The sequence below is a fragment of the Lonchura striata genome, chromosome 33, assembly GCF_050655825.1.
Source record: "Lonchura striata isolate lonStrDom1 chromosome 33, ASM5065582v1, whole genome shotgun sequence".
In the NCBI taxonomy this organism is placed as follows: Eukaryota; Metazoa; Chordata; class Aves; order Passeriformes; family Estrildidae; genus Lonchura; species Lonchura striata.
The window spans coordinates 1,105,860-1,177,581 of NC_140735.1; positions in this window are offsets into that span (position 1 = coordinate 1,105,860).

Below are 71,722 nucleotides of genomic sequence, written 5' to 3' on the forward strand. Positions count from 1 at the left end.
AGTGCCTCAGCACCATCAGTGGAAGAGAGCAGCTTCCTCAGATCCAACTTCAATCAGCCTCCTGCAGCTGAAAGCCGTCCCCCCCTTGTCCTGTTGCCACAGGCCCTGTGGAACACCCTGTCCCAATCTTTCTTGTGGCACCCTTGCAGTCCTGCAGAGCTGCAGTGAGGCCTCCCCAGGGTCTCCTCTTTCCAGGCTGAGCATCCCCAGCCCCACGTGGAAAGCAGGCAGTGTGATCAGGGGGAGTCCAGGCTGGAGTCAAATGGCATCAGGAACTTAGAGACGGAAGCTTTAGGCCCAGGATTGCCTCTCAATGTACAAAATTAATAAGAGTGGAGGGCAAGATGGTGGGACACTGCTTCTGCTCTAATTGGTGAATATAGTCTCTGTTTTTTTCTTTTTTTCTCTCATGCCGTTGCAGTTTTGGCTGTTTGAAAGGAAGCTTGGCACAATATCCATTGTCTTCTCCATTTGTGAATCACCGAGCAGAATCTGGGCAAGCTGATGTTGCAGAGCAAATCCTGCAAATGGACTGGTCATCCTGAGCCTGGAGAATGCAGTTAAACCCAGCCAAAAGTAATTTCTGGAAAGTCAAGCCTGGTGTACATTCTCTTGACTTTGGCTATGCCAACTTCACCTGAGTCTTATGAAAAAGCAAACAAAAGACTCAAACCAAAACAGACAAAACCTAGAAACAAACGAACCCATGCAAACCAATCAAACAAAGAGACTAAAAAAACCCCAAATAAAACCAAAGGGAATGAAGAGTTAGTATTAGTTTTGAGTTCATCACAGCAGGTAAATGGCTGCTTTCCACAGGATCACCATAAAAAGCCACAGATAACAGCTGCTCCAAAATACACCCAACAGGAGAACCATCAAAGTGATACATAGCAAGTCTGGGGGCAGCTCCCCATGAAGGTGAGGGATGAGCACACAGTGCTACAGCTCCAGCCTTCCCCACCCTGCAGGCTGCTCTTTGCTCCTGATGTAAGAGCCTTGCAGGACTGTGGCCCCTCTCGGTGCATTATAAATCATTCCCACAGCTGTCACTTGAGCCACTGGCATGTCCAGAGCGAGATGCAGGCACAATCCTACTGCCCGCTGAGCCTCTCTGGGAGATCCTGAGCATCTTCCTGCCCAGAGCCACAAAAGAGCTCAGGCTCTGCCTGAACTGGGTTTTCAGGGGAGGTTTCCATATCCCTGCGAGATGTGCTCATCCTTCATCAGGCTGTGCCCAGCCTGGATCAGGGCAGGTTGGAGGCCACATGGGATCCCATCCTTTGCCCTGCCATGTGATCCTCCATGCAGTGGGGATAAAAAGCCCAGCACTGGGGAACCCCAGGTGCTGCAGCAGTGATATTTTTGGGAGAAACACGGAGCTGTGCATGGCCAGCTTGAAGTCTGCACTGCTGTGAGCACCAGGCCTGCCATGCTGAGCCCAGGGCCACAAGCAGTGCTCACCCGGGCTGGGACATTGAGTCCCAACATGGGATCCCATGGGACAGGGCACGCTGGGATTCGCCCCTGCAGCTCCCCAGTGTGTCCAGAGAGACAGCAAGGAGACAGTGACCTCTGTCAGCGGAACCCTCTGAGTGGGGCGACCACTGCTGGGGTGGCTGTGCCAGCTCCCCCATGAACCTCCAGCCCTGGGAACCGGGAGCAAGTGGAAAACACAACTTGGCCAATACTGCCTGTGCCAGAAGCAAATGGAAAGAGAACTGGGGTGTGAAAACCCAAGGTTGTTTATTTACGTAAGAACAGCAATGAAAACACAGAACACATTTACTTGTGTAAGAATATTTGTAATAACAATTTATAGAAGGTATATACCTAAGAACATATCTAACAACAATATTTGAAATGTATTTACAGAAGACAAAACGAAGCCCTAAAACCTATATGCCAAAAAGAAGAACAAACTCTAAAAACTATGTACAAAAGGGTGCCATTTCAGTCCAGGATCTCCATAAGTCCGGGAAGAAAAGCAGGTGCCATGGTCACTCCAGTCAGGCACAGAGGGCTCTTCCGTGTGTCCCCAGGCTGGCACACTGGGACTCTGCTGCCAGAGCTGAGGCTGGCTGGGTCTGGGGGCTGTGCCCCAGGCACTGCCATGGGGCTTGTGTGGCCCAAAGCAAGAACAGGACAGGCTGGGCATGGCCAGCAGAACCCAAGGCACTGGGTACCACGTTCCTGAGCAGGGACCAGCCAGCCCAATCCCGCCCCAGCCTGGCTGCAGGGAACCCACTGTGCCTGTGGGGACCACATGCCTGTCCTGCTGCTGGCATTGCTCTTCATCCCAGGACCATGGCCTCCTCTTCATCTTCCTCATCAATGTCCATCTCCTGGGTGTACTCTTCCATTTCCACGTCCATCTCCTCATCCTCATCAACCTCCATCTCTTCCTCTCCAGTCTGTTCTCCATCCACCTCCATCTCCTCCTCCGTATCCATTATGGTGCCCACCTCCATCTCTTCCTCTCCTCTCTTTTCTCCCTCCACTTCCATCTTCTCCTCTCTATCAGTCTGTCTGTCCACCTCCATCTTGTCTTCTCTACCTGCAACAGCCTGCAGAGGTAGCAAAACCTCAGAGTGGGGTCCCTGTCCCACCCCATCCCCCCAGAACTCCAGCCCACACCCGGGCAGCTGGGGGGATCCACCTCCATGGAATGGCACCGTACCTTCCTCAGGACAAATGTGAGCATCCTGCAGGGATGGATGACACAATCCAGGCCTTAGGCAGCTTTTGAGACTGATGAGATGAGGTCTCGGGGGCAGGAACAAGAAGGGTGACAGGAGCAGCAGGAGCAGCGTGCAGCGTGTGCTGAGCCCAGGGCCAACGGCTGTGTTGTGCTGCTTGCTGGCTGCTGGCAGTTCCAGATGGGACATGGATTGTGACATGACCACTGAGCTAGAGAGCCTTTGGTTCCATGCTTAGCAACGTTCCCCCAGACCATGGTGCTCAGAGCCCTGTTCCCAAGGATGGAGCATCCACAGCCTGGGCCAGTGCCTCAGCACCCTCAGTGGAAGAGAGCAGCTTCCTCAGATCCAACTTCAATCAGCCTCCTGCAGCTGAAAGCCGTCCCCCCCTTGTCCTGTTGCCACAGGCCCTGTGGAACACCCTGTCCCAATCTTTCTTGTGGCACCCTTGCAGTCCTGCAGAGCTGCAGTGAGGCCTCCCCAGGGTCTCCTCTTTCCAGGCTGAGCATCCCCAGCCCCACGTGGAAAGCAGGCAGTGTGATCAGGGGGAGTCCAGGCTGGAGTCAAATGGCATCAGGAACTGAGAGACGGAAGCTTTAGGCCCAGGATTGCCTCTCAATGTACAAAATTAATAAGAGTGGAGGGCAAGATGGTGGGACACTGCTTCTGCTCTAATTGGTGAATATAGTCTCTGTTTTTTTCTTTTTTTCTCTCATGCCGTTGCAGTTTTGGCTGTTTGAAAGGAAGCTTGGCACAATATCCATTGTCTTCTCCATTTGTGAATCACCGAGCAGAATCTGGGCAAGCTGATGTTGCAGAGCAAATCCTGCAAATGGACTGGTCATCCTGAGCCTGGAGAATGCAGTTAAACCCAGCCAAAAGTAATTTCTGGAAAGTCAAGCCTGGTGTACATTCTCTTGACTTTGGCTATGCCAACTTCACCTGAGTCTTATGAAAAAGCAAACAAAAGACTCAAACCAAAAGAGACAAAACCTAGAAACAAACCAACCCATGCAAACCAATCAAACAAAGAGACTAAAAAAACCCCAAATAAAACCAAAGGGAATGAAGAGTTAGTATTAGTTTTGAGTTCATCACAGCAGGTAAATGGCTGCTTTCCACAGGATCACCATAAAAAGCCACAGATAACAGCTGCTCCAAAATACACCCAACAGGAGAACCATCAAAGTGATACATAGCAAGTCTGGGGGCAGCTCCCCATGAAGGTGAGGGATGAGCACACAGTGCTACAGCTCCAGCCTTCCCCACCCTGCAGGCTGCTCTTTGCTCCTGATGTAAGAGCCTTGCAGGACTGTGGCCCCTCTCGGTGCATTATAAATCATTCCCACAGCTGTCACTTGAGCCACTGGCATGTCCAGAGCGAGATGCAGGCACAATCCTACTGCCCGCTGAGCCTCTCTGGGAGATCCTGAGCATCTTCCTGCCCAGAGCCACAAAAGAGCTCAGGCTCTGCCTGAACTGGGTTTTCAGGGGAGGTTTCCATATCCCTGCGAGATGTGCTCATCCTTCATCAGGCTGTGCCCAGCCTGGATCAGGGCAGGTTGGAGGCCACATGGGATCCCATCCTTTGCCCTGCCATGTGATCCTCCATGCAGTGGGGATAAAAAGCCCAGCACTGGGGAACCCCAGGTGCTGCAGCAGTGATATTTTTGGGAGAAACACGGAGCTGTGCATGGCCAGCTTGAAGTCTGCACTGCTGTGAGCACCAGGCCTGCCATGCTGAGCCCAGGGCCACAAGCAGTGCTCACCCGGGCTGGGACATTGAGTCCCAACATGGGATCCCATGGGACAGGGCACGCTGGGATTCGCCCCTGCAGCTCCCCAGTGTGTCCAGAGAGACAGCAAGGAGACAGTGACCTCTGTCAGCGGAACCCTCTGAGTGGGGCGACCACTGCTGGGGTGGCTGTGCCAGCTCCCCCATGAACCTCCAGCCCTGGGAACCGGGAGCAAGTGGAAAACACAACTTGGCCAATACTGCCTGTGCCAGAAGCAAATGGAAAGAGAACTGGGGTGTGAAAACCCAAGGTTGTTTATTTACGTAAGAACAGCAATGAAAACACAGAACACATTTACTTGTGTAAGAATATTTGTAATAACAACAATTTATAGAAGGTATATACCTAAGAACATATCTAACAACAATATTTGAAATGTATTTACAGAAGACAAAACGAAGCCCTAAAACCTATATGCCAAAAAGAAGAACAAACTCTAAAAACTATGTACAAAAAGGTGCCATTTCAGTCCAGGATCTCCATAAGTCCGGGAAGAAAAGCAGGTGCCATGGTCACTCCAGTCAGGCACAGAGGGCTCTTCCGTGTGTCCCCAGGCTGGCACACTGGGACTCTGCTGCCAGAGCTGAGGCTGGCTGGGTCTGGGGGCTGGGCCCCAGGCACTGCCATGGGGCTTGTGTGGCCCAAAGCAAGAACAGGACAGGCTGGGCATGGCCAGCAGAACCCAAGGCACTGGGTACCACGTTCCTGAGCAGGGACCAGCCAGCCCAATCCCGCCCCAGCCTGGCTGCAGGGAACCCACTGTGCCTGTGGGGACCACATGCCTGTCCTGCTGCTGGCATTGCTCTTCATCCCAGGACCATGGCCTCCTCTTCATCTTCCTCATCAATGTCCATCTCCTCGGTGTACTCTTCCATTTCCACGTCCATCTCCTCATCCTCATCAACCTCCATCTCTTCCTCTCCAGTCTGTTCTCCATCCACCTCCATCTCCTCCTCCGTATCCATTATGGTGCCCACCTCCATCTCTTCCTCTCCTCTCTTTTCTCCCTCCACTTCCATCTTCTCCTCTCTATCAGTCTGTCTGTCCACCTCCATCTTGTCTTCTCTACCTGCAACAGCCTGCAGAGGTAGCAAAACCTCAGAGTGGGGTCCCTGTCCCACCCCATCCCCCCAGAACTCCAGCCCACACCCGGGCAGCTGGGGGGATCCACCTCCATGGAATGGCACCGTACCTTCCTCAGGACAAATGTGAGCATCCTGCAGGGATGGATGACACAATCCAGGCCTTAGGCAGCTTTTGAGACTGATGAGATGAGGTCTCGGGGGCAGGAACAAGAAGGGTGACAGGAGCAGCAGGAGCAGCGTGCAGCGTGTGCTGAGCCCAGGGCCAACGGCTGTGTTGTGCTGCTTGCTGGCTGCTGGCAGTTCCAGATGGGACATGGATTGTGACATGACCACTGAGCTAGAGAGCCTTTGGTTCCATGCTTAGCAACGTTCCCCCAGACCATGGTGCTCAGAGCCCTGTTCCCAAGGATGGAGCATCCACAGCCTGGGCCAGTGCCTCAGCACCCTCAGTGGAAGAGAGCAGCTTCCTCAGATCCAACTTCAATCAGCCTCCTGCAGCTGAAAGCCGTCCCCCCCTTGTCCTGTTGCCAAAGGCCCTGTGGAACACCCTGTCCCAATCTTTCTTGAGGCACCCTTGCAGTCCTGGAGAGCTGCAGTGAGGCCTCCCCAGGGTCTCCTCTTTCCAGGCTGAGCATCCCCAGCCCCACGTGGAAAGCAGGCAGTGTGATCTGGGGGAGTCCAGGCTGGAGTCAAATGGCATCAGGAACTGAGAGACGGAAGCTTCAGGCCCAGGATTGCCTCTCAATGTACAAAATTAATAAGAGTGGAGGGCAAGATGGTGGGACACTGCTTCTGCTCTAATTGGTGAATATAGTCTCTGTTTTTTTCTTTTTTTCTCTCATGCCGTTGCAGTTTTGGCTGTTTGAAAGGAAGCTTGGCACAATATCCATTGTCTTCTCCATTTGTGAATCACCGAGCAGAGTCTGGGCAAGCTGATGTTGCAGAGCAAATCCTGCAAATGGACTGGTCATCCTGAGCCTGGAGAATGCAGTTAAACCCAGCCAAAAGTAATTTCTGGAAAGTCAAGCCTGGTGTACATTCTCTTGACTTTGGCTATGCCAACTTCACCTGAGTCTTATGAAAAAGCAAACAAAAGACTCAAACTAAAACAGACAAAACCTAGAAACAAACGAACCCATGCAAACCAATCAAACAAAGAGACTAAAAAAACCCCAAATAAAACCAAAGGGAATGAAGAGTTAGTATTAGTTTTGAGTTCATCACAGCAGGTAAATGGCTGCTTTCCACAGGATCACCATAAAAAGCCACAGATAACAGCTGCTCCAAAATACACCCAACAGGAGAACCATCAAAGTGATACATAGCAAGTCTGGGGGCAGCTCCCCATGAAGGTGAGGGATGAGCACACAGTGCTACAGCTCCAGCCTTCCCCACCCTGCAGGCTGCTCTTTGCTCCTGATGTAAGAGCCTTGCAGGACTGTGGCCCCTCTCGGTGCATTATAAATCATTCCCACAGCTGTCACTTGAGCCACTGGCATGTCCAGAGCGAGATGCAGGCACAATCCTACTGCCCGCTGAGCCTCTCTGGGAGATCCTGAGCATCTTCCTGCCCAGAGCCACAAAAGAGCTCAGGCTCTGCCTGAACTGGGTTTTCAGGGGAGGTTTCCATATCCCTGCGAGATGTGCTCATCCTTCATCAGGCTGTGCCCAGCCTGGATCAGGGCAGGTTGGAGGCCACATAGGATCCCATCCTTTGCCCTGCCATGTGATCCTCCATGCAGTGGGGATAAAAAGCCCAGCACTGGGGAACCCCAGGTGCTGCAGCAGTGATATTTTTGGGAGAAACACGGAGCTGTGCATGGCCAGCTTGAAGTCTGCACTGCTGTGAGCACCAGGCCTGCCATGCTGAGCCCAGGGCCACAAGCAGTGCTCACCCGGGCTGGGACATTGAGTCCCAACATGGGATCCCATGGGACAGGGCACGCTGGGATTCGCCCCTGCAGCTCCCCAGTGTGTCCAGAGAGACAGCAAGGAGACAGTGACCTCTGTCAGCGGAACCCTCTGAGTGGGGCGACCACTGCTGGGGTGGCTGTGCCAGCTCCCCCATGAACCTCCAGCCCTGGGAACCGGGAGCAAGTGGAAAACACAACTTGGCCAATACTGCCTGTGCCAGAAGCAAATGGAAAGAGAACTGGGGTGTGAAAACCCAAGGTTGTTTATTTACGTAAGAACAGCAATGAAAACACAGAACACATTTACTTGTGTAAGAATATTTGTAATAACAACAATTTATAGAAGGTATATACCTAAGAACATATCTAACAACAATATTTGAAATGTATTTACAGAAGACAAAACGAAGCCCTAAAACCTATATGCCAAAAAGAAGAACAAACTCTAAAAACTATGTACAAAAAGGTGCCATTTCAGTCCAGGATCTCCATAAGTCCGGGAAGAAAAGCAGGTGCCATGGTCACTCCAGTCAGGCACAGAGGGCTCTTCCGTGTGTCCCCAGGCTGGCACACTGGGACTCTGCTGCCAGAGCTGAGGCTGGCTGGGTCTGGGGGCTGGGCCCCAGGCACTGCCATGGGGCTTGTGTGGCCCAAAGCAAGAACAGGACAGGCTGGGCATGGCCAGCAGAACCCAAGGCACTGGGTACCACGTTCCTGAGCAGGGACCAGCCAGCCCAATCCCGCCCCAGCCTGGCTGCAGGGAACCCACTGTGCCTGTGGGGACCACATGCCTGTCCTGCTGCTGGCATTGCTCTTCATCCCAGGACCATGGCCTCCTCTTCATCTTCCTCATCAATGTCCATCTCCTCGGTGTACTCTTCCATTTCCACGTCCATCTCCTCATCCTCATCAACCTCCATCTCTTCCTCTCCAGTCTGTTCTCCATCCACCTCCATCTCCTCCTCCGTATCCATTATGGTGCCCACCTCCATCTCTTCCTCTCCTCTCTTTTCTCCCTCCACTTCCATCTTCTCCTCTCTATCAGTCTGTCTGTCCACCTCCATCTTGTCTTCTCTACCTGCAACAGCCTGCAGAGGTAGCAAAACCTCAGAGTGGGGTCCCTGTCCCACCCCATCCCCCCAGAACTCCAGCCCACACCCGGGCAGCTGGGGGGATCCACCTCCATGGAATGGCACCGTACCTTCCTCAGGACAAATGTGAGCATCCTGCAGGGATGGATGACACAATCCAGGCCTTAGGCAGCTTTTGAGACTGATGAGATGAGGTCTCGGGGGCAGGAACAAGAAGGGTGACAGGAGCAGCAGGAGCAGCGTGCAGCGTGTGCTGAGCGCAGGGCCAACGGCTGTGTTGTGCTGCTTGCTGGCTGCTGGCAGTTCCAGATGGGACATGGATTGTGACATGACCACTGAGCTAGAGAGCCTTTGGTTCCATGCTTAGCAACGTTCCCCCAGACCATGGTGCTCAGAGCCCTGTTCCCAAGGATGGAGCATCCACAGCCTGGGCCAGTGCCTCAGCACCCTCAGTGGAAGAGAGCAGCTTCCTCAGATCCAACTTCAATCAGCCTCCTGCAGCTGAAAGCCGTCCCCCCCTTGTCCTGTTGCCAAAGGCCCTGTGGAACACCCTGTCCCAATCTTTCTTGAGGCACCCTTGCAGTCCTGCAGAGCTGCAGTGAGGCCTCCCCAGGGTCTCCTCTTTCCAGGCTGAGCATCCCCAGCCCCACGTGGAAAGCAGGCAGTGTGATCTGGGGGAGTCCAGGCTGGAGTCAAATGGCATCAGGAACTTAGAGACGGAAGTTTCAGGCCCAGGATTGCCTCTCAATGTACAAAATTAATAAGAGTGGAGGGCAAGATGGTGGGACACTGCTTCTGCTCTAATTGGTGAATATAGTCTCTGTTTTTTTCTTTTTTTCTCTCATGCCGTTGCACTTTTGGCTGTTTGAAAGGAAGCTTGGCACAATATCCATTGTCTTCTCCATTTGTGAATCACCGAGCAGAGTCTGGGCAAGCTGATGTTGCAGAGCAAATCCTGCAAATGGACTGGTCATCCTGAGCCTGGAGAATGCAGTTAAACCCAGCCAAAAGTAATTTCTGGAAAGTCAAGCCTGGTGTACATTCTCTTGACTTTGGCTATGCCAACTTCACCTGAGTCTTATGAAAAAGCAAACAAAAGACTCAAACCAAAAGAGACAAAACCTAGAAACAAACGAACCCATGCAAACCAATCAAACAAAGAGACTAAAAAAACCCCAAATAAAACCAAAGGGAATGAAGAGTTAGTATTAGTTTTGAGTTCATCACAGCAGGTAAATGGCTGCTTTCCACAGGATCACCATAAAAAGCCACAGATAACAGCTGCTCCAAAATACACCCAACAGGAGAACCATCAAAGTGATACATAGCAAGTCTGGGGGCAGCTCCCCATGAAGGTGAGGGATGAGCACACAGTGCTACAGCTCCAGCCTTCCCCACCCTGCAGGCTGCTCTTTGCTCCTGATGTAAGAGCCTTGCAGGACTGTGGCCCCTCTCGGTGCATTATAAATCATTCCCACAGCTGTCACTTGAGCCACTGGCATGTCCAGAGCGAGATGCAGGCACAATCCTACTGCCCGCTGAGCCTCTCTGGGAGATCCTGAGCATCTTCCTGCCCAGAGCCACAAAAGAGCTCAGGCTCTGCCTGAACTGGGTTTTCAGGGGAGGTTTCCATATCCCTGCGAGATGTGCTCATCCTTCATCAGGCTGTGCCCAGCCTGGATCAGGGCAGGTTGGAGGCCACATGGGATCCCATCCTTTGCCCTGCCATGTGATCCTCCATGCAGTGGGGATAAAAAGCCCAGCACTGGGGAACCCCAGGTGCTGCAGCAGTGATATTTTTGGGAGAAACACGGAGCTGTGCATGGCCAGCTTGAAGTCTGCACTGCTGTGAGCACCAGGCCTGCCATGCTGAGCCCAGGGCTACAAGCAGTGCTCACCCGGGCTGGGACATTGAGTCCCAACATGGGATCCCATGGGACAGGGCACGCTGGGATTCGCCCCTGCAGCTCCCCAGTGTGTCCAGAGAGACAGCAAGGAGACAGTGACCTCTGTCAGCGGAACCCTCTGAGTGGGGCGACCACTGCTGGGGTGGCTGTGCCAGCTCCCCCATGAACCTCCAGCCCTGGGAACCGGGAGCAAGTGGAAAACACAACTTGGCCAATACTGCCTGTGCCAGAAGCAAATGGAAAGAGAACTGGGGTGTGAAAACCCAAGGTTGTTTATTTACATAAGAACAGCAATGAAAACACAGAACACATTTACTTTTGTAAGAATATTTGTAATAACAACAATTTATAGAAGGTATATACCTAAGAACATATCTAACAACAATATTTGAAATGTATTTACAGAAGACAAAACGAAGCCCTAAAACCTATATGCCAAAAAGAAGAACAAACTCTAAAAACTATGTACAAAAAGGTGCCATTTCAGTCCAGGATCTCCATAAGTCCGGGAAGAAAAGCAGGTGCCATGGTCACTCCAGTCAGGCACAGAGGGCTCTTCCGTGTGTCCCCAGGCTGGCACACTGGGACTCTGCTGCCAGAGCTGAGGCTGGCTGGGTCTGGGGGCTGGGCCCCAGGCACTGCCATGGGGCTTGTGTGGCCCAAAGCAAGAACAGGACAGGCTGGGCATGGCCAGCAGAACCCAAGGCACTGGGTACCACGTTCCTGAGCAGGGACCAGCCAGCCCAATCCCGCCCCAGCCTGGCTGCAGGGAACCCACTGTGCCTGTGGGGACCACATGCCTGTCCTGCTGCTGGCATTGCTCTTCATCCCAGGACCATGGCCTCCTCTTCATCTTCCTCATCAATGTCCATCTCCTGGGTGTACTCTTCCATTTCCACGTCCATCTCCTCATCCTCATCAACCTCCATCTCTTCCTCTCCAGTGTGTTCTCCATCCACCTCCATCTCCTCCTCCGTATCCATTATGGTGCCCACCTCCATCTCTTCCTCTCCTCTCTTTTCTCCCTCCACTTCCATCTTCTCCTCTCTATCAGTCTGTCTGTCCACCTCCATCTTGTCTTCTCTACCTGCAACAGCCTGCAGAGGTAGCAAAACCTCAGAGTGGGGTCCCTGTCCCACCCCATCCCCCCAGAACTCCAGCCCACACCCGGGCAGCTGGGGGGATCCACCTCCATGGAATGGCACCGTACCTTCCTCAGGACAAATGTGAGCATCCTGCAGGGATGGATGACACAATCCAGGCCTTAGGCAGCTTTTGAGACTGATGAGATGAGGTCTCGGGGGCAGGAACAAGAAGGGTGACAGGAGCAGCAGGAGCAGCGTGCAGCGTGTGCTGAGCGCAGGGCCAACGGCTGTGTTGTGCTGCTTGCTGGCTGCTGGCAGTTCCAGATGGGACATGGATTGTGACATGACCACTGAGCTAGAGAGCCTTTGGTTCCATGCTTAGCAACGTTCCCCCAGACCATGGTGCTCAGAGCCCTGTTCCCAAGGATGGAGCATCCACAGCCTGGGCCAGTGCCTCAGCACCCTCAGTGGAAGAGAGCAGCTTCCTCAGATCCAACTTCAATCAGCCTCCTGCAGCTGAAAGCCGTCCCCCCCTTGTCCTGTTGCCACAGGCCCTGTGGAACACCCTGTCCCAATCTTTCTTGTGGCACCCTTGCAGTCCTGCAGAGCTGCAGTGAGGCCTCCCCAGGGTCTCCTCTTTCCAGGCTGAGCATCCCCAGCCCCACGTGGAAAGCAGGCAGTGTGATCTGGGGGAGTCCAGGCTGGAGTCAAATGGCATCAGGAACTGAGAGACGGAAGCTTCAGGCCCAGGATTGCCTCTCAATGTACAAAATTAATAAGAGTGGAGGGCAAGATGGTGGGACACTGCTTCTGCTCTAATTGGTGAATATAGTCTCTGTTTTTTTCTTTTTTTCTCTCATGCCGTTGCACTTTTGGCTGTTTGAAAGGAAGCTTGGCACAATATCCATTGTCTTCTCCATTTGTGAATCACCGAGCAGAGTCTGGGCAAGCTGATGTTGCAGAGCAAATCCTGCAAATGGACTGGTCATCCTGAGCCTGGAGAATGCAGTTAAACCCAGCCAAAAGTAATTTCTGGAAAGTCAAGCCTGGTGTACATTCTCTTGACTTTGGCTATGCCAACTTCACCTGTGTCTTATGAAAAAGCAAACAAAAGACTCAAACCAAAACAGACAAAACCTAGAAACAAACGAACCCATGCAAACCAATCAAACAAAGAGACTAAAAAAACCCCAAATAAAACCAAAGGGAATGAAGAGTTAGTATTAGTTTTGAGTTCATCACAGCAGGTAAATGGCTGCTTTCCACAGGATCACCATAAAAAGCCACAGATAACAGCTGCTCCAAAATACACCCAACAGGAGAACCATCAAAGTGATACATAGCAAGTCTGGGGGCAGCTCCCCATGAAGGTGAGGGATGAGCACACAGTGCTACAGCTCCAGCCTTCCCCACCCTGCAGGCTGCTCTTTGCTCCTGATGTAAGAGCCTTGCAGGACTGTGGCCCCTCTCGGTGCATTATAAATCATTCCCACAGCTGTCACTTGAGCCACTGGCATGTCCAGAGCGAGATGCAGGCACAATCCTACTGCCCGCTGAGCCTCTCTGGGAGATCCTGAGCATCTTCCTGCCCAGAGCCACAAAAGAGCTCAGGCTCTGCCTGAACTGGGTTTTCAGGGGAGGTTTCCATATCCCTGCGAGATGTGCTCATCCTTCATCAGGCTGTGCCCAGCCTGGATCAGGGCAGGTTGGAGGCCACATGGGATCCCATCCTTTGCCCTGCCATGTGATCCTCCATGCAGTAGGGATAAAAAGCCCAGCACTGGGGAACCCCAGGTGCTGCAGCAGTGATATTTTTGGGAGAAACACGGAGCTGTGCATGGCCAGCTTGAAGTCTGCACTGCTGTGAGCACCAGGCCTGCCATGCTGAGCCCAGGGCCACAAGCAGTGCTCACCCGGGCTGGGACATTGAGTCCCAACATGGGATCCCATGGGACAGGGCACGCTGGGATTCGCCCCTGCAGCTCCCCAGTGTGTCCAGAGAGACAGCAAGGAGACAGTGACCTCTGTCAGCGGAACCCTCTGAGTGGGGCGACCACTGCTGGGGTGGCTGTGCCAGCTCCCCCATGAACCTCCAGCCCTGGGAACCGGGAGCAAGTGGAAAACACAACTTGGCCAATACTGCCTGTGCCAGAAGCAAATGGAAAGAGAACTGGGGTGTGAAAACCCAAGGTTGTTTATTTACATAAGAACAGCAATGAAAACACAGAACACATTTACTTTTGTAAGAATATTTGTAATAACAACAATTTATAGAAGGTATATACCTAAGAACATATCTAACAACAATATTTGAAATGTATTTACAGAAGACAAAACGAAGCCCTAAAACCTATATGCCAAAAAGAAGAACAAACTCTAAAAACTATGTACAAAAAGGTGCCATTTCAGTCCAGGATCTCCATAAGTCCGGGAAGAAAAGCAGGTGCCATGGTCACTCCAGTCAGGCACAGAGGGCTCTTCCGTGTGTCCCCAGGCTGGCACACTGGGACTCTGCTGCCAGAGCTGAGGCTGGCTGGGTCTGGGGGCTGGGCCCCAGGCACTGCCATGGGGCTTGTGTGGCCCAAAGCAAGAACAGGACAGGCTGGGCATGGCCAGCAGAACCCAAGGCACTGGGTACCACGTTCCTGAGCAGGGACCAGCCAGCCCAATCCCGCCCCAGCCTGGCTGCAGGGAACCCACTGTGCCTGTGGGGACCACATGCCTGTCCTGCTGCTGGCATTGCTCTTCATCCCAGGACCATGGCCTCCTCTTCATCTTCCTCATCAATGTCCATCTCCTGGGTGTACTCTTCCATTTCCACGTCCATCTCCTCATCCTCATCAACCTCCATCTCTTCCTCTCCAGTGTGTTCTCCATCCACCTCCATCTCCTCCTCCGTATCCATTATGGTGCCCACCTCCATCTCTTCCTCTCCTCTCTTTTCTCCCTCCACTTCCATCTTCTCCTCTCTATCAGTCTGTCTGTCCACCTCCATCTTGTCTTCTCTACCTGCAACAGCCTGCAGAGGTAGCAAAACCTCAGAGTGGGGTCCCTGTCCCACCCCATCCCCCCAGAACTCCAGCCCACACCCGGGCAGCTGGGGGGATCCACCTCCATGGAATGGCACCGTACCTTCCTCAGGACAAATGTGAGCATCCTGCAGGGATGGATGACACAATCCAGGCCTTAGGCAGCTTTTGAGACTGATGAGATGAGGTCTCGGGGGCAGGAACAAGAAGGGTGACAGGAGCAGCAGGAGCAGCGTGCAGCGTGTGCTGAGCGCAGGGCCAACGGCTGTGTTGTGCTGCTTGCTGGCTGCTGGCAGTTCCAGATGGGACATGGATTGTGACATGACCACTGAGCTAGAGAGCCTTTGGTTCCATGCTTAGCAACGTTCCCCCAGACCATGGTGCTCAGAGCCCTGTTCCCAAGGATGGAGCATCCACAGCCTGGGCCAGTGCCTCAGCACCCTCAGTGGAAGAGAGCAGCTTCCTCAGATCCAACTTCAATCAGCCTCCTGCAGCTGAAAGCCGTCCCCCCCTTGTCCTGTTGCCACAGGCCCTGTGGAACACCCTGTCCCAATCTTTCTTGTGGCACCCTTGCAGTCCTGCAGAGCTGCAGTGAGGCCTCCCCAGGGTCTCCTCTTTCCAGGCTGAGCATCCCCAGCCCCACGTGGAAAGCAGGCAGTGTGATCTGGGGGAGTCCAGGCTGGAGTCAAATGGCATCAGGAACTGAGAGACGGAAGCTTCAGGCCCAGGATTGCCTCTCAATGTACAAAATTAATAAGAGTGGAGGGCAAGATGGTGGGACACTGCTTCTGCTCTAATTGGTGAATATAGTCTCTGTTTTTTTCTTTTTTTCTCTCATGCCGTTGCACTTTTGGCTGTTTGAAAGGAAGCTTGGCACAATATCCATTGTCTTCTCCATTTGTGAATCACCGAGCAGAGTCTGGGCAAGCTGATGTTGCAGAGCAAATCCTGCAAATGGACTGGTCATCCTGAGCCTGGAGAATGCAGTTAAACCCAGCCAAAAGTAATTTCTGGAAAGTCAAGCCTGGTGTACATTCTCTTGACTTTGGCTATGCCAACTTCACCTGTGTCTTATGAAAAAGCAAACAAAAGACTCAAACCAAAACAGACAAAACCTAGAAACAAACGAACCCATGCAAACCAATCAAACAAAGAGACTAAAAAAACCCCAAATAAAACCAAAGGGAATGAAGAGTTAGTATTAGTTTTGAGTTCATCACAGCAGGTAAATGGCTGCTTTCCACAGGATCACCATAAAAAGCCACAGATAACAGCTGCTCCAAAATACACCCCACAGGAGAACCATCAAAGTGATACATAGCAAGTCTGGGGGCAGCTCCCCATGAAGGTGAGGGATGAGCACACAGTGCTACAGCTCCAGCCTTCCCCACCCTGCAGGCTGCTCTTTGCTCCTGATGTAAGAGCCTTGCAGGACTGTGGCCCCTCTCGGTGCATTATAAATCATTCCCACAGCTGTCACTTGAGCCACTGGCATGTCCAGAGCGAGATGCAGGCACAATCCTACTGCCCGCTGAGCCTCTCTGGGAGATCCTGAGCATCTTCCTGCCCAGAGCCACAAAAGAGCTCAGGCTCTGCCTGAACTGGGTTTTCAGGGGAGGTTTCCATATCCCTGCGAGATGTGCTCATCCTTCATCAGGCTGTGCCCAGCCTGGATCAGGGCAGGTTGGAGGCCACATGGGATCCCATCCTTTGCCCTGCCATGTGATCCTCCATGCAGTAGGGATAAAAAGCCCAGCACTGGGGAACCCCAGGTGCTGCAGCAGTGATATTTTTGGGAGAAACACGGAGCTGTGCATGGCCAGCTTGAAGTCTGCACTGCTGTGAGCACCAGGCCTGCCATGCTGAGCCCAGGGCCACAAGCAGTGCTCACCCGGGCTGGGACATTGAGTCCCAACATGGGATCCCATGGGACAGGGCAGGCTGGGATTCGCCCCTGCAGCTCCCCAGTGTGTCCAGAGAGACAGCAAGGAGACAGTGACCTCTGTCAGCGGAACCCTCTGAGTGGGGCGACCACTGCTGGGGTGGCTGTGCCAGCTCCCCCATGAACCTCCAGCCCTGGGAACCGGGAGCAAGTGGAAAACACAACTTGGCCAATACTGCCTGTGCCAGAAGCAAATGGAAAGAGAACTGGGGTGTGAAAACCCAAGGTTGTTTATTTACATAAGAACAGCAATGAAAACACAGAACACATTTACTTTTGTAAGAATATTTGTAATAACAACAATTTATAGAAGGTATATACCTAAGAACATATCTAACAACAATATTTGAAATGTATTTACAGAAGACAAAACGAAGCCCTAAAACCTATATGCCAAAAAGAAGAACAAACTCTAAAAACTATGTACAAAAAGGTGCCATTTCAGTCCAGGATCTCCATAAGTCCGGGAAGAAAAGCAGGTGCCATGGTCACTCCAGTCAGGCACAGAGGGCTCTTCCGTGTGTCCCCAGGCTGGCACACTGGGACACTGCTGCCAGAGCTGAGGCTGGCTGGGTCTGGGGGCTGTGCCCCAGGCACTGCCATGGGGCTTGTGTGGCCCAAAGCAAGAACAGGACAGGCTGGGCATGGCCAGCAGAACCCAAGGCACTGGGTACCACGTTCCTGAGCAGGGACCAGCCAGCCCAATCCCGCCCCAGCCTGGCTGCAGGGAACCCACTGTGCCTGTGGGGACCACATGCCTGTCCTGCTGCTGGCATTGCTCTTCATCCCAGGACCATGGCCTCCTCTTCATCTTCCTCATCAATGTCCATCTCCTGGGTGTACTCTTCCATTTCCACGTCCATCTCCTCATCCTCATCAACCTCCATCTCTTCCTCTCCAGTGTGTTCTCCATCCACCTCCATCTCCTCCTCCGTATCCATTATGGTGCCCACCTCCATCTCTTCCTCTCCTCTCTTTTCTCCCTCCACTTCCATCTTCTCCTCTCTATCAGTCTGTCTGTCCACCTCCATCTTGTCTTCTCTACCTGCAACAGCCTGCAGAGGTAGCAAAACCTCAGAGTGGGGTCCCTGTCCCACCCCATCCCCCCAGAACTCCAGCCCACACCCGGGCAGCTGGGGGGATCCACCTCCATGGAATGGCACCGTACCTTCCTCAGGACAAATGTGAGCATCCTGCAGGGATGGATGACACAATCCAGGCCTTAGGCAGCTTTTGAGACTGATGAGATGAGGTCTCGGGGGCAGGAACAAGAAGGGTGACAGGAGCAGCAGGAGCAGCGTGCAGCGTGTGCTGAGCCCAGGGCCAACGGCTGTGTTGTGCTGCTTGCTGGCTGCTGGCAGTTCCAGATGGGACATGGATTGTGACATGACCACTGAGCTAGAGAGCCTTTGGTTCCATGCTTAGCAACGTTCCCCCAGACCATGGTGCTCAGAGCCCTGTTCCCAAGGATGGAGCATCCACAGCCTGGGCCAGTGCCTCAGCACCCTCAGTGGAAGAGAGCAGCTTCCTCAGATCCAACTTCAATCAGCCTCCTGCAGCTGAAAGCCGTCCCCCCCTTGTCCTGTTGCCACAGGCCCTGTGGAACACCCTGTCCCAATCTTTCTTGTGGCACCCTTGCAGTCCTGCAGAGCTGCAGTGAGGCCTCCCCAGAGTCTCCTCTTTCCAGGCTGAGCATCCCCAGCCCCACGTGGAAAGCAGGCAGTGTGATCTGGGGGAGTCCAGGCTGGAGTCAAATGGCATCAGGAACTGAGAGACGGAAGCTTCAGGCCCAGGATTGCCTCTCAATGTACAAAATTAATAAGAGTGGAGGGCAAGATGGTGGGACACTGCTTCTGCTCTAATTGGTGAATATAGTCTCTGTTTTTTTCTTTTTTTCTCTCATGCCGTTGCAGTTTTGGCTGTTTGAAAGGAAGCTTGGCACAATATCCATTGTCTTCTCCATTTGTGAATCACCGAGCAGAGTCTGGGCAAGCTGATGTTGCAGAGCAAATCCTGCAAATGGACTGGTCATCCTGAGCCTGGAGAATGCAGTTAAACCCAGCCAAAAGTAATTTCTGGAAAGTCAAGCCTGGTGTACATTCTCTTGACTTTGGCTATGCCAACTTCACCTGTGTCTTATGAAAAAGCAAACAAAAGACTCAAACCAAAAGAGACAAAACCTAGAAACAAACGAACCCATGCAAACCAATCAAACAAAGAGACTAAAAAAACCCCAAATAAAACCAAAGGGAATGAAGAGTTAGTATTAGTTTTGAGTTCATCACAGCAGGTAAATGGCTGCTTTCCACAGGATCACCATAAAAAGCCACAGATAACAGCTGCTCCAAAATACACCCAACAGGAGAACCATCAAAGTGATACATAGCAAGTCTGGGGGCAGCTCCCCATGAAGGTGAGGGATGAGCACACAGTGCTACAGCTCCAGCCTTCCCCACCCTGCAGGCTGCTCTTTGCTCCTGATGTAAGAGCCTTGCAGGACTGTGGCCCCTCTCGGTGCATTATAAATCATTCCCACAGCTGTCACTTGAGCCACTGGCATGTCCAGAGCGAGATGCAGGCACAATCCTACTGCCCGCTGAGCCTCTCTGGGAGATCCTGAGCATCTTCCTGCCCAGAGCCACAAAAGAGCTCAGGCTCTGCCTGAACTGGGTTTTCAGGGGAGGTTTCCATATCCCTGCGAGATGTGCTCATCCTTCATCAGGCTGTGCCCAGCCTGGATCAGGGCAGGTTGGAGGCCACATGGGATCCCATCCTTTGCCCTGCCATGTGATCCTCCATGCAGTGGGGATAAAAAGCCCAGCACTGGGGAACCCCAGGTGCTGCAGCAGTGATATTTTTGGGAGAAACACGGAGCTGTGCATGGCCAGCTTGAAGTCTGCACTGCTGTGAGCACCAGGCCTGCCATGCTGAGCCCAGGGCCACAAGCAGTGCTCACCCGGGCTGGGACATTGAGTCCCAACATGGGATCCCATGGGACAGGGCAGGCTGGGATTCGCCCCTGCAGCTCCCCAGTGTGTCCAGAGAGACAGCAAGGAGACAGTGACCTCTGTCAGCGGAACCCTCTGAGTGGGGCGACCACTGCTGGGGTGGCTGTGCCAGCTCCCCCATGAACCTCCAGCCCTGGGAACCGGGAGCAAGTGGAAAACACAACTTGGCCAATACTGCCTGTGCCAGAAGCAAATGGAAAGAGAACTGGGGTGTGAAAACCCAAGGTTGTTTATTTACATAAGAACAGCAATGAAAACACAGAACACATTTACTTTTGTAAGAATATTTGTAATAACAACAATTTATAGAAGGTATATACCTAAGAACATATCTAACAACAATATTTGAAATGTATTTACAGAAGACAAAACGAAGCCCTAAAACCTATATGCCAAAAAGAAGAACAAACTCTAAAAACTATGTACAAAAAGGTGCCATTTCAGTCCAGGATCTCCATAAGTCCGGGAAGAAAAGCAGGTGCCATGGTCACTCCAGTCAGGCACAGAGGGCTCTTCCGTGTGTCCCCAGGCTGGCACACTGGGACTCTGCTGCCAGAGCTGAGGCTGGCTGGGTCTGGGGGCTGGGCCCCAGGCACTGCCATGGGGCTTGTGTGGCCCAAAGCAAGAACAGGACAGGCTGGGCATGGCCAGCAGAACCCAAGGCACTGGGTACCACGTTCCTGAGCAGGGACCAGCCAGCCCAATCCCGCCCCAGCCTGGCTGCAGGGAACCCACTGTGCCTGTGGGGACCACATGCCTGTCCTGCTGCTGGCATTGCTCTTCATCCCAGGACCATGGCCTCCTCTTCATCTTCCTCATCAATGTCCATCTCCTGGGTGTACTCTTCCATTTCCACGTCCATCTCCTCATCCTCATCAACCTCCATCTCTTCCTCTCCAGTGTGTTCTCCATCCACCTCCATCTCCTCCTCCGTATCCATTATGGTGCCCACCTCCATCTCTTCCTCTCCTCTCTTTTCTCCCTCCACTTCCATCTTCTCCTCTCTATCAGTCTGTCTGTCCACCTCCATCTTGTCTTCTCTACCTGCAACAGCCTGCAGAGGTAGCAAAACCTCAGAGTGGGGTCCCTGTCCCACCCCATCCCCCCAGAACTCCAGCCCACACCCGGGCAGCTGGGGGGATCCACCTCCATGGAATGGCACCGTACCTTCCTCAGGACAAATGTGAGCATCCTGCAGGGATGGATGACACAATCCAGGCCTTAGGCAGCTTTTGAGACTGATGAGATGAGGTCTCGGGGGCAGGAACAAGAAGGGTGACAGGAGCAGCAGGAGCAGCGTGCAGCGTGTGCTGAGCCCAGGGCCAACGGCTGTGTTGTGCTGCTTGCTGGCTGCTGGCAGTTCCAGATGGGACATGGATTGTGACATGACCACTGAGCTAGAGAGCCTTTGGTTCCATGCTTAGCAACGTTCCCCCAGACCATGGTGCTCAGAGCCCTGTTCCCAAGGATGGAGCATCCACAGCCTGGGCCAGTGCCTCAGCACCCTCAGTGGAAGAGAGCAGCTTCCTCAGATCCAACTTCAATCAGCCTCCTGCAGCTGAAAGCCGTCCCCCCCTTGTCCTGTTGCCACAGGCCCTGTGGAACACCCTGTCCCAATCTTTCTTGTGGCACCCTTGCAGTCCTGCAGAGCTGCAGTGAGGCCTCCCCAGGGTCTCCTCTTTCCAGGCTGAGCATCCCCAGCCCCACGTGGAAAGCAGGCAGTGTGATCAGGGGGAGTCCAGGCTGGAGTCAAATGGCATCAGGAACTGAGAGACGGAAGCTTCAGGCCCAGGATTGCCTCTCAATGTACAAAATTAATAAGAGTGGAGGGCAAGATGGTGGGACACTGCTTCTGCTCTAATTGGTGAATATAGTCTGTTTTTTTCTTTTTTTCTCTCATGCCGTTGCAGTTTTGGCTGTTTGAAAGGAAGCTTGGCACAATATCCATTGTCTTCTCCATTTGTGAATCACCGAGCAGAGTCTGGGCAAGCTGATGTTGCAGAGCAAATCCTGCAAATGGACTGGTCATCCTGAGCCTGGAGAATGCAGTTAAACCCAGCCAAAAGTAATTTCTGGAAAGTCAAGCCTGGTGTACATTCTCTTGACTTTGGCTATGCCAACTTCACCTGTGTCTTATGAAAAAGCAAACAAAAGACTCAAACCAAAACAGACAAAACCTAGAAACAAACGAACCCATGCAAACCAATCAAACAAAGAGACTAAAAAAACCCCAAATAAAACCAAAGGGAATGAAGAGTTAGTATTAGTTTTGAGTTCATCACAGCAGGTAAATGGCTGCTTTCCACAGGATCACCATAAAAAGCCACAGATAACAGCTGCTCCAAAATACACCCCACAGGAGAACCATCAAAGTGATACATAGCAAGTCTGGGGGCAGCTCCCCATGAAGGTGAGGGATGAGCACACAGTGCTACAGCTCCAGCCTTCCCCACCCTGCAGGCTGCTCTTTGCTCCTGATGTAAGAGCCTTGCAGGACTGTGGCCCCTCTCGGTGCATTATAAATCATTCCCACAGCTGTCACTTGAGCCACTGGCATGTCCAGAGCGAGATGCAGGCACAATCCTACTGCCCGCTGAGCCTCTCTGGGAGATCCTGAGCATCTTCCTGCCCAGAGCCACAAAAGAGCTCAGGCTCTGCCTGAACTGGGTTTTCAGGGGAGGTTTCCATATCCCTGCGAGATGTGCTCATCCTTCATCAGGCTGTGCCCAGCCTGGATCAGGGCAGGTTGGAGGCCACATGGGATCCCATCCTTTGCCCTGCCATGTGATCCTCCATGCAGTGGGGATAAAAAGCCCAGCACTGGGGAACCCCAGGTGCTGCAGCAGTGATATTTTTGGGAGAAACACGGAGCTGTGCATGGCCAGCTTGAAGTCTGCACTGCTGTGAGCACCAGGCCTGCCATGCTGAGCCCAGGGCCACAAGCAGTGCTCACCCGGGCTGGGACATTGAGTCCCAACATGGGATCCCATGGGACAGGGCAGGCTGGGATTCGCCCCTGCAGCTCCCCAGTGTGTCCAGAGAGACAGCAAGGAGACAGTGACCTCTGTCAGCGGAACCCTCTGAGTGGGGCGACCACTGCTGGGGTGGCTGTGCCAGCTCCCCCATGAACCTCCAGCCCTGGGAACCGGGAGCAAGTGGAAAACACAACTTGGCCAATACTGCCTGTGCCAGAAGCAAATGGAAAGAGAACTGGGGTGTGAAAACCCAAGGTTGTTTATTTACATAAGAACAGCAATGAAAACACAGAACACATTTACTTTTGTAAGAATATTTGTAATAACAACAATTTATAGAAGGTATATACCTAAGAACATATCTAACAACAATATTTGAAATGTATTTACAGAAGACAAAACGAAGCCCTAAAACCTATATGCCAAAAAGAAGAACAAACTCTAAAAACTATGTACAAAAAGGTGCCATTTCAGTCCAGGATCTCCATAAGTCCGGGAAGAAAAGCAGGTGCCATGGTCACTCCAGTCAGGCACAGAGGGCTCTTCCGTGTGTCCCCAGGCTGGCACACTGGGACTCTGCTGCCAGAGCTGAGGCTGGCTGGGTCTGGGGGCTGTGCCCCAGGCACTGCCATGGGGCTTGTGTGGCCCAAAGCAAGAACAGGACAGGCTGGGCATGGCCAGCAGAACCCAAGGCACTGGGTACCACGTTCCTGAGCAGGGACCAGCCAGCCCAATCCCGCCCCAGCCTGGCTGCAGGGAACCCACTGTGCCTGTGGGGACCACATGCCTGTCCTGCTGCTGGCATTGCTCTTCATCCCAGGACCATGGCCTCCTCTTCATCTTCCTCATCAATGTCCATCTCCTCGGTGTACTCTTCCATTTCCACGTCCATCTCCTCATCCTCATCAACCTCCATCTCTTCCTCTCCAGTGTGTTCTCCATCCACCTCCATCTCCTCCTCCGTATCCATTATGGTGCCCACCTCCATCTCTTCCTCTCCTCTCTTTTCTCCCTCCACTTCCATCTTCTCCTCTCTATCAGTCTGTCTGTCCACCTCCATCTTGTCTTCTCTACCTGCAACAGCCTGCAGAGGTAGCAAAACCTCAGAGTGGGGTTCCTGTCCCACCCCATCCCCCCAGAACTCCAGCCCACACCCGGGCAGCTGGGGGGATCCACCTCCATGGAATGGCACCGTACCTTCCTCAGGACAAATGTGAGCATCCTGCAGGGATGGATGACACAATCCAGGCCTTAGGCAGCTTTTGAGACTGATGAGATGAGGTCTCGGGGGCAGGAACAAGAAGGGTGACAGGAGCAGCAGGAGCAGCGTGCAGCGTGTGCTGAGCCCAGGGCCAACGGCTGTGTTGTGCTGCTTGCTGGCTGCTGGCAGTTCCAGATGGGACATGGATTGTGACATGACCACTGAGCTAGAGAGCCTTTGGTTCCATGCTTAGCAACGTTCCCCCAGACCATGGTGCTCAGAGCCCTGTTCCCAAGGATGGAGCATCCACAGCCTGGGCCAGTGCCTCAGCACCCTCAGTGGAAGAGAGCAGCTTCCTCAGATCCAACTTCAATCAGCCTCCTGCAGCTGAAAGCCGTCCCCCCCTTGTCCTGTTGCCAAAGGCCCTGTGGAACACCCTGTCCCAATCTTTCTTGTGGCACCCTTGCAGTCCTGCAGAGCTGCAGTGAGGCCTCCCCAGAGTCTCCTCTTTCCAGGCTGAGCATCCCCAGCCCCACGTGGAAAGCAGGCAGTGTGATCTGGGGGAGTCCAGGCTGGAGTCAAATGGCATCAGGAACTGAGAGACGGAAGCTTCAGGCCCAGGATTGCCTCTCAATGTACAAAATTAATAAGAGTGGAGGGCAAGATGGTGGGACACTGCTTCTGCTCTAATTGGTGAATATAGTCTCTGTTTTTTTCTTTTTTTCTCTCATGCCGTTGCAGTTTTGGCTGTTTGAAAGGAAGCTTGGCACAATATCCATTGTCTTCTCCATTTGTGAATCACCGAGCAGAGTCTGGGCAAGCTGATGTTGCAGAGCAAATCCTGCAAATGGACTGGTCATCCTGAGCCTGGAGAATGCAGTTAAACCCAGCCAAAAGTAATTTCTGGAAAGTCAAGCCTGGTGTACATTCTCTTGACTTTGGCTATGCCAACTTCACCTGTGTCTTATGAAAAAGCAAACAAAAGACTCAAACCAAAAGAGACAAAACCTAGAAACAAACGAACCCATGCAAACCAATCAAACAAAGAGACTAAAAAAACCCCAAATAAAACCAAAGGGAATGAAGAGTTAGTATTAGTTTTGAGTTCATCACAGCAGGTAAATGGCTGCTTTCCACAGGATCACCATAAAAAGCCACAGATAACAGCTGCTCCAAAATACACCCAACAGGAGAATCATCAAAGTGATACATAGCAAGTCTGGGGGCAGCTCCCCATGAAGGTGAGGGATGAGCACACAGTGCTACAGCTCCAGCCTTCCCCACCCTGCAGGCTGCTCTTTGCTCCTGATGTAAGAGCCTTGCAGGACTGTGGCCCCTCTCGGTGCATTATAAATCATTCCCACAGCTGTCACTTGAGCCACTGGCATGTCCAGAGCGAGATGCAGGCACAATCCTACTGCCCGCTGAGCCTCTCTGGGAGATCCTGAGCATCTTCCTGCCCAGAGCCACAAAAGAGCTCAGGCTCTGCCTGAACTGGGTTTTCAGGGGAGGTTTCCATATCCCTGCGAGATGTGCTCATCCTTCATCAGGCTGTGCCCAGCCTGGATCAGGGCAGGTTGGAGGCCACATGGGATCCCATCCTTTGCCCTGCCATGTGATCCTCCATGCAGTAGGGATAAAAAGCCCAGCACTGGGGAACCCCAGGTGCTGCAGCAGTGATATTTTTGGGAGAAACACGGAGCTGTGCATGGCCAGCTTGAAGTCTGCACTGCTGTGAGCACCAGGCCTGCCATGCTGAGCCCAGGGCCACAAGCAGTGCTCACCCGGGCTGGGACATTGAGTCCCAACATGGGATCCCATGGGACAGGGCAGGCTGGGATTCGCCCCTGCAGCTCCCCAGTGTGTCCAGAGAGACAGCAAGGAGACAGTGACCTCTGTCAGCGGAACCCTCTGAGTGGGGCGACCACTGCTGGGGTGGCTGTGCCAGCTCCCCCATGAACCTCCAGCCCTGGGAACCGGGAGCAAGTGGAAAACACAACTTGGCCAATACTGCCTGTGCCGGAAGCAAATGGAAAGAGAACTGGGGTGTGAAAACCCAAGGTTGTTTATTTACATAAGAACAGCAATGAAAACACAGAACACATTTACTTTTGTAAGAATATTTGTAATAACAACAATTTATAGAAGGTATATACCTAAGAACATATCTAACAACAATATTTGAAATGTATTTACAGAAGACAAAACGAAGCCCTAAAACCTATATGCCAAAAAGAAGAACAAACTCTAAAAACTATGTACAAAAAGGTGCCATTTCAGTCCAGGATCTCCATAAGTCCGGGAAGAAAAGCAGGTGCCATGGTCACTCCAGTCAGGCACAGAGGGCTCTTCCGTGTGTCCCCAGGCTGGCACAGCGGGACTCTGCTGCCAGAGCTGAGGCTGGCTGGGTCTGGGGGCTGTGCCCCAGGCACTGCCATGGGGCTTGTGTGGCCCAAAGCAAGAACAGGACAGGCTGGGCATGGCCAGCAGAACCCAAGGCACTGGGTACCACGTTCCTGAGCAGGGACCAGCCAGCCCAATCCCGCCCCAGCCTGGCTTCAGGGAACCCACTGTGCCTGTGGGGACCACATGCCTGTCCTGCTGCTGGCATTGCTCTTCATCCCAGGACCATGGCCTCCTCTTCATCTTCCTCATCAATGTCCATCTCCTGGGTGTACTCTTCCATTTCCACGTCCATCTCCTCATCCTCATCAACCTCCATCTCTTCCTCTCCAGTGTGTTCTCCATCCACCTCCATCTCCTCCTCCGTATCCATTATGGTGCCCACCTCCATCTCTTCCTCTCCTCTCTTTTCTCCCTCCACTTCCATCTTCTCCTCTCTATCAGTCTGTCTGTCCACCTCCATCTTGTCTTCTCTACCTGCAACAGCCTGCAGAGGTAGCAAAACCTCAGAGTGGGGTCCCTGTCCCACCCCATCCCCCCAGAACTCCAGCCCACACCCGGGCAGCTGGGGGGATCCACCTCCATGGAATGGCACCGTACCTTCCTCAGGACAAATGTGAGCATCCTGCAGGGATGGATGACACAATCCAGGCCTTAGGCAGCTTTTGAGACTGATGAGATGAGGTCTCGGGGGCAGGAACAAGAAGGGTGACAGGAGCAGCAGGAGCAGTGTGCAGCGTGTGCTGAGCCCAGGGCCAACGGCTGTGTTGTGCTGCTTGCTGGCTGCTGGCAGTTCCAGATGGGACATGGATTGTGACATGACCACTGAGCTAGAGAGCCTTTGGTTCCATGCTTAGCAACGTTCCCCCAGACCATGGTGCTCAGAGCCCTGTTCCCAAGGATGGAGCATCCACAGCCTGGGCCAGTGCCTCAGCACCCTCAGTGGAAGAGAGCAGCTTCCTCAGATCCAACTTCAATCAGCCTCCTGCAGCTGAAAGCCGTCCCCCCCTTGTCCTGTTGCCACAGGCCCTGTGGAACACCCTGTCCCAATCTTTCTTGTGGCACCCTTGCAGTCCTGCAGAGCTGCAGTGAGGCCTCCCCAGAGTCTCCTCTTTCCAGGCTGAGCATCCCCAGCCCCACGTGGAAAGCAGGCAGTGTGATCTGGGGGAGTCCAGGCTGGAGTCAAATGGCATCAGGAACTGAGAGACGGAAGCTTCAGGCCCAGGATTGCCTCTCAATGTACAAAATTAATAAGAGTGGAGGGCAAGATGGTGGGACACTGCTTCTGCTCTAATTGGTGAATATAGTCTCTGTTTTTTTCTTTTTTTCTCTCATGCCGTTGCAGTTTTGGCTGTTTGAAAGGAAGCTTGGCACAATATCCATTGTCTTCTCCATTTGTGAATCACCGAGCAGAGTCTGGGCAAGCTGATGTTGCAGAGCAAATCCTGCAAATGGACTGGTCATCCTGAGCCTGGAGAATGCAGTTAAACCCAGCCAAAAGTAATTTCTGGAAAGTCAAGCCTGGTGTACATTCTCTTGACTTTGGCTATGCCAACTTCACCTGTGTCTTATGAAAAAGCAAACAAAAGACTCAAACCAAAACAGACAAAACCTAGAAACAAACGAACCCATGCAAACCAATCAAACAAAGAGACTAAAAAAACCCCAAATAAAACCAAAGGGAATGAAGAGTTAGTATTAGTTTTGAGTTCATCACAGCAGGTAAATGGCTGCTTTCCACAGGATCACCATAAAAAGCCACAGATAACAGCTGCTCCAAAATACACCCAACAGGAGAATCATCAAAGTGATACATAGCAAGTCTGGGGGCAGCTCCCCATGAAGGTGAGGGATGAGCACACAGTGCTACAGCTCCAGCCTTCCCCACCCTGCAGGCTGCTCTTTGCTCCTGATGTAAGAGCCTTGCAGGACTGTGGCCCCTCTCGGTGCATTATAAATCATTCCCACAGCTGTCACTTGAGCCACTGGCATGTCCAGAGCGAGATGCAGGCACAATCCTACTGCCCGCTGAGCCTCTCTGGGAGATCCTGAGCATCTTCCTGCCCAGAGCCACAAAAGAGCTCAGGCTCTGCCTGAACTGGGTTTTCAGGGGAGGTTTCCATATCCCTGCGAGATGTGCTCATCCTTCATCAGGCTGTGCCCAGCCTGGATCAGGGCAGGTTGGAGGCCACATGGGATCCCATCCTTTGCCCTGCCATGTGATCCTCCATGCAGTAGGGATAAAAAGCCCAGCACTGGGGAACCCCAGGTGCTGCAGCAGTGATATTTTTGGGAGAAACACGGAGCTGTGCATGGCCAGCTTGAAGTCTGCACTGCTGTGAGCACCAGGCCTGCCATGCTGAGCCCAGGGCCACAAGCAGTGCTCACCCGGGCTGGGACATTGAGTCCCAACATGGGATCCCATGGGACAGGGCAGGCTGGGATTCGCCCCTGCAGCTCCCCAGTGTGTCCAGAGAGACAGCAAGGAGACAGTGACCTCTGTCAGCGGAACCCTCTGAGTGGGGCGACCACTGCTGGGGTGGCTGTGCCAGCTCCCCCATGAACCTCCAGCCCTGGGAACCGGGAGCAAGTGGAAAACACAACTTGGCCAATACTGCCTGTGCCGGAAGCAAATGGAAAGAGAACTGGGGTGTGAAAACCCAAGGTTGTTTATTTACATAAGAACAGCAATGAAAACACAGAACACATTTACTTTTGTAAGAATATTTGTAATAACAACAATTTATAGAAGGTATATACCTAAGAACATATCTAACAACAATATTTGAAATGTATTTACAGAAGACAAAACGAAGCCCTAAAACCTATATGCCAAAAAGAAGAACAAACTCTAAAAACTATGTACAAAAAGGTGCCATTTCAGTCCAGGATCTCCATAAGTCCGGGAAGAAAAGCAGGTGCCATGGTCACTCCAGTCAGGCACAGAGGGCTCTTCCGTGTGTCCCCAGGCTGGCACACTGGGACTCTGCTGCCAGAGCTGAGGCTGGCTGGGTCTGGGGGCTGTGCCCCAGGCACTGCCATGGGGCTTGTGTGGCCCAAAGCAAGAACAGGACAGGCTGGGCATGGCCAGCAGAACCCAAGGCACTGGGTACCACGTTCCTGAGCAGGGACCAGCCAGCCCAATCCCGCCCCAGCCTGGCTGCAGGGAACCCACTGTGCCTGTGGGGACCACATGCCTGTCCTGCTGCTGGCATTGCTCTTCATCCCAGGACCATGGCCTCCTCTTCATCTTCCTCATCAATGTCCATCTCCTGGGTGTACTCTTCCATTTCCACGTCCATCTCCTCATCCTCATCAACCTCCATCTCTTCCTCTCCAGTGTGTTCTCCATCCACCTCCATCTCCTCCTCCGTATCCATTATGGTGCCCACCTCCATCTCTTCCTCTCCTCTCTTTTCTCCCTCCACTTGCATCTTCTCCTCTCTATCAGTCTGTCTGTCCACCTCCATCTTGTCTTCTCTACCTGCAACAGCCTGCAGAGGTAGCAAAACCTCAGAGTGGGGTCCCTGTCCCACCCCATCCCCCCAGAACTCCAGCCCACACCCGGGCAGCTGGGGGGATCCACCTCCATGGAATGGCACCGTACCTTCCTCAGGACAAATGTGAGCATCCTGCAGGGATGGATGACACAATCCAGGCCTTAGGCAGCTTTTGAGACTGATGAGATGAGGTCTCGGGGGCAGGAACAAGAAGGGTGACAGGAGCAGCAGGAGCAGCGTGCAGCGTGTGCTGAGCCCAGGGCCAACGGCTGTGTTGTGCTGCTTGCTGGCTGCTGGCAGTTCCAGATGGGACATGGATTGTGACATGACCACTGAGCTAGAGAGCCTTTGGTTCCATGCTTAGCAACGTTCCCCCAGACCATGGTGCTCAGAGCCCTGTTCCCAAGGATGGAGCATCCACAGCCTGGGCCAGTGCCTCAGCACCCTCAGTGGAAGAGAGCAGCTTCCTCAGATCCAACTTCAATCAGCCTCCTGCAGCTGAAAGCCGTCCCCCCCTTGTCCTGTTGCCACAGGCCCTGTGGAACACCCTGTCCCAATCTTTCTTGTGGCACCCTTGCAGTCCTGCAGAGCTGCAGTGAGGCCTCCCCAGAGTCTCCTCTTTCCAGGCTGAGCATCCCCAGCCCCACGTGGAAAGCAGGCAGTGTGATCTGGGGGAGTCCAGGCTGGAGTCAAATGGCATCAGGAACTGAGAGACGGAAGCTTCAGGCCCAGGATTGCCTCTCAATGTACAAAATTAATAAGAGTGGAGGGCAAGATGGTGGGACACTGCTTCTGCTCTAATTGGTGAATATAGTCTCTGTTTTTTTCTTTTTTTCTCTCATGCCGTTGCAGTTTTGGCTGTTTGAAAGGAAGCTTGGCACAATATCCATTGTCTTCTCCATTTGTGAATCACCGAGCAGAGTCTGGGCAAGCTGATGTTGCAGAGCAAATCCTGCAAATGGACTGGTCATCCTGAGCCTGGAGAATGCAGTTAAACCCAGCCAAAAGTAATTTCTGGAAAGTCAAGCCTGGTGTACATTCTCTTGACTTTGGCTATGCCAACTTCACCTGTGTCTTATGAAAAAGCAAACAAAAGACTCAAACCAAAAGAGACAAAACCTAGAAACAAACGAACCCATGCAAACCAATCAAACAAAGAGACTAAAAAAACCCCAAATAAAACCAAAGGGAATGAAGAGTTAGTATTAGTTTTGAGTTCATCACAGCAGGTAAATGGCTGCTTTCCACAGGATCACCATAAAAAGCCACAGATAACAGCTGCTCCAAAATACACCCAACAGGAGAACCATCAAAGTGATACATAGCAAGTCTGGGGGCAGCTCCCCATGAAGGTGAGGGATGAGCACACAGTGCTACAGCTCCAGCCTTCCCCACCCTGCAGGCTGCTCTTTGCTCCTGATGTAAGAGCCTTGCAGGACTGTGGCCCCTCTCGGTGCATTATAAATCATTCCCACAGCTGTCACTTGAGCCACTGGCATGTCCAGAGCGAGATGCAGGCACAATCCTACTGCCCGCTGAGCCTCTCTGGGAGATCCTGAGCATCTTCCTGCCCAGAGCCACAAAAGAGCTCAGGCTCTGCCTGAACTGGGTTTTCAGGGGAGGTTTCCATATCCCTGCGAGATGTGCTCATCCTTCATCAGGCTGTGCCCAGCCTGGATCAGGGCAGGTTGGAGGCCACATGGGATCCCATCCTTTGCCCTGCCATGTGATCCTCCATGCAGTGGGGATAAAAAGCCCAGCACTGGGGAACCCCAGGTGCTGCAGCAGTGATATTTTTGGGAGAAACACGGAGCTGTGCATGGCCAGCTTGAAGTCTGCACTGCTGTGAGCACCAGGCCTGCCATGCTGAGCCCAGGGCCACAAGCAGTGCTCACCCGGGCTGGGACATTGAGTCCCAACATGGGATCCCATGGGACAGGGCAGGCTGGGATTCGCCCCTGCAGCTCCCCAGTGTGTCCAGAGAGACAGCAAGGAGACAGTGACCTCTGTCAGCGGAACCCTCTGAGTGGGGCGACCACTGCTGGGGTGGCTGTGCCAGCTCCCCCATGAACCTCCAGCCCTGGGAACCGGGAGCAAGTGGAAAACACAACTTGGCCAATACTGCCTGTGCCAGAAGCAAATGGAAAGAGAACTGGGGTGTGAAAACCCAAGGTTGTTTATTTACATAAGAACAGCAATGAAAACACAGAACACATTTACTTTTGTAAGAATATTTGTAATAACAACAATTTATAGAAGGTATATACCTAAGAACATATCTAACAACAATATTTGAAATGTATTTACAGAAGACAAAACGAAGCCCTAAAACCTATATGCCAAAAAGAAGAACAAACTCTAAAAACTATGTACAAAAAGGTGCCATTTCAGTCCAGGATCTCCATAAGTCCGGGAAGAAAAGCAGGTGCCATGGTCACTCCAGTCAGGCACAGAGGGCTCTTCCGTGTGTCCCCAGGCTGGCACACTGGGACTCTGCTGCCAGAGCTGAGGCTGGCTGGGTCTGGGGGCTGTGCCCCAGGCACTGCCATGGGGCTTGTGTGGCCCAAAGCAAGAACAGGACAGGCTGGGCATGGCCAGCAGAACCCAAGGCACTGGGTACCACGTTCCTGAGCAGGGACCAGCCAGCCCAATCCCGCCCCAGCCTGGCTGCAGGGAACCCACTGTGCCTGTGGGGACCACATGCCTGTCCTGCTGCTGGCATTGCTCTTCATCCCAGGACCATGGCCTCCTCTTCATCTTCCTCATCAATGTCCATCTCCTGGGTGTACTCTTCCATTTCCACGTCCATCTCCTCATCCTCATCAACCTCCATCTCTTCCTCTCCAGTGTGTTCTCCATCCACCTCCATCTCCTCCTCCGTATCCATTATGGTGCCCACCTCCATCTCTTCCTCTCCTCTCTTTTCTCCCTCCACTTGCATCTTCTCCTCTCTATCAGTCTGTCTGTCCACCTCCATCTTGTCTTCTCTACCTGCAACAGCCTGCAGAGGTAGCAAAACCTCAGAGTGGGGTCCCTGTCCCACCCCATCCCCCCAGAACTCCAGCCCACACCCGGGCAGCTGGGGGGATCCACCTCCATGGAATGGCACCGTACCTTCCTCAGGACAAATGTGAGCATCCTGCAGGGATGGATGACACAATCCAGGCCTTAGGCAGCTTTTGAGACTGATGAGATGAGGTCTCGGGGGCAGGAACAAGAAGGGTGACAGGAGCAGCAGGAGCAGCGTGCAGCGTGTGCTGAGCCCAGGGCCAACGGCTGTGTTGTGCTGCTTGCTGGCTGCTGGCAGTTCCAGATGGGACATGGATTGTGACATGACCACTGAGCTAGAGAGCCTTTGGTTCCATGCTTAGCAACGTTCCCCCAGACCATGGTGCTCAGAGCCCTGTTCCCAAGGATGGAGCATCCACAGCCTGGGCCAGTGCCTCAGCACCCTCAGTGGAAGAGAGCAGCTTCCTCAGATCCAACTTCAATCAGCCTCCTGCAGCTGAAAGCCGTCCCCCCCTTGTCCTGTTGCCACAGGCCCTGTGGAACACCCTGTCCCAATCTTTCTTGTGGCACCCTTGCAGTCCTGCAGAGCTGCAGTGAGGCCTCCCCAGAGTCTCCTCTTTCCAGGCTGAGCATCCCCAGCCCCACGTGGAAAGCAGGCAGTGTGATCTGGGGGAGTCCAGGCTGGAGTCAAATGGCATCAGGAACTGAGAGACGGAAGCTTCAGGCCCAGGATTGCCTCTCAATGTACAAAATTAATAAGAGTGGAGGGCAAGATGGTGGGACACTGCTTCTGCTCTAATTGGTGAATATAGTCTCTGTTTTTTTCTTTTTTTCTCTCATGCCGTTGCACTTTTGGCTGTTTGAAAGGAAGCTTGGCACAATATCCATTGTCTTCTCCATTTGTGAATCACCGAGCAGAGTCTGGGCAAGCTGATGTTGCAGAGCAAATCCTGCAAATGGACTGGTCATCCTGAGCCTGGAGAATGCAGTTAAACCCAGCCAAAAGTAATTTCTGGAAAGTCAAGCCTGGTGTACATTCTCTTGACTTTGGCTATGCCAACTTCACCTGTGTCTTATGAAAAAGCAAACAAAAGACTCAAACCAAAAGAGACAAAACCTAGAAACAAACGAACCCATGCAAACCAATCAAACAAAGAGACTAAAAAAACCCCAAATAAAACCAAAGGGAATGAAGAGTTAGTATTAGTTTTGAGTTCATCACAGCAGGTAAATGGCTGCTTTCCACAGGATCACCATAAAAAGCCACAGATAACAGCTGCTCCAAAATACACCCAACAGGAGAACCATCAAAGTGATACATAGCAAGTCTGGGGGCAGCTCCCCATGAAGGTGAGGGATGAGCACACAGTGCTACAGCTCCAGCCTTCCCCACCCTGCAGGCTGCTCTTTGCTCCTGATGTAAGAGCCTTGCAGGACTGTGGCCCCTCTCGGTGCATTATAAATCATTCCCACAGCTGTCACTTGAGCCACTGGCATGTCCAGAGCGAGATGCAGGCACAATCCTACTGCCCGCTGAGCCTCTCTGGGAGATCCTGAGCATCTTCCTGCCCAGAGCCACAAAAGAGCTCAGGCTCTGCCTGAACTGGGTTTTCAGGGGAGGTTTCCATATCCCTGCGAGATGTGCTCATCCTTCATCAGGCTGTGCCCAGCCTGGATCAGGGCAGGTTGGAGGCCACATGGGATCCCATCCTTTGCCCTGCCATGTGATCCTCCATGCAGTGGGGATAAAAAGCCCAGCACTGGGGAACCCCAGGTGCTGCAGCAGTGATATTTTTGGGAGAAACACGGAGCTGTGCATGGCCAGCTTGAAGTCTGCACTGCTGTGAGCACCAGGCCTGCCATGCTGAGCCCAGGGCCACAAGCAGTGCTCACCCGGGCTGGGACATTGAGTCCCAACATGGGATCCCATGGGACAGGGCAGGCTGGGATTCGCCCCTGCAGCTCCCCAGTGTGTCCAGAGAGACAGCAAGGAGACAGTGACCTCTGTCAGCGGAACCCTCTGAGTGGGGCGACCACTGCTGGGGTGGCTGTGCCAGCTCCCCCATGAACCTCCAGCCCTGGGAACCGGGAGCAAGTGGAAAACACAACTTGGCCAATACTGCCTGTGCCAGAAGCAAATGGAAAGAGAACTGGGGTGTGAAAACCCAAGGTTGTTTATTTACATAAGAACAGCAATGAAAACACAGAACACATTTACTTTTGTAAGAATATTTGTAATAACAACAATTTATAGAAGGTATATACCTAAGAACATATCTAACAACAATATTTGAAATGTATTTACAGAAGACAAAACGAAGCCCTAAAACCTATATGCCAAAAAGAAGAACAAACTCTAAAAACTATGTACAAAAAGGTGCCATTTCAGTCCAGGATCTCCATAAGTCCGGGAAGAAAAGCAGGTGCCATGGTCACTCCAGTCAGGCACAGAGGGCTCTTCCGTGTGTCCCCAGGCTGGCACACTGGGACTCTGCTGCCAGAGCTGAGGCTGGCTGGGTCTGGGGGCTGGGCCCCAGGCACTGCCATGGGGCTTGTGTGGCCCAAAGCAAGAACAGGACAGGCTGGGCATGGCCAGCAGAACCCAAGGCACTGGGTACCACGTTCCTGAGCAGGGACCAGCCAGCCCAATCCCGCCCCAGCCTGGCTGCAGGGAACCCACTGTGCCTGTGGGGACCACATGCCTGTCCTGCTGCTGGCATTGCTCTTCATCCCAGGACCATGGCCTCCTCTTCATCTTCCTCATCAATGTCCATCTCCTGGGTGTACTCTTCCATTTCCACGTCCATCTCCTCATCCTCATCAACCTCCATCTCTTCCTCTCCAGTGTGTTCTCCATCCACCTCCATCTCCTCCTCCGTATCCATTATGGTGCCCACCTCCATCTCTTCCTCTCCTCTCTTTTCTCCCTCCACTTCCATCTTCTCCTCTCTATCAGTCTGTCTGTCCACCTCCATCTTGTCTTCTCTACCTGCAACAGCCTGCAGAGGTAGCAAAACCTCAGAGTGGGGTCCCTGTCCCACCCCATCCCCCCAGAACTCCAGCCCACACCCGGGCAGCTGGGGGGATCCACCTCCATGGAATGGCACCGTACCTTCCTCAGGACAAATGTGAGCATCCTGCAGGGATGGATGACACAATCCAGGCCTTAGGCAGCTTTTGAGACTGATGAGATGAGGTCTCGGGGGCAGGAACAAGAAGGGTGACAGGAGCAGCAGGAGCAGCGTGCAGCGTGTGCTGAGCCCAGGGCCAACGGCTGTGTTGTGCTGCTTGCTGGCTGCTGGCAGTTCCAGATGGGACATGGATTGTGACATGACCACTGAGCTAGAGAGCCTTTGGTTCCATGCTTAGCAACGTTCCCCCAGACCATGGTGCTCAGAGCCCTGTTCCCAAGGATGGAGCATCCACAGCCTGGGCCAGTGCCTCAGCACCCTCAGTGGAAGAGAGCAGCTTCCTCAGATCCAACTTCAATCAGCCTCCTGCAGCTGAAAGCCGTCCCCCCCTTGTCCTGTTGCCACAGGCCCTGTGGAACACCCTGTCCCAATCTTTCTTGTGGCACCCTTGCAGTCCTGCAGAGCTGCAGTGAGGCCTCCCCAGGGTCTCCTCTTTCCAGGCTGAGCATCCCCAGCCCCACGTGGAAAGCAGGCAGTGTGATCAGGGGGAGTCCAGGCTGGAGTCAAATGGCATCAGGAACTGAGAGACGGAAGCTTCAGGCCCAGGATTGCCTCTCAATGTACAAAATTAATAAGAGTGGAGGGCAAGATGGTGGGACACTGCTTCTGCTCTAATTGGTGAATATAGTCTGTTTTTTTCTTTTTTTCTCTCATGCCGTTGCAGTTTTGGCTGTTTGAAAGGAAGCTTGGCACAATATCCATTGTCTTCTCCATTTGTGAATCACCGAGCAGAGTCTGGGCAAGCTGATGTTGCAGAGCAAATCCTGCAAATGGACTGGTCATCCTGAGCCTGGAGAATGCAGTTAAACCCAGCCAAAAGTAATTTCTGGAAAGTCAAGCCTGGTGTACATTCTCTTGACTTTGGCTATGCCAACTTCACCTGTGTCTTATGAAAAAGCAAACAAAAGACTCAAACCAAAACAGACAAAACCTAGAAACAAACGAACCCATGCAAACCAATCAAACAAAGAGACTAAAAAAACCCCAAATAAAACCAAAGGGAATGAAGAGTTAGTATTAGTTTTGAGTTCATCACAGCAGGTAAATGGCTGCTTTCCACAGGATCACCATAAAAAGCCACAGATAACAGCTGCTCCAAAATACACCCCACAGGAGAACCATCAAAGTGATACATAGCAAGTCTGGGGGCAGCTCCCCATGAAGGTGAGGGATGAGCACACAGTGCTACAGCTCCAGCCTTCCCCACCCTGCAGGCTGCTCTTTGCTCCTGATGTAAGAGCCTTGCAGGACTGTGGCCCCTCTCGGTGCATTATAAATCATTCCCACAGCTGTCACTTGAGCCACTGGCATGTCCAGAGCGAGATGCAGGCACAATCCTACTGCCCGCTGAGCCTCTCTGGGAGATCCTGAGCATCTTCCTGCCCAGAGCCACAAAAGAGCTCAGGCTCTGCCTGAACTGGGTTTTCAGGGGAGGTTTCCATATCCCTGCGAGATGTGCTCATCCTTCATCAGGCTGTGCCCAGCCTGGATCAGGGCAGGTTGGAGGCCACATGGGATCCCATCCTTTGCCCTGCCATGTGATCCTCCATGCAGTGGGGATAAAAAGCCCAGCACTGGGGAACCCCAGGTGCTGCAGCAGTGATATTTTTGGGAGAAACACGGAGCTGTGCATGGCCAGCTTGAAGTCTGCACTGCTGTGAGCACCAGGCCTGCCATGCTGAGCCCAGGGCCACAAGCAGTGCTCACCCGGGCTGGGACATTGAGTCCCAACATGGGATCCCATGGGACAGGGCAGGCTGGGATTCGCCCCTGCAGCTCCCCAGTGTGTCCAGAGAGACAGCAAGGAGACAGTGACCTCTGTCAGCGGAACCCTCTGAGTGGGGCGACCACTGCTGGGGTGGCTGTGCCAGCTCCCCCATGAACCTCCAGCCCTGGGAACCGGGAGCAAGTGGAAAACACAACTTGGCCAATACTGCCTGTGCCAGAAGCAAATGGAAAGAGAACTGGGGTGTGAAAACCCAAGGTTGTTTATTTACATAAGAACAGCAATGAAAACACAGAACACATTTACTTTTGTAAGAATATTTGTAATAACAACAATTTATAGAAGGTATATACCTAAGAACATATCTAACAACAATATTTGAAATGTATTTACAGAAGACAAAACGAAGCCCTAAAACCTATATGCCAAAAAGAAGAACAAACTCTAAAAACTATGTACAAAAAGGTGCCATTTCAGTCCAGGATCTCCATAAGTCCGGGAAGAAAAGCAGGTGCCATGGTCACTCCAGTCAGGCACAGAGGGCTCTTCCGTGTGTCCCCAGGCTGGCACACTGGGACTCTGCTGCCAGAGCTGAGGCTGGCTGGGTCTGGGGGCTGTGCCCCAGGCACTGCCATGGGGCTTGTGTGGCCCAAAGCAAGAACAGGACAGGCTGGGCATGGCCAGCAGAACCCAAGGCACTGGGTACCACGTTCCTGAGCAGGGACCAGCCAGCCCAATCCCGCCCCAGCCTGGCTGCAGGGAACCCACTGTGCCTGTGGGGACCACATGCCTGTCCTGCTGCTGGCATTGCTCTTCATCCCAGGACCATGGCCTCCTCTTCATCTTCCTCATCAATGTCCATCTCCTCGGTGTACTCTTCCATTTCCACGTCCATCTCCTCATCCTCATCAACCTCCATCTCTTCCTCTCCAGTGTGTTCTCCATCCACCTCCATCTCCTCCTCCGTATCCATTATGGTGCCCACCTCCATCTCTTCCTCTCCTCTCTTTTCTCCCTCCACTTCCATCTTCTCCTCTCTATCAGTCTGTCTGTCCACCTCCATCTTGTCTTCTCTACCTGCAACAGCCTGCAGAGGTAGCAAAACCTCAGAGTGGGGTTCCTGTCCCACCCCATCCCCCCAGAACTCCAGCCCACACCCGGGCAGCTGGGGGGATCCACCTCCATGGAATGGCACCGTACCTTCCTCAGGACAAATGTGAGCATCCTGCAGGGATGGATGACACAATCCAGGCCTTAGGCAGCTTTTGAGACTGATGAGATGAGGTCTCGGGGGCAGGAACAAGAAGGGTGACAGGAGCAGCAGGAGCAGCGTGCAGCGTGTGCTGAGCCCAGGGCCAACGGCTGTGTTGTGCTGCTTGCTGGCTGCTGGCAGTTCCAGATGGGACATGGATTGTGACATGACCACTGAGCTAGAGAGCCTTTGGTTCCATGCTTAGCAACGTTCCCCCAGACCATGGTGCTCAGAGCCCTGTTCCCAAGGATGGAGCATCCACAGCCTGGGCCAGTGCCTCAGCACCCTCAGTGGAAGAGAGCAGCTTCCTCAGATCCAACTTCAATCAGCCTCCTGCAGCTGAAAGCCGTCCCCCCCTTGTCCTGTTGCCACAGGCCCTGTGGAACACCCTGTCCCAATCTTTCTTGTGGCACCCTTGCAGTCCTGCAGAGCTGCAGTGAGGCCTCCCCAGAGTCTCCTCTTTCCAGGCTGAGCATCCCCAGCCCCACGTGGAAAGCAGGCAGTGTGATCTGGGGGAGTCCAGGCTGGAGTCAAATGGCATCAGGAACTGAGAGACGGAAGCTTCAGGCCCAGGATTGCCTCTCAATGTACAAAATTAATAAGAGTGGAGGGCAAGATGGTGGGACACTGCTTCTGCTCTAATTGGTGAATATAGTCTCTGTTTTTTTCTTTTTTTCTCTCATGCCGTTGCAGTTTTGGCTGTTTGAAAGGAAGCTTGGCACAATATCCATTGTCTTCTCCATTTGTGAATCACCGAGCAGAGTCTGGGCAAGCTGATGTTGCAGAGCAAATCCTGCAAATGGACTGGTCATCCTGAGCCTGGAGAATGCAGTTAAACCCAGCCAAAAGTAATTTCTGGAAAGTCAAGCCTGGTGTACATTCTCTTGACTTTGGCTATGCCAACTTCACCTGTGTCTTATGAAAAAGCAAACAAAAGACTCAAACCAAAAGAGACAAAACCTAGAAACAAACGAACCCATGCAAACCAATCAAACAAAGAGACTAAAAAAACCCCAAATAAAACCAAAGGGAATGAAGAGTTAGTATTAGTTTTGAGTTCATCACAGCAGGTAAATGGCTGCTTTCCACAGGATCACCATAAAAAGCCACAGATAACAGCTGCTCCAAAATACACCCAACAGGAGAATCATCAAAGTGATACATAGCAAGTCTGGGGGCAGCTCCCCATGAAGGTGAGGGATGAGCACACAGTGCTACAGCTCCAGCCTTCCCCACCCTGCAGGCTGCTCTTTGCTCCTGATGTAAGAGCCTTGCAGGACTGTGGCCCCTCTCGGTGCATTATAAATCATTCCCACAGCTGTCACTTGAGCCACTGGCATGTCCAGAGCGAGATGCAGGCACAATCCTACTGCCCGCTGAGCCTCTCTGGGAGATCCTGAGCATCTTCCTGCCCAGAGCCACAAAAGAGCTCAGGCTCTGCCTGAACTGGGTTTTCAGGGGAGGTTTCCATATCCCTGCGAGATGTGCTCATCCTTCATCAGGCTGTGCCCAGCCTGGATCAGGGCAGGTTGGAGGCCACATGGGATCCCATCCTTTGCCCTGCCATGTGATCCTCCATGCAGTAGGGATAAAAAGCCCAGCACTGGGGAACCCCAGGTGCTGCAGCAGTGATATTTTTGGGAGAAACACGGAGCTGTGCATGGCCAGCTTGAAGTCTGCACTGCTGTGAGCACCAGGCCTGCCATGCTGAGCCCAGGGCCACAAGCAGTGCTCACCCGGGCTGGGACATTGAGTCCCAACATGGGATCCCATGGGACAGGGCAGGCTGGGATTCGCCCCTGCAGCTCCCCAGTGTGTCCAGAGAGACAGCAAGGAGACAGTGACCTCTGTCAGCGGAACCCTCTGAGTGGGGCGACCACTGCTGGGGTGGCTGTGCCAGCTCCCCCATGAACCTCCAGCCCTGGGAACCGGGAGCAAGTGGAAAACACAACTTGGCCAATACTGCCTGTGCCGGAAGCAAATGGAAAGAGAACTGGGGTGTGAAAACCCAAGGTTGTTTATTTACATAAGAACAGCAATGAAAACACAGAACACATTTACTTTTGTAAGAATATTTGTAATAACAACAATTTATAGAAGGTATATACCTAAGAACATATCTAACAACAATATTTGAAATGTATTTACAGAAGACAAAACGAAGCCCTAAAACCTATATGCCAAAAAGAAGAACAAACTCTAAAAACTATGTACAAAAAGGTGCCATTTCAGTCCAGGATCTCCATAAGTCCGGGAAGAAAAGCAGGTGCCATGGTCACTCCAGTCAGGCACAGAGGGCTCTTCCGTGTGTCCCCAGGCTGGCACAGCGGGACTCTGCTGCCAGAGCTGAGGCTGGCTGGGTCTGGGGGCTGTGCCCCAGGCACTGCCATGGGGCTTGTGTGGCCCAAAGCAAGAACAGGACAGGCTGGGCATGGCCAGCAGAACCCAAGGCACTGGGTACCACGTTCCTGAGCAGGGACCAGCCAGCCCAATCCCGCCCCAGCCTGGCTTCAGGGAACCCACTGTGCCTGTGGGGACCACATGCCTGTCCTGCTGCTGGCATTGCTCTTCATCCCAGGACCATGGCCTCCTCTTCATCTTCCTCATCAATGTCCATCTCCTGGGTGTACTCTTCCATTTCCACGTCCATCTCCTCATCCTCATCAACCTCCATCTCTTCCTCTCCAGTGTGTTCTCCATCCACCTCCATCTCCTCCTCCGTATCCATTATGGTGCCCACCTCCATCTCTTCCTCTCCTCTCTTTTCTCCCTCCACTTCCATCTTCTCCTCTCTATCAGTCTGTCTGTCCACCTCCATCTTGTCTTCTCTACCTGCAACAGCCTGCAGAGGTAGCAAAACCTCAGAGTGGGGTCCCTGTCCCACCCCATCCCCCCAGAACTCCAGCCCACACCCGGGCAGCTGGGGGGATCCACCTCCATGGAATGGCACCGTACCTTCCTCAGGACAAATGTGAGCATCCTGCAGGGATGGATGACACAATCCAGGCCTTAGGCAGCTTTTGAGACTGATGAGATGAGGTCTCGGGGGCAGGAACAAGAAGGGTGACAGGAGCAGCAGGAGCAGTGTGCAGCGTGTGCTGAGCCCAGGGCCAACGGCTGTGTTGTGCTGCTTGCTGGCTGCTGGCAGTTCCAGATGGGACATGGATTGTGACATGACCACTGAGCTAGAGAGCCTTTGGTTCCATGCTTAGCAACGTTCCCCCAGACCATGGTGCTCAGAGCCCTGTTCCCAAGGATGGAGCATCCACAGCCTGGGCCAGTGCCTCAGCACCCTCAGTGGAAGAGAGCAGCTTCCTCAGATCCAACTTCAATCAGCCTCCTGCAGCTGAAAGCCGTCCCCCCCTTGTCCTGTTGCCACAGGCCCTGTGGAACACCCTGTCCCAATCTTTCTTGTGGCACCCTTGCAGTCCTGCAGAGCTGCAGTGAGGCCTCCCCAGAGTCTCCTCTTTCCAGGCTGAGCATCCCCAGCCCCACGTGGAAAGCAGGCAGTGTGATCTGGGGGAGTCCAGGCTGGAGTCAAATGGCATCAGGAACTGAGAGACGGAAGCTTCAGGCCCAGGATTGCCTCTCAATGTACAAAATTAATAAGAGTGGAGGGCAAGATGGTGGGACACTGCTTCTGCTCTAATTGGTGAATATAGTCTCTGTTTTTTTCTTTTTTTCTCTCATGCCGTTGCAGTTTTGGCTGTTTGAAAGGAAGCTTGGCACAATATCCATTGTCTTCTCCATTTGTGAATCACCGAGCAGAGTCTGGGCAAGCTGATGTTGCAGAGCAAATCCTGCAAATGGACTGGTCATCCTGAGCCTGGAGAATGCAGTTAAACCCAGCCAAAAGTAATTTCTGGAAAGTCAAGCCTGGTGTACATTCTCTTGACTTTGGCTATGCCAACTTCACCTGTGTCTTATGAAAAAGCAAACAAAAGACTCAAACCAAAAGAGACAAAACCTAGAAACAAACGAACCCATGCAAACCAATCAAACAAAGAGACTAAAAAAACCCCAAATAAAACCAAAGGGAATGAAGAGTTAGTATTAGTTTTGAGTTCATCACAGCAGGTAAATGGCTGCTTTCCACAGGATCACCATAAAAAGCCACAGATAACAGCTGCTCCAAAATACACCCAACAGGAGAATCATCAAAGTGATACATAGCAAGTCTGGGGGCAGCTCCCCATGAAGGTGAGGGATGAGCACACAGTGCTACAGCTCCAGCCTTCCCCACCCTGCAGGCTGCTCTTTGCTCCTGATGTAAGAGCCTTGCAGGACTGTGGCCCCTCTCGGTGCATTATAAATCATTCCCACAGCTGTCACTTGAGCCACTGGCATGTCCAGAGCGAGATGCAGGCACAATCCTACTGCCCGCTGAGCCTCTCTGGGAGATCCTGAGCATCTTCCTGCCCAGAGCCACAAAAGAGCTCAGGCTCTGCCTGAACTGGGTTTTCAGGGGAGGTTTCCATATCCCTGCGAGATGTGCTCATCCTTCATCAGGCTGTGCCCAGCCTGGATCAGGGCAGGTTGGAGGCCACATGGGATCCCATCCTTTGCCCTGCCATGTGATCCTCCATGCAGTAGGGATAAAAAGCCCAGCACTGGGGAACCCCAGGTGCTGCAGCAGTGATATTTTTGGGAGAAACACGGAGCTGTGCATGGCCAGCTTGAAGTCTGCACTGCTGTGAGCACCAGGCCTGCCATGCTGAGCCCAGGGCCACAAGCAGTGCTCACCCGGGCTGGGACATTGAGTCCCAACATGGGATCCCATGGGACAGGGCAGGCTGGGATTCGCCCCTGCAGCTCCCCAGTGTGTCCAGAGAGACAGCAAGGAGACAGTGACCTCTGTCAGCGGAACCCTCTGAGTGGGGCGACCACTGCTGGGGTGGCTGTGCCAGCTCCCCCATGAACCTCCAGCCCTGGGAACCGGGAGCAAGTGGAAAACACAACTTGGCCAATACTGCCTGTGCCGGAAGCAAATGGAAAGAGAACTGGGGTGTGAAAACCCAAGGTTGTTTATTTACATAAGAACAGCAATGAAAACACAGAACACATTTACTTTTGTAAGAATATTTGTAATAACAACAATTTATAGAAGGTATATACCTAAGAACATATCTAACAACAATATTTGAAATGTATTTACAGAAGACAAAACGAAGCCCTAAAACCTATATGCCAAAAAGAAGAACAAACTCTAAAAACTATGTACAAAAAGGTGCCATTTCAGTCCAGGATCTCCATAAGTCCGGGAAGAAAAGCAGGTGCCATGGTCACTCCAGTCAGGCACAGAGGGCTCTTCCGTGTGTCCCCAGGCTGGCACACTGGGACTCTGCTGCCAGAGCTGAGGCTGGCTGGGTCTGGGGGCTGTGCCCCAGGCACTGCCATGGGGCTTGTGTGGCCCAAAGCAAGAACAGGACAGGCTGGGCATGGCCAGCAGAACCCAAGGCACTGGGTACCACGTTCCTGAGCAGGGACCAGCCAGCCCAATCCCGCCCCAGCCTGGCTGCAGGGAACCCACTGTGCCTGTGGGGACCACATGCCTGTCCTGCTGCTGGCATTGCTCTTCATCCCAGGACCATGGCCTCCTCTTCATCTTCCTCATCAATGTCCATCTCCTGGGTGTACTCTTCCATTTCCACGTCCATCTCCTCATCCTCATCAACCTCCATCTCTTCCTCTCCAGTCTGTTCTCCATCCACCTCCATCTCCTCCTCCGTATCCATTATGGTGCCCACCTCCATCTCTTCCTCTCCTCTCTTTTCTCCCTCCACTTGCATCTTCTCCTCTCTATCAGTCTGTCTGTCCACCTCCATCTTGTCTTCTCTACCTGCAACAGCCTGCAGAGGTAGCAAAACCTCAGAGTGGGGTCCCTGTCCCACCCCATCCCCCCAGAACTCCAGCCCACACCCGGGCAGCTGGGGGGATCCACCTCCATGGAATGGCACCGTACCTTCCTCAGGACAAATGTGAGCATCCTGCAGGGATGGATGACACAATCCAGGCCTTAGGCAGCTTTTGAGACTGATGAGATGAGGTCTCGGGGGCAGGAACAAGAAGGGTGACAGGAGCAGCAGGAGCAGCGTGCAGCGTGTGCTGAGCCCAGGGCCAACGGCTGTGTTGTGCTGCTTGCTGGCTGCTGGCAGTTCCAGATGGGACATGGATTGTGACATGACCACTGAGCTAGAGAGCCTTTGGTTCCATGCTTAGCAACGTTCCCCCAGACCATGGTGCTCAGAGCCCTGTTCCCAAGGATGGAGCATCCACAGCCTGGGCCAGTGCCTCAGCACCCTCAGTGGAAGAGAGCAGCTTCCTCAGATCCAACTTCAATCAGCCTCCTGCAGCTGAAAGCCGTCCCCCCCTTGTCCTGTTGCCACAGGCCCTGTGGAACACCCTGTCCCAATCTTTCTTGTGGCACCCTTGCAGTCCTGCAGAGCTGCAGTGAGGCCTCCCCAGAGTCTCCTCTTTCCAGGCTGAGCATCCCCAGCCCCACGTGGAAAGCAGGCAGTGTGATCTGGGGGAGTCCAGGCTGGAGTCAAATGGCATCAGGAACTGAGAGACGGAAGCTTCAGGCCCAGGATTGCCTCTCAATGTACAAAATTAATAAGAGTGGAGGGCAAGATGGTGGGACACTGCTTCTGCTCTAATTGGTGAATATAGTCTCTGTTTTTTTCTTTTTTTCTCTCATGCCGTTGCACTTTTGGCTGTTTGAAAGGAAGCTTGGCACAATATCCATTGTCTTCTCCATTTGTGAATCACCGAGCAGAGTCTGGGCAAGCTGATGTTGCAGAGCAAATCCTGCAAATGGACTGGTCATCCTGAGCCTGGAGAATGCAGTTAAACCCAGCCAAAAGTAATTTCTGGAAAGTCAAGCCTGGTGTACATTCTCTTGACTTTGGCTATGCCAACTTCACCTGTGTCTTATGAAAAAGCAAACAAAAGACTCAAACCAAAAGAGACAAAACCTAGAAACAAACGAACCCATGCAAACCAATCAAACAAAGAGACTAAAAAAACCCCAAATAAAACCAAAGGGAATGAAGAGTTAGTATTAGTTTTGAGTTCATCACAGCAGGTAAATGGCTGCTTTCCACAGGATCACCATAAAAAGCCACAGATAACAGCTGCTCCAAAATACACCCAACAGGAGAATCATCAAAGTGATACATAGCAAGTCTGGGGGCAGCTCCCCATGAAGGTGAGGGATGAGCACACAGTGCTACAGCTCCAGCCTTCCCCACCCTGCAGGCTGCTCTTTGCTCCTGATGTAAGAGCCTTGCAGGACTGTGGCCCCTCTCGGTGCATTATAAATCATTCCCACAGCTGTCACTTGAGCCACTGGCATGTCCAGAGCGAGATGCAGGCACAATCCTACTGCCCGCTGAGCCTCTCTGGGAGATCCTGAGCATCTTCCTGCCCAGAGCCACAAAAGAGCTCAGGCTCTGCCTGAACTGGGTTTTCAGGGGAGGTTTCCATATCCCTGCGAGATGTGCTCATCCTTCATCAGGCTGTGCCCAGCCTGGATCAGGGCAGGTTGGAGGCCACATGGGATCCCATCCTTTGCCCTGCCATGTGATCCTCCATGCAGTGGGGATAAAAAGCCCAGCACTGGGGAACCCCAGGTGCTGCAGCAGTGATATTTTTGGGAGAAACACGGAGCTGTGCATGGCCAGCTTGAAGTCTGCACTGCTGTGAGCACCAGGCCTGCCATGCTGAGCCCAGGGCCACAAGCAGTGCTCACCCGGGCTGGGACATTGAGTCCCAACATGGGATCCCATGGGACAGGGCAGGCTGGGATTCGCCCCTGCAGCTCCCCAGTGTGTCCAGAGAGACAGCAAGGAGACAGTGACCTCTGTCAGCGGAACCCTCTGAGTGGGGCGACCACTGCTGGGGTGGCTGTGCCAGCTCCCCCATGAACCTCCAGCCCTGGGAACCGGGAGCAAGTGGAAAACACAACTTGGCCAATACTGCCTGTGCCAGAAGCAAATGGAAAGAGAACTGGGGTGTGAAAACCCAAGGTTGTTTATTTACATAAGAACAGCAATGAAAACACAGAACACATTTACTTTTGTAAGAATATTTGTAATAACAACAATTTATAGAAGGTATATACCTAAGAACATATCTAACAACAATATTTGAAATGTATTTACAGAAGACAAAACGAAGCCCTAAAACCTATATGCCAAAAAGAAGAACAAACTCTAAAAACTATGTACAAAAAGGTGCCATTTCAGTCCAGGATCTCCATAAGTCCGGGAAGAAAAGCAGGTGCCATGGTCACTCCAGTCAGGCACAGAGGGCTCTTCCGTGTGTCCCCAGGCTGGCACACTGGGACTCTGCTGCCAGAGCTGAGGCTGGCTGGGTCTGGGGGCTGGGCCCCAGGCACTGCCATGGGGCTTGTGTGGCCCAAAGCAAGAACAGGACAGGCTGGGCATGGCCAGCAGAACCCAAGGCACTGGGTACCACGTTCCTGAGCAGGGACCAGCCAGCCCAATCCCGCCCCAGCCTGGCTGCAGGGAACCCACTGTGCCTGTGGGGACCACATGCCTGTCCTGCTGCTGGCATTGCTCTTCATCCCAGGACCATGGCCTCCTCTTCATCTTCCTCATCAATGTCCATCTCCTGGGTGTACTCTTCCATTTCCACGTCCATCTCCTCATCCTCATCAACCTCCATCTCTTCCTCTCCAGTCTGTTCTCCATCCACCTCCATCTCCTCCTCCGTATCCATTATGGTGCCCACCTCCATCTCTTCCTCTCCTCTCTTTTCTCCCTCCACTTCCATCTTCTCCTCTCTATCAGTCTGTCTGTCCACCTCCATCTTGTCTTCTCTACCTGCAACAGCCTGCAGAGGTAGCAAAACCTCAGAGTGGGGTCCCTGTCCCACCCCATCCCCCCAGAACTCCAGCCCACACCCGGGCAGCTGGGGGGATCCACCTCCATGGAATGGCACCGTACCTTCCTCAGGACAAATGTGAGCATCCTGCAGGGATGGATGACACAATCCAGGCCTTAGGCAGCTTTTGAGACTGATGAGATGAGGTCTCGGGGGCAGGAACAAGAAGGGTGACAGGAGCAGCAGGAGCAGCGTGCAGCGTGTGCTGAGCCCAGGGCCAACGGCTGTGTTGTGCTGCTTGCTGGCTGCTGGCAGTTCCAGATGGGACATGGATTGTGACATGACCACTGAGCTAGAGAGCCTTTGGTTCCATGCTTAGCAACGTTCCCCCAGACCATGGTGCTCAGAGCCCTGTTCCCAAGGATGGAGCATCCACAGCCTGGGCCAGTGCCTCAGCACCCTCAGTGGAAGAGAGCAGCTTCCTCAGATCCAACTTCAATCAGCCTCCTGCAGCTGAAAGCCGTCCCCCCCTTGTCCTGTTGCCACAGGCCCTGTGGAACACCCTGTCCCAATCTTTCTTGTGGCACCCTTGCAGTCCTGCAGAGCTGCAGTGAGGCCTCCCCAGGGTCTCCTCTTTCCAGGCTGAGCATCCCCAGCCCCACGTGGAAAGCAGGCAGTGTGATCTGGGGGAGTCCAGGCTGGAGTCAAATGGCATCAGGAACTGAGAGACGGAAGCTTCAGGCCCAGGATTGCCTCTCAATGTACAAAATTAATAAGAGTGGAGGGCAAGATGGTGGGACACTGCTTCTGCTCTAATTGGTGAATATAGTCTGTTTTTTTCTTTTTTTCTCTCATGCCGTTGCAGTTTTGGCTGTTTGAAAGGAAGCTTGGCACAATATCCATTGTCTTCTCCATTTGTGAATCACCGAGCAGAGTCTGGGCAAGCTGATGTTGCAGAGCAAATCCTGCAAATGGACTGGTCATCCTGAGCCTGGAGAATGCAGTTAAACCCAGCCAAAAGTAATTTCTGGAAAGTCAAGCCTGGTGTACATTCTCTTGACTTTGGCTATGCCAACTTCACCTGTGTCTTATGAAAAAGCAAACAAAAGACTCAAACCAAAACAGACAAAACCTAGAAACAAACGAACCCATGCAAACCAATCAAACAAAGAGACTAAAAAAACCCCAAATAAAACCAAAGGGAATGAAGAGTTAGTATTAGTTTTGAGTTCATCACAGCAGGTAAATGGCTGCTTTCCACAGGATCACCATAAAAAGCCACAGATAACAGCTGCTCCAAAATACACCCCACAGGAGAACCATCAAAGTGATACATAGCAAGTCTGGGGGCAGCTCCCCATGAAGGTGAGGGATGAGCACACAGTGCTACAGCTCCAGCCTTCCCCACCCTGCAGGCTGCTCTTTGCTCCTGATGTAAGAGCCTTGCAGGACTGTGGCCCCTCTCGGTGCATTATAAATCATTCCCACAGCTGTCACTTGAGCCACTGGCATGTCCAGAGCGAGATGCAGGCACAATCCTACTGCCCGCTGAGCCTCTCTGGGAGATCCTGAGCATCTTCCTGCCCAGAGCCACAAAAGAGCTCAGGCTCTGCCTGAACTGGGTTTTCAGGGGAGGTTTCCATATCCCTGCGAGATGTGCTCATCCTTCATCAGGCTGTGCCCAGCCTGGATCAGGGCAGGTTGGAGGCCACATGGGATCCCATCCTTTGCCCTGCCATGTGATCCTCCATGCAGTGGGGATAAAAAGCCCAGCACTGGGGAACCCCAGGTGCTGCAGCAGTGATATTTTTGGGAGAAACACGGAGCTGTGCATGGCCAGCTTGAAGTCTGCACTGCTGTGAGCACCAGGCCTGCCATGCTGAGCCCAGGGCCACAAGCAGTGCTCACCCGGGCTGGGACATTGAGTCCCAACATGGGATCCCATGGGACAGGGCAGGCTGGGATTCGCCCCTGCAGCTCCCCAGTGTGTCCAGAGAGACAGCAAGGAGACAGTGACCTCTGTCAGCGGAACCCTCTGAGTGGGGCGACCACTGCTGGGGTGGCTGTGCCAGCTCCCCCATGAACCTCCAGCCCTGGGAACCGGGAGCAAGTGGAAAACACAACTTGGCCAATACTGCCTGTGCCAGAAGCAAATGGAAAGAGAACTGGGGTGTGAAAACCCAAGGTTGTTTATTTACATAAGAACAGCAATGAAAACACAGAACACATTTACTTTTGTAAGAATATTTGTAATAACAACAATTTATAGAAGGTATATACCTAAGAACATATCTAACAACAATATTTGAAATGTATTTACAGAAGACAAAACGAAGCCCTAAAACCTATATGCCAAAAAGAAGAACAAACTCTAAAAACTATGTACAAAAAGGTGCCATTTCAGTCCAGGATCTCCATAAGTCCGGGAAGAAAAGCAGGTGCCATGGTCACTCCAGTCAGGCACAGAGGGCTCTTCCGTGTGTCCCCAGGCTGGCACACTGGGACTCTGCTGCCAGAGCTGAGGCTGGCTGGGTCTGGGGGCTGGGCCCCAGGCACTGCCATGGGGCTTGTGTGGCCCAAAGCAAGAACAGGACAGGCTGGGCATGGCCAGCAGAACCCAAGGCACTGGGTACCACGTTCCTGAGCAGGGACCAGCCAGCCCAATCCCGCCCCAGCCTGGCTGCAGGGAACCCACTGTGCCTGTGGGGACCACATGCCTGTCCTGCTGCTGGCATTGCTCTTCATCCCAGGACCATGGCCTCCTCTTCATCTTCCTCATCAATGTCCATCTCCTCGGTGTACTCTTCCATTTCCACGTCCATCTCCTCATCCTCATCAACCTCCATCTCTTCCTCTCCAGTGTGTTCTCCATCCACCTCCATCTCCTCCTCCGTATCCATTATGGTGCCCACCTCCATCTCTTCCTCTCCTCTCTTTTCTCCCTCCACTTCCATCTTCTCCTCTCTATCAGTCTGTCTGTCCACCTCCATCTTGTCTTCTCTACCTGCAACAGCCTGCAGAGGTAGCAAAACCTCAGAGTGGGGTCCCTGTCCCACCCCATCCCCCCAGAACTCCAGCCCACACCCGGGCAGCTGGGGGGATCCACCTCCATGGAATGGCACCGTACCTTCCTCAGGACAAATGTGAGCATCCTGCAGGGATGGATGACACAATCCAGGCCTTAGGCAGCTTTTGAGACTGATGAGATGAGGTCTCGGGGGCAGGAACAAGAAGGGTGACAGGAGCAGCAGGAGCAGCGTGCAGCGTGTGCTGAGCCCAGGGCCAACGGCTGTGTTGTGCTGCTTGCTGGCTGCTGGCAGTTCCAGATGGGACATGGATTGTGACATGACCACTGAGCTAGAGAGCCTTTGGTTCCATGCTTAGCAACGTTCCCCCAGACCATGGTGCTCAGAGCCCTGTTCCCAAGGATGGAGCATCCACAGCCTGGGCCAGTGCCTCAGCACCCTCAGTGGAAGAGAGCAGCTTCCTCAGATCCAACTTCAATCAGCCTCCTGCAGCTGAAAGCCGTCCCCCCCTTGTCCTGTTGCCACAGGCCCTGTGGAACACCCTGTCCCAATCTTTCTTGTGGCACCCTTGCAGTCCTGCAGAGCTGCAGTGAGGCCTCCCCAGAGTCTCCTCTTTCCAGGCTGAGCATCCCCAGCCCCACGTGGAAAGCAGGCAGTGTGATCTGGGGGAGTCCAGGCTGGAGTCAAATGGCATCAGGAACTGAGAGACGGAAGCTTCAGGCCCAGGATTGCCTCTCAATGTACAAAATTAATAAGAGTGGAGGGCAAGATGGTGGGACACTGCTTCTGCTCTAATTGGTGAATATAGTCTCTGTTTTTTTCTTTTTTTCTCTCATGCCGTTGCAGTTTTGGCTGTTTGAAAGGAAGCTTGGCACAATATCCATTGTCTTCTCCATTTGTGAATCACCGAGCAGAGTCTGGGCAAGCTGATGTTGCAGAGCAAATCCTGCAAATGGACTGGTCATCCTGAGCCTGGAGAATGCAGTTAAACCCAGCCAAAAGTAATTTCTGGAAAGTCAAGCCTGGTGTACATTCTCTTGACTTTGGCTATGCCAACTTCACCTGTGTCTTATGAAAAAGCAAACAAAAGACTCAAACCAAAAGAGACAAAACCTAGAAACAAACGAACCCATGCAAACCAATCAAACAAAGAGACTAAAAAAACCCCAAATAAAACCAAAGGGAATGAAGAGTTAGTATTAGTTTTGAGTTCATCACAGCAGGTAAATGGCTGCTTTCCACAGGATCACCATAAAAAGCCACAGATAACAGCTGCTCCAAAATACACCCAACAGGAGAATCATCAAAGTGATACATAGCAAGTCTGGGGGCAGCTCCCCATGAAGGTGAGGGATGAGCACACAGTGCTACAGCTCCAGCCTTCCCCACCCTGCAGGCTGCTCTTTGCTCCTGATGTAAGAGCCTTGCAGGACTGTGGCCCCTCTCGGTGCATTATAAATCATTCCCACAGCTGTCACTTGAGCCACTGGCATGTCCAGAGCGAGATGCAGGCACAATCCTACTGCCCGCTGAGCCTCTCTGGGAGATCCTGAGCATCTTCCTGCCCAGAGCCACAAAAGAGCTCAGGCTCTGCCTGAACTGGGTTTTCAGGGGAGGTTTCCATATCCCTGCGAGATGTGCTCATCCTTCATCAGGCTGTGCCCAGCCTGGATCAGGGCAGGTTGGAGGCCACATGGGATCCCATCCTTTGCCCTGCCATGTGATCCTCCATGCAGTAGGGATAAAAAGCCCAGCACTGGGGAACCCCAGGTGCTGCAGCAGTGATATTTTTGGGAGAAACACGGAGCTGTGCATGGCCAGCTTGAAGTCTGCACTGCTGTGAGCACCAGGCCTGCCATGCTGAGCCCAGGGCCACAAGCAGTGCTCACCCGGGCTGGGACATTGAGTCCCAACATGGGATCCCATGGGACAGGGCAGGCTGGGATTCGCCCCTGCAGCTCCCCAGTGTGTCCAGAGAGACAGCAAGGAGACAGTGACCTCTGTCAGCGGAACCCTCTGAGTGGGGCGACCACTGCTGGGGTGGCTGTGCCAGCTCCCCCATGAACCTCCAGCCCTGGGAACCGGGAGCAAGTGGAAAACACAACTTGGCCAATACTGCCTGTGCCGGAAGCAAATGGAAAGAGAACTGGGGTGTGAAAACCCAAGGTTGTTTATTTACATAAGAACAGCAATGAAAACACAGAACACATTTACTTTTGTAAGAATATTTGTAATAACAACAATTTATAGAAGGTATATACCTAAGAACATATCTAACAACAATATTTGAAATGTATTTACAGAAGACAAAACGAAGCCCTAAAACCTATATGCCAAAAAGAAGAACAAACTCTAAAAACTATGTACAAAAAGGTGCCATTTCAGTCCAGGATCTCCATAAGTCCGGGAAGAAAAGCAGGTGCCATGGTCACTCCAGTCAGGCACAGAGGGCTCTTCCGTGTGTCCCCAGGCTGGCACACTGGGACTCTGCTGCCAGAGCTGAGGCTGGCTGGGTCTGGGGGCTGTGCCCCAGGCACTGCCATGGGGCTTGTGTGGCCCAAAGCAAGAACAGGACAGGCTGGGCATGGCCAGCAGAACCCAAGGCACTGGGTACCACGTTCCTGAGCAGGGACCAGCCAGCCCAATCCCGCCCCAGCCTGGCTGCAGGGAACCCACTGTGCCTGTGGGGACCACATGCCTGTCCTGCTGCTGGCATTGCTCTTCATCCCAGGACCATGGCCTCCTCTTCATCTTCCTCATCAATGTCCATCTCCTGGGTGTACTCTTCCATTTCCACGTCCATCTCCTCATCCTCATCAACCTCCATCTCTTCCTCTCCAGTCTGTTCTCCATCCACCTCCATCTCCTCCTCCGTATCCATTATGGTGCCCACCTCCATCTCTTCCTCTCCTCTCTTTTCTCCCTCCACTTCCATCTTCTCCTCTCTATCAGTCTGTCTGTCCACCTCCATCTTGTCTTCTCTACCTGCAACAGCCTGCAGAGGTAGCAAAACCTCAGAGTGGGGTCCCTGTCCCACCCCATCCCCCCAGAACTCCAGCCCACACCCGGGCAGCTGGGGGGATCCACCTCCATGGAATGGCACCGTACCTTCCTCAGGACAAATGTGAGCATCCTGCAGGGATGGATGACACAATCCAGGCCTTAGGCAGCTTTTGAGACTGATGAGATGAGGTCTCGGGGGCAGGAACAAGAAGGGTGACAGGAGCAGCAGGAGCAGTGTGCAGCGTGTGCTGAGCCCAGGGCCAACGGCTGTGTTGTGCTGCTTGCTGGCTGCTGGCAGTTCCAGATGGGACATGGATTGTGACATGACCACTGAGCTAGAGAGCCTTTGGTTCCATGCTTAGCAACGTTCCCCCAGACCATGGTGCTCAGAGCCCTGTTCCCAAGGATGGAGCATCCACAGCCTGGGCCAGTGCCTCAGCACCCTCAGTGGAAGAGAGCAGCTTCCTCAGATCCAACTTCAATCAGCCTCCTGCAGCTGAAAGCCGTCCCCCCCTTGTCCTGTTGCCACAGGCCCTGTGGAACACCCTGTCCCAATCTTTCTTGTGGCACCCTTGCAGTCCTGCAGAGCTGCAGTGAGGCCTCCCCAGAGTCTCCTCTTTCCAGGCTGAGCATCCCCAGCCCCACGTGGAAAGCAGGCAGTGTGATCTGGGGGAGTCCAGGCTGGAGTCAAATGGCATCAGGAACTGAGAGACGGAAGCTTCAGGCCCAGGATTGCCTCTCAATGTACAAAATTAATAAGAGTGGAGGGCAAGATGGTGGGACACTGCTTCTGCTCTAATTGGTGAATATAGTCTCTGTTTTTTTCTTTTTTTCTCTCATGCCGTTGCAGTTTTGGCTGTTTGAAAGGAAGCTTGGCACAATATCCATTGTCTTCTCCATTTGTGAATCACCGAGCAGAGTCTGGGCAAGCTGATGTTGCAGAGCAAATCCTGCAAATGGACTGGTCATCCTGAGCCTGGAGAATGCAGTTAAACCCAGCCAAAAGTAATTTCTGGAAAGTCAAGCCTGGTGTACATTCTCTTGACTTTGGCTATGCCAACTTCACCTGTGTCTTATGAAAAAGCAAACAAAAGACTCAAACCAAAAGAGACAAAACCTAGAAACAAACGAACCCATGCAAACCAATCAAACAAAGAGACTAAAAAAACCCCAAATAAAACCAAAGGGAATGAAGAGTTAGTATTAGTTTTGAGTTCATCACAGCAGGTAAATGGCTGCTTTCCACAGGATCACCATAAAAAGCCACAGATAACAGCTGCTCCAAAATACACCCAACAGGAGAATCATCAAAGTGATACATAGCAAGTCTGGGGGCAGCTCCCCATGAAGGTGAGGGATGAGCACACAGTGCTACAGCTCCAGCCTTCCCCACCCTGCAGGCTGCTCTTTGCTCCTGATGTAAGAGCCTTGCAGGACTGTGGCCCCTCTCGGTGCATTATAAATCATTCCCACAGCTGTCACTTGAGCCACTGGCATGTCCAGAGCGAGATGCAGGCACAATCCTACTGCCCGCTGAGCCTCTCTGGGAGATCCTGAGCATCTTCCTGCCCAGAGCCACAAAAGAGCTCAGGCTCTGCCTGAACTGGGTTTTCAGGGGAGGTTTCCATATCCCTGCGAGATGTGCTCATCCTTCATCAGGCTGTGCCCAGCCTGGATCAGGGCAGGTTGGAGGCCACATGGGATCCCATCCTTTGCCCTGCCATGTGATCCTCCATGCAGTAGGGATAAAAAGCCCAGCACTGGGGAACCCCAGGTGCTGCAGCAGTGATATTTTTGGGAGAAACACGGAGCTGTGCATGGCCAGCTTGAAGTCTGCACTGCTGTGAGCACCAGGCCTGCCATGCTGAGCCCAGGGCCACAAGCAGTGCTCACCCGGGCTGGGACATTGAGTCCCAACATGGGATCCCATGGGACAGGGCAGGCTGGGATTCGCCCCTGCAGCTCCCCAGTGTGTCCAGAGAGACAGCAAGGAGACAGTGACCTCTGTCAGCGGAACCCTCTGAGTGGGGCGACCACTGCTGGGGTGGCTGTGCCAGCTCCCCCATGAACCTCCAGCCCTGGGAACCGGGAGCAAGTGGAAAACACAACTTGGCCAATACTGCCTGTGCCAGAAGCAAATGGAAAGAGAACTGGGGTGTGAAAACCCAAGGTTGTTTATTTACATAAGAACAGCAATGAAAACACAGAACACATTTACTTTTGTAAGAATATTTGTAATAACAACAATTTATAGAAGGTATATACCTAAGAACATATCTAACAACAATATTTGAAATGTATTTACAGAAGACAAAACGAAGCCCTAAAACCTATATGCCAAAAAGAAGAACAAACTCTAAAAACTATGTACAAAAAGGTGCCATTTCAGTCCAGGATCTCCATAAGTCCGGGAAGAAAAGCAGGTGCCATGGTCACTCCAGTCAGGCACAGAGGGCTCTTCCGTGTGTCCCCAGGCTGGCACACTGGGACTCTGCTGCCAGAGCTGAGGCTGGCTGGGTCTGGGGGCTGTGCCCCAGGCACTGCCATGGGGCTTGTGTGGCCCAAAGCAAGAACAGGACAGGCTGGGCATGGCCAGCAGAACCCAAGGCACTGGGTACCACGTTCCTGAGCAGGGACCAGCCAGCCCAATCCCGCCCCAGCCTGGCTGCAGGGAACCCACTGTGCCTGTGGGGACCACATGCCTGTCCTGCTGCTGGCATTGCTCTTCATCCCAGGACCATGGCCTCCTCTTCATCTTCCTCATCAATGTCCATCTCCTGGGTGTACTCTTCCATTTCCACGTCCATCTCCTCATCCTCATCAACCACCATCTCTTCCTCTCCAGTGTGTTCTCCATCCACCTCCATCTCCTCCTCCGTATCCATTATGGTGCCCACCTCCATCTCTTCCTCTCCTCTCTTTTCTCCCTCCACTTCCATCTTCTCCTCTCTATCAGTCTGTCTGTCCACCTCCATCTTGTCTTCTCTACCTGCAACAGCCTGCAGAGGTAGCAAAACCTCAGAGTGGGGTCCCTGTCCCACCCCATCCCCCCAGAACTCCAGCCCACACCCGGGCAGCTGGGGGGATCCACCTCCATGGAATGGCACCGTACCTTCCTCAGGACAAATGTGAGCATCCTGCAGGGATGGATGACACAATCCAGGCCTTAGGCAGCTTTTGAGACTGATGAGATGAGGTCTCGGGGGCAGGAACAAGAAGGGTGACAGGAGCAGCAGGAGCAGCGTGCAGCGTGTGCTGAGCCCAGGGCCAACGGCTGTGTTGTGCTGCTTGCTGGCTGCTGGCAGTTCCAGATGGGACATGGATTGTGACATGACCACTGAGCTAGAGAGCCTTTGGTTCCATGCTTAGCAACGTTCCCCCAGACCATGGTGCTCAGAGCCCTGTTCCCAAGGATGGAGCATCCACAGCCTGGGCCAGTGCCTCAGCACCCTCAGTGGAAGAGAGCAGCTTCCTCAGATCCAACTTCAATCAGCCTCCTGCAGCTGAAAGCCGTCCCCCCCTTGTCCTGTTGCCACAGGCCCTGTGGAACACCCTGTCCCAATCTTTCTTGTGGCACCCTTGCAGTCCTGCAGAGCTGCAGTGAGGCCTCCCCAGAGTCTCCTCTTTCCAGGCTGAGCATCCCCAGCCCCACGTGGAAAGCAGGCAGTGTGATCTGGGGGAGTCCAGGCTGGAGTCAAATGGCATCAGGAACTGAGAGACGGAAGCTTCAGGCCCAGGATTGCCTCTCAATGTACAAAATTAATAAGAGTGGAGGGCAAGATGGTGGGACACTGCTTCTGCTCTAATTGGTGAATATAGTCTCTGTTTTTTTCTTTTTTTCTCTCATGCCGTTGCAGTTTTGGCTGTTTGAAAGGAAGCTTGGCACAATATCCATTGTCTTCTCCATTTGTGAATCACCGAGCAGAGTCTGGGCAAGCTGATGTTGCAGAGCAAATCCTGCAAATGGACTGGTCATCCTGAGCCTGGAGAATGCAGTTAAACCCAGCCAAAAGTAATTTCTGGAAAGTCAAGCCTGGTGTACATTCTCTTGACTTTGGCTATGCCAACTTCACCTGTGTCTTATGAAAAAGCAAACAAAAGACTCAAACCAAAAGAGACAAAACCTAGAAACAAACGAACCCATGCAAACCAATCAAACAAAGAGACTAAAAAAACCCCAAATAAAACCAAAGGGAATGAAGAGTTAGTATTAGTTTTGAGTTCATCACAGCAGGTAAATGGCTGCTTTCCACAGGATCACCATAAAAAGCCACAGATAACAGCTGCTCCAAAATACACCCAACAGGAGAATCATCAAAGTGATACATAGCAAGTCTGGGGGCAGCTCCCCATGAAGGTGAGGGATGAGCACACAGTGCTACAGCTCCAGCCTTCCCCAGCCTGCAGGCTGCTCTTTGCTCCTGATGTAAGAGCCTTGCAGGACTGTGGCCCCTCTCGGTGCATTATAAATCATTCCCACAGCTGTCACTTGAGCCACTGGCATGTCCAGAGCGAGATGCAGGCACAATCCTACTGCCCGCTGAGCCTCTCTGGGAGATCCTGAGCATCTTCCTGCCCAGAGCCACAAAAGAGCTCAGGCTCTGCCTGAACTGGGTTTTCAGGGGAGGTTTCCATATCCCTGCGAGATGTGCTCATCCTTCATCAGGCTGTGCCCAGCCTGGATCAGGGCAGGTTGGAGGCCACATGGGATCCCATCCTTTGCCCTGCCATGTGATCCTCCATGCAGTGGGGATAAAAAGCCCAGCACTGGGGAACCCCAGGTGCTGCAGCAGTGATATTTTTGGGAGAAACACGGAGCTGTGCATGGCCAGCTTGAAGTCTGCACTGCTGTGAGCACCAGGCCTGCCATGCTGAGCCCAGGGCCACAAGCAGTGCTCACCCGGGCTGGGACATTGAGTCCCAACATGGGATCCCATGGGACAGGGCAGGCTGGGATTCGCCCCTGCAGCTCCCCAGTGTGTCCAGAGAGACAGCAAGGAGACAGTGACCTCTGTCAGCGGAACCCTCTGAGTGGGGCGACCACTGCTGGGGTGGCTGTGCCAGCTCCCCCATGAACCTCCAGCCCTGGGAACCGGGAGCAAGTGGAAAACACAACTTGGCCAATACTGCCTGTGCCAGAAGCAAATGGAAAGAGAACTGGGGTGTGAAAACCCAAGGTTGTTTATTTACATAAGAACAGCAATGAAAACACAGAACACATTTACTTTTGTAAGAATATTTGTAATAACAACAATTTATAGAAGGTATATACCTAAGAACATATCTAACAACAATATTTGAAATGTATTTACAGAAGACAAAACGAAGCCCTAAAACCTATATGCCAAAAAGAAGAACAAACTCTAAAAACTATGTACAAAAAGGTGCCATTTCAGTCCAGGATCTCCATAAGTCCGGGAAGAAAAGCAGGTGCCATGGTCACTCCAGTCAGGCACAGAGGGCTCTTCCGTGTGTCCCCAGGCTGGCACACTGGGACTCTGCTGCCAGAGCTGAGGCTGGCTGGGTCTGGGGGCTGGGCCCCAGGCACTGCCATGGGGCTTGTGTGGCCCAAAGCAAGAACAGGACAGGCTGGGCATGGCCAGCAGAACCCAAGGCACTGGGTACCACGTTCCTGAGCAGGGACCAGCCAGCCCAATCCCGCCCCAGCCTGGCTGCAGGGAACCCACTGTGCCTGTGGGGACCACATGCCTGTCCTGCTGCTGGCATTGCTCTTCATCCCAGGACCATGGCCTCCTCTTCATCTTCCTCATCAATGTCCATCTCCTCGGTGTACTCTTCCATTTCCACGTCCATCTCCTCATCCTCATCAACCTCCATCTCTTCCTCTCCAGTGTGTTCTCCATCCACCTCCATCTCCTCCTCCGTATCCATTATGGTGCCCACCTCCATCTCTTCCTCTCCTCTCTTTTCTCCCTCCACTTCCATCTTCTCCTCTCTATCAGTCTGTCTGTCCACCTCCATCTTGTCTTCTCTACCTGCAACAGCCTGCAGAGGTAGCAAAACCTCAGAGTGGGGTCCCTGTCCCACCCCATCCCCCCAGAACTCCAGCCCACACCCGGGCAGCTGGGGGGATCCACCTCCATGGAATGGCACCGTACCTTCCTCAGGACAAATGTGAGCATCCTGCAGGGATGGATGACACAATCCAGGCCTTAGGCAGCTTTTGAGACTGATGAGATGAGGTCTCGGGGGCAGGAACAAGAAGGGTGACAGGAGCAGCAGGAGCAGCGTGCAGCGTGTGCTGAGCCCAGGGCCAACGGCTGTGTTGTGCTGCTTGCTGGCTGCTGGCAGTTCCAGATGGGACATGGATTGTGACATGACCACTGAGCTAGAGAGCCTTTGGTTCCATGCTTAGCAACGTTCCCCCAGACCATGGTGCTCAGAGCCCTGTTCCCAAGGATGGAGCATCCACAGCCTGGGCCAGTGCCTCAGCACCCTCAGTGGAAGAGAGCAGCTTCCTCAGATCCAACTTCAATCAGCCTCCTGCAGCTGAAAGCCGTCCCCCCCTTGTCCTGTTGCCACAGGCCCTGTGGAACACCCTGTCCCAATCTTTCTTGTGGCACCCTTGCAGTCCTGCAGAGCTGCAGTGAGGCCTCCCCAGAGTCTCCTCTTTCCAGGCTGAGCATCCCCAGCCCCACGTGGAAAGCAGGCAGTGTGATCTGGGGGAGTCCAGGCTGGAGTCAAATGGCATCAGGAACTGAGAGACGGAAGCTTCAGGCCCAGGATTGCCTCTCAATGTACAAAATTAATAAGAGTGGAGGGCAAGATGGTGGGACACTGCTTCTGCTCTAATTGGTGAATATAGTCTCTGTTTTTTTCTTTTTTTCTCTCATGCCGTTGCAGTTTTGGCTGTTTGAAAGGAAGCTTGGCACAATATCCATTGTCTTCTCCATTTGTGAATCACCGAGCAGAGTCTGGGCAAGCTGATGTTGCAGAGCAAATCCTGCAAATGGACTGGTCATCCTGAGCCTGGAGAATGCAGTTAAACCCAGCCAAAAGTAATTTCTGGAAAGTCAAGCCTGGTGTACATTCTCTTGACTTTGGCTATGCCAACTTCACCTGTGTCTTATGAAAAAGCAAACAAAAGACTCAAACCAAAACAGACAAAACCTAGAAACAAACGAACCCATGCAAACCAATCAAACAAAGAGACTAAAAAAACCCCAAATAAAACCAAAGGGAATGAAGAGTTAGTATTAGTTTTGAGTTCATCACAGCAGGTAAATGGCTGCTTTCCACAGGATCACCATAAAAAGCCACAGATAACAGCTGCTCCAAAATACACCCAACAGGAGAATCATCAAAGTGATACATAGCAAGTCTGGGGGCAGCTCCCCATGAAGGTGAGGGATGAGCACACAGTGGTACAGCTCCAGCCTTCCCCACCCTGCAGGCTGCTCTTTGCTCCTGATGTAAGAGCCTTGCAGGACTGTGGCCCCTCTCGGTGCATTATAAATCATTCCCACAGCTGTCACTTGAGCCACTGGCATGTCCAGAGCGAGATGCAGGCACAATCCTACTGCCCGCTGAGCCTCTCTGGGAGATCCTGAGCATCTTCCTGCCCAGAGCCACAAAAGAGCTCAGGCTCTGCCTGAACTGGGTTTTCAGGGGAGGTTTCCATATCCCTGCGAGATGTGCTCATCCTTCATCAGGCTGTGCCCAGCCTGGATCAGGGCAGGTTGGAGGCCACATGGGATCCCATCCTTTGCCCTGCCATGTGATCCTCCATGCAGTGGGGATAAAAAGCCCAGCACTGGGGAACCCCAGGTGCTGCAGCAGTGATATTTTTGGGAGAAACACGGAGCTGTGCATGGCCAGCTTGAAGTCTGCACTGCTGTGAGCACCAGGCCTGCCATGCTGAGCCCAGGGCCACAACCAGTGCTCACCCGGGCTGGGACATTGAGTCCCAACATGGGATCCCATGGGACAGGGCACGCTGGGATTCGCCCCTGCAGCTCCCCAGTGTGTCCAGAGAGACAGCAAGGAGACAGTGACCTCTGTCAGCGGAACCCTCTGAGTGGGGCGACCACTGCTGGGGTGGCTGTGCCAGCTCCCCCATGAACCTCCAGCCCTGGGAACCGGGAGCAAGTGGAAAACACAACTTGGCCAATACTGCCTGTGCCAGAAGCAAATGGAAAGAGAACTGGGGTGTGAAAACCCAAGGTTGTTTATTTACGTAAGAACAGCAATGAAAACACAGAACACATTTACTTTTGTAAGAATATTTGTAATAACAACAATTTATAGAAGGTATATACCTAAGAACATATCTAACAACAATATTTGAAATGTATTTACAGAAGACAAAACGAAGCCCTAAAACCTATATGCCAAAAAGAAGAACAAACTCTAAAAACTATGTACAAAAAGGTGCCATTTCAGTCCAGGATCTCCATAAGTCCGGGAAGAAAAGCAGGTGCCATGGTCACTCCAGTCAGGCACAGAGGGCTCTTCCGTGTGTCCCCAGGCTGGCACACTGGGACTCTGCTGCCAGAGCTGAGGCTGGCTGGGTCTGGGGGCTGTGCCTCAGGCACTGCCATGGGGCTTGTGTGGCCCAAAGCAAGAACAGGACAGGCTGGGCATGGCCAGCAGAACCCAAGGCACTGGGTACCACGTTCCTGAGCAGGGACCAGCCAGCCCAATCCCGCCCCAGCCTGGCTGCAGGGAACCCACTGTGCCTGTGGGGACCACATGCCTGTCCTGCTGCTGGCATTGCTCTTCATCCCAGGACCATGGCCTCCTCTTCATCTTCCTCATCAATGTCCATCTCCTCGGTGTACTCTTCCATTTCCACGTCCATCTCCTCATCCTCATCAACCTCCATCTCTTCCTCTCCAGTCTGTTCTCCATCCACCTCCATCTCCTCCTCCGTATCCATTATGGTGCCCACCTCCATCTCTTCCTCTCCTCTCTTTTCTCCCTCCACTTCCATCTTCTCCTCTCTATCAGTCTGTCTGTCCACCTCCATCTTGTCTTCTCTACCTGCAACAGCCTGCAGAGGTAGCAAAACCTCAGAGTGGGGTCCCTGTCCCACCCCATCCCCCCAGAACTCCAGCCCACACCCGGGCAGCTGGGGGGATCCACCTCCATGGAATGGCACCGTACCTTCCTCAGGACAAATGTGAGCATCCTGCAGGGATGGATGACACAATCCAGGCCTTAGGCAGCTTTTGAGACTGATGAGATGAGGTCTCGGGGGCAGGAACAAGAAGGGTGACAGGAGCAGCAGGAGCAGCGTGCAGCGTGTGCTGAGCCCAGGGCCAACGGCTGTGTTGTGCTGCTTGCTGGCTGCTGGCAGTTCCAGATGGGACATGGATTGTGACATGACCACTGAGCTAGAGAGCCTTTGGTTCCATGCTTAGCAACGTTCCCCCAGACCATGGTGCTCAGAGCCCTGTTCCCAAGGATGGAGCATCCACAGCCTGGGCCAGTGCCTCAGCACCCTCAGTGGAAGAGAGCAGCTTCCTCAGATCCAACTTCAATCAGCCTCCTGCAGCTGAAAGCCGTCCCCCCCTTGTCCTGTTGCCACAGGCCCTGTGGAACACCCTGTCCCAATCTTTCTTGTGGCACCCTTGCAGTCCTGCAGAGCTGCAGTGAGGCCTCCCCAGAGTCTCCTCTTTCCAGGCTGAGCATCCCCAGCCCCACGTGGAAAGCAGGCAGTGTGATCAGGGGGAGTCCAGGCTGGAGTCAAATGGCATCAGGAACTGAGAGACGGAAGCTTCAGGCCCAGGATTGCCTCTCAATGTACAAAATTAATAAGAGTGGAGGGCAAGATGGTGGGACACTGCTTCTGCTCTAATTGGTGAATATAGTCTCTGTTTTTTTCTTTTTTTCTCTCATGCCGTTGCAGTTTTGGCTGTTTGAAAGGAAGCTTGGCACAATATCCATTGTCTTCTCCATTTGTGAATCACCGAGCAGAGTCTGGGCAAGCTGATGTTGCAGAGCAAATCCTGCAAATGGACTGGTCATCCTGAGCCTGGAGAATGCAGTTAAACCCAGCCAAAAGTAATTTCTGGAAAGTCAAGCCTGGTGTACATTCTCTTGACTTTGGCTATGCCAACTTCACCTGTGTCTTATGAAAAAGCAAACAAAAGACTCAAACCAAAACAGACAAAACCTAGAAACAAACGAACCCATGCAAACCAATCAAACAAAGAGACTAAAAAAACCCCAAATAAAACCAAAGGGAATGAAGAGTTAGTATTAGTTTTGAGTTCATCACAGCAGGTAAATGGCTGCTTTCCACAGGATCACCATAAAAAGCCACAGATAACAGCTGCTCCAAAATACACCCAACAGGAGAATCATCAAAGTGATACATAGCAAGTCTGGGGGCAGCTCCCCATGAAGGTGAGGGATGAGCACACAGTGCTACAGCTCCAGCCTTCCCCACCCTGCAGGCTGCTCTTTGCTCCTGATGTAAGAGCCTTGCAGGACTGTGGCCCCTCTCGGTGCATTATAAATCATTCCCACAGCTGTCACTTGAGCCACTGGCATGTCCAGAGCGAGATGCAGGCACAATCCTACTGCCCGCTGAGCCTCTCTGGGAGATCCTGAGCATCTTCCTGCCCAGAGCCACAAAAGAGCTCAGGCTCTGCCTGAACTGGGTTTTCAGGGGAGGTTTCCATATCCCTGCGAGATGTGCTCATCCTTCATCAGGCTGTGCCCAGCCTGGATCAGGGCAGGTTGGAGGCCACATGGGATCCCATCCTTTGCCCTGCCATGTGATCCTCCATGCAGTGGGGATAAAAAGCCCAGCACTGGGGAACCCCAGGTGCTGCAGCAGTGATATTTTTGGGAGAAACACGGAGCTGTGCATGGCCAGCTTGAAGTCTGCACTGCTGTGAGCACCAGGCCTGCCATGCTGAGCCCAGGGCCACAACCAGTGCTCACCCGGGCTGGGACATTGAGTCCCAACATGGGATCCCATGGGACAGGGCAGGCTGGGATTCGCCCCTGCAGCTCCCCAGTGTGTCCAGAGAGACAGCAAGGAGACAGTGACCTCTGTCAGCGGAACCCTCTGAGTGGGGCGACCACTGCTGGGGTGGCTGTGCCAGCTCCCCCATGAACCTCCAGCCCTGGGAACCGGGAGCAAGTGGAAAACACAACTTGGCCAATACTGCCTGTGCCAGAAGCAAATGGAAAGAGAACTGGGGTGTGAAAACCCAAGGTTGTTTATTTACATAAGAACAGCAATGAAAACACAGAACACATTTACTTTTGTAAGAATATTTGTAATAACAACAATTTATAGAAGGTATATACCTAAGAACATATCTAACAACAATATTTGAAATGTATTTACAGAAGACAAAACGAAGCCCTAAAACCTATATGCCAAAAAGAAGAACAAACTCTAAAAACTATGTACAAAAAGGTGCCATTTCAGTCCAGGATCTCCATAAGTCCGGGAAGAAAAGCAGGTGCCATGGTCACTCCAGTCAGGCACAGAGGGCTCTTCCGTGTGTCCCCAGGCTGGCACACTGGGACTCTGCTGCCAGAGCTGAGGCTGGCTGGGTCTGGGGGCTGTGCCCCAGGCACTGCCATGGGGCTTGTGTGGCCCAAAGCAAGAACAGGACAGGCTGGGCATGGCCAGCAGAACCCAAGGCACTGGGTACCACGTTCCTGAGCAGGGACCAGCCAGCCCAATCCCGCCCCAGCCTGGCTGCAGGGAACCCACTGTGCCTGTGGGGACCACATGCCTGTCCTGCTGCTGGCATTGCTCTTCATCCCAGGACCATGGCCTCCTCTTCATCTTCCTCATCAATGTCCATCTCCTGGGTGTACTCTTCCATTTCCACGTCCATCTCCTCATCCTCATCAACCTCCATCTCTTCCTCTCCAGTCTGTTCTCCATCCACCTCCATCTCCTCCTCCGTATCCATTATGGTGCCCACCTCCATCTCTTCCTCTCCTCTCTTTTCTCCCTCCACTTCCATCTTCTCCTCTCTATCAGTCTGTCTGTCCACCTCCATCTTGTCTTCTCTACCTGCAACAGCCTGCAGAGGTAGCAAAACCTCAGAGTGGGGTCCCTGTCCCACCCCATCCCCCCAGAACTCCAGCCCACACCCGGGCAGCTGGGGGGATCCACCTCCATGGAATGGCACCGTACCTTCCTCAGGACAAATGTGAGCATCCTGCAGGGATGGATGACACAATCCAGGCCTTAGGCAGCTTTTGAGACTGATGAGATGAGGTCTCGGGGGCAGGAACAAGAAGGGTGACAGGAGCAGCAGGAGCAGCGTGCAGCGTGTGCTGAGCCCAGGGCCAACGGCTGTGTTGTGCTGCTTGCTGGCTGCTGGCAGTTCCAGATGGGACATGGATTGTGACATGACCACTGAGCTAGAGAGCCTTTGGTTCCATGCTTAGCAACGTTCCCCCAGACCATGGTGCTCAGAGCCCTGTTCCCAAGGATGGAGCATCCACAGCCTGGGCCAGTGCCTCAGCACCCTCAGTGGAAGAGAGCAGCTTCCTCAGATCCAACTTCAATCAGCCTCCTGCAGCTGAAAGCCGTCCCCCCCTTGTCCTGTTGCCACAGGCCCTGTGGAACACCCTGTCCCAATCTTTCTTGTGGCACCCTTGCAGTCCTGCAGAGCTGCAGTGAGGCCTCCCCAGAGTCTCCTCTTTCCAGGCTGAGCATCCCCAGCCCCACGTGGAAAGCAGGCAGTGTGATCTGGGGGAGTCCAGGCTGGAGTCAAATGGCATCAGGAACTGAGAGACGGAAGCTTCAGGCCCAGGATTGCCTCTCAATGTACAAAATTAATAAGAGTGGAGGGCAAGATGGTGGGACACTGCTTCTGCTCTAATTGGTGAATATAGTCTCTGTTTTTTTCTTTTTTTCTCTCATGCCGTTGCACTTTTGGCTGTTTGAAAGGAAGCTTGGCACAATATCCATTGTCTTCTCCATTTGTGAATCACCGAGCAGAGTCTGGGCAAGCTGATGTTGCAGAGCAAATCCTGCAAATGGACTGGTCATCCTGAGCCTGGAGAATGCAGTTAAACCCAGCCAAAAGTAATTTCTGGAAAGTCAAGCCTGGTGTACATTCTCTTGACTTTGGCTATGCCAACTTCACCTGTGTCTTATGAAAAAGCAAACAAAAGACTCAAACCAAAACAGACAAAACCTAGAAACAAACGAACCCATGCAAACCAATCAAACAAAGAGACTAAAAAAACCCCAAATAAAACCAAAGGGAATGAAGAGTTAGTATTAGTTTTGAGTTCATCACAGCAGGTAAATGGCTGCTTTCCACAGGATCACCATAAAAAGCCACAGATAACAGCTGCTCCAAAATACACCCAACAGGAGAATCATCAAAGTGATACATAGCAAGTCTGGGGGCAGCTCCCCATGAAGGTGAGGGATGAGCACACAGTGCTACAGCTCCAGCCTTCCCCAGCCTGCAGGCTGCTCTTTGCTCCTGATGTAAGAGCCTTGCAGGACTGTGGCCCCTCTCGGTGCATTATAAATCATTCCCACAGCTGTCACTTGAGCCACTGGCATGTCCAGAGCGAGATGCAGGCACAATCCTACTGCCCGCTGAGCCTCTCTGGGAGATCCTGAGCATCTTCCTGCCCAGAGCCACAAAAGAGCTCAGGCTCTGCCTGAACTGGGTTTTCAGGGGAGGTTTCCATATCCCTGCGAGATGTGCTCATCCTTCATCAGGCTGTGCCCAGCCTGGATCAGGGCAGGTTGGAGGCCACATGGGATCCCATCCTTTGCCCTGCCATGTGATCCTCCATGCAGTGGGGATAAAAAGCCCAGCACTGGGGAACCCCAGGTGCTGCAGCAGTGATATTTTTGGGAGAAACACGGAGCTGTGCATGGCCAGCTTGAAGTCTGCACTGCTGTGAGCACCAGGCCTGCCATGCTGAGCCCAGGGCCACAACCAGTGCTCACCCGGGCTGGGACATTGAGTCCCAACATGGGATCCCATTGGACAGGGCAGGCTGGGATTCGCCCCTGCAGCTCCCCAGTGTGTCCAGAGAGACAGCAAGGAGACAGTGACCTCTGTCAGCGGAACCCTCTGAGTGGGGCGACCACTGCTGGGGTGGCTGTGCCAGCTCCCCCATGAACCTCCAGCCCTGGGAACCGGGAGCAAGTGGAAAACACAACTTGGCCAATACTGCCTGTGCCAGAAGCAAATGGAAAGAGAACTGGGGTGTGAAAACCCAAGGTTGTTTATTTACGTAAGAACAGCAATGAAAACACAGAACACATTTACTTTTGTAAGAATATTTGTAATAACAACAATTTATAGAAGGTATATACCTAAGAACATATCTAACAACAATATTTGAAATGTATTTACAGAAGACAAAACGAAGCCCTAAAACCTATATGCCAAAAAGAAGAACAAACTCTAAAAACTATGTACAAAAAGGTGCCATTTCAGTCCAGGATCTCCATAAGTCCGGGAAGAAAAGCAGGTGCCATGGTCACTCCAGTCAGGCACAGAGGGCTCTTCCGTGTGTCCCCAGGCTGGCACACTGGGACTCTGCTGCCAGAGCTGAGGCTGGCTGGGTCTGGGGGCTGTGCCCCAGGCACTGCCATGGGGCTTGTGTGGCCCAAAGCAAGAACAGGACAGGCTGGGCATGGCCAGCAGAACCCAAGGCACTGGGTACCACGTTCCTGAGCAGGGACCAGCCAGCCCAATCCCGCCCCAGCCTGGCTGCAGGGAACCCACTGTGCCTGTGGGGACCACATGCCTGTCCTGCTGCTGGCATTGCTCTTCATCCCAGGACCATGGCCTCCTCTTCATCTTCCTCATCAATGTCCATCTCCTGGGTGTACTCTTCCATTTCCACGTCCATCTCCTCATCCTCATCAACCTCCATCTCTTCCTCTCCAGTCTGTTCTCCATCCACCTCCATCTCCTCCTCCGTATCCATTATGGTGCCCACCTCCATCTCTTCCTCTCCTCTCTTTTCTCCCTCCACTTCCATCTTCTCCTCTCTATCAGTCTGTCTGTCCACCTCCATCTTGTCTTCTCTACCTGCAACAGCCTGCAGAGGTAGCAAAACCTCAGAGTGGGGTCCCTGTCCCACCCCATCCCCCCAGAACTCCAGCCCACACCCGGGCAGCTGGGGGGATCCACCTCCATGGAATGGCACCGTACCTTCCTCAGGACAAATGTGAGCATCCTGCAGGGATGGATGACACAATCCAGGCCTTAGGCAGCTTTTGAGACTGATGAGATGAGGTCTCGGGGGCAGGAACAAGAAGGGTGACAGGAGCAGCAGGAGCAGCGTGCAGCGTGTGCTGAGCCCAGGGCCAACGGCTGTGTTGTGCTGCTTGCTGGCTGCTGGCAGTTCCAGATGGGACATGGATTGTGACATGACCACTGAGCTAGAGAGCCTTTGGTTCCATGCTTAGCAACGTTCCCCCAGACCATGGTGCTCAGAGCCCTGTTCCCAAGGATGGAGCATCCACAGCCTGGGCCAGTGCCTCAGCACCCTCAGTGGAAGAGAGCAGCTTCCTCAGATCCAACTTCAATCAGCCTCCTGCAGCTGAAAGCCGTCCCCCCCTTGTCCTGTTGCCACAGGCCCTGTGGAACACCCTGTCCCAATCTTTCTTGTGGCACCCTTGCAGTCCTGCAGAGCTGCAGTGAGGCCTCCCCAGAGTCTCCTCTTTCCAGGCTGAGCATCCCCAGCCCCACGTGGAAAGCAGGCAGTGTGATCTGGGGGAGTCCAGGCTGGAGTCAAATGGCATCAGGAACTGAGAGACGGAAGCTTCAGGCCCAGGATTGCCTCTCAATGTACAAAATTAATAAGAGTGGAGGGCAAGATGGTGGGACACTGCTTCTGCTCTAATTGGTGAATATAGTCTCTGTTTTTTTCTTTTTTTCTCTCATGCCGTTGCACTTTTGGCTGTTTGAAAGGAAGCTTGGCACAATATCCATTGTCTTCTCCATTTGTGAATCACCGAGCAGAGTCTGGGCAAGCTGATGTTGCAGAGCAAATCCTGCAAATGGACTGGTCATCCTGAGCCTGGAGAATGCAGTTAAACCCAGCCAAAAGTAATTTCTGGAAAGTCAAGCCTGGTGTACATTCTCTTGACTTTGGCTATGCCAACTTCACCTGAGTCTTATGAAAAAGCAAACAAAAGACTCAAACCAAAACAGACAAAACCTAGAAACAAACGAACCCATGCAAACCAATCAAACAAAGAGACTAAAAAAACCCCAAATAAAACCAAAGGGAATGAAGAGTTAGTATTAGTTTTGAGTTCATCACAGCAGGTAAATGGCTGCTTTCCACAGGATCACCATAAAAAGCCACAGATAACAGCTGCTCCAAAATACACCCAACAGGAGAATCATCAAAGTGATACATAGCAAGTCTGGGGGCAGCTCCCCATGAAGGTGAGGGATGAGCACACAGTGCTACAGCTCCAGCCTTCCCCACCCTGCAGGCTGCTCTTTGCTCCTGATGTAAGAGCCTTGCAGGACTGTGGCCCCTCTCGGTGCATTATAAATCATTCCCACAGCTGTCACTTGAGCCACTGGCATGTCCAGAGCGAGATGCAGGCACAATCCTACTGCCCGCTGAGCCTCTCTGGGAGATCCTGAGCATCTTCCTGCCCAGAGCCACAAAAGAGCTCAGGCTCTGCCTGAACTGGGTTTTCAGGGGAGGTTTCCATATCCCTGCGAGATGTGCTCATCCTTCATCAGGCTGTGCCCAGCCTGGATCAGGGCAGGTTGGAGGCCACATGGGATCCCATCCTTTGCCCTGCCATGTGATCCTCCATGCAGTGGGGATAAAAAGCCCAGCACTGGGGAACCCCAGGTGCTGCAGCAGTGATATTTTTGGGAGAAACACGGAGCTGTGCATGGCCAGCTTGAAGTCTGCACTGCTGTGAGCACCAGGCCTGCCATGCTGAGCCCAGGGCCACAAGCAGTGCTCACCCGGGCTGGGACATTGAGTCCCAACATGGGATCCCATGGGACAGGGCAGGCTGGGATTCGCCCCTGCAGCTCCCCAGTGTGTCCAGAGAGACAGCAAGGAGACAGTGACCTCTGTCAGCGGAACCCTCTGAGTGGGGCGACCACTGCTGGGGTGGCTGTGCCAGCTCCCCCATGAACCTCCAGCCCTGGGAACCGGGAGCAAGTGGAAAACACAACTTGGCCAATACTGCCTGTGCCAGAAGCAAATGGAAAGAGAACTGGGGTGTGAAAACCCAAGGTTGTTTATTTACATAAGAACAGCAATGAAAACACAGAACACATTTACTTTTGTAAGAATATTTGTAATAACAACAATTTATAGAAGGTATATACCTAAGAACATATCTAACAACAATATTTGAAATGTATTTACAGAAGACAAAACGAAGCCCTAAAACCTATATGCCAAAAAGAAGAACAAACTCTAAAAACTATGTACAAAAAGGTGCCATTTCAGTCCAGGATCTCCATAAGTCCGGGAAGAAAAGCAGGTGCCATGGTCACTCCAGTCAGGCACAGAGGGCTCTTCCGTGTGTCCCCAGGCTGGCACACTGGGACTCTGCTGCCAGAGCTGAGGCTGGCTGGGTCTGGGGGCTGTGCCCCAGGCACTGCCATGGGGCTTGTGTGGCCCAAAGCAAGAACAGGACAGGCTGGGCATGGCCAGCAGAACCCAAGGCACTGGGTACCACGTTCCTGAGCAGGGACCAGCCAGCCCAATCCCGCCCCAGCCTGGCTGCAGGGAACCCACTGTGCCTGTGGGGACCACATGCCTGTCCTGCTGCTGGCATTGCTCTTCATCCCAGGACCATGGCCTCCTCTTCATCTTCCTCATCAATGTCCATCTCCTGGGTGTACTCTTCCATTTCCACGTCCATCTCCTCATCCTCATCAACCTCCATCTCTTCCTCTCCAGTCTGTTCTCCATCCACCTCCATCTCCTCCTCCGTATCCATTATGGTGCCCACCTCCATCTCTTCCTCTCCTCTCTTTTCTCCCTCCACTTCCATCTTCTCCTCTCTATCAGTCTGTCTGTCCACCTCCATCTTGTCTTCTCTACCTGCAACAGC